This window comes from Erinaceus europaeus, chromosome 8 (genome assembly GCF_950295315.1).
Source record: "Erinaceus europaeus chromosome 8, mEriEur2.1, whole genome shotgun sequence".
NCBI lineage: Eukaryota > Metazoa > Chordata > Mammalia > Eulipotyphla > Erinaceidae > Erinaceus > Erinaceus europaeus.
In genome coordinates this window covers 788,981-858,348 of record NC_080169.1, presented here as the reverse complement: position 1 = coordinate 858,348, position 69,368 = coordinate 788,981, and the positions used below count along the sequence as shown (strand labels likewise).

The window sequence follows — 69,368 nt, the reverse complement described above, 5'->3', positions numbered from 1 at the left end:
CTGCACGTCCTCCTGAATGGGCCCCTGTGGACATCTCCCTGCTCCGTGTCTGCATGGGGCTGCCCACTGTGAGGTCTCCCGTCGCTGGAAGCACAAACACAGCTCCTTGGGGGGACTGACTGCTTTTCACTTAACACCCTCGTTTTAGAGCTTGACTTTGCTGGACTGAGTATGGTGTTGCATCTTCTTGTGAGTGAATATTCAGCGCATGTATACGTCTCCTTTTGTTTGACTACTCAGCAGTTTCCATCTTTTGACAGTTAAGGAGGCTGCCGCACGTGTTCACGTGCAGGTCTGTGGGTCGCACACACACATCTAGAAGTGGGGTCACTGGGCTGTGCCGCAGCTCTGCTTTCTGAGGGGTCCCTTGCTCGCCCCCAGCACTGCCCCCTGTACCTGGTCACCTGCAGTATCCACTAGAGCATCTTTCTCCACATCCGCACCCACATTAATTTTTGTCAACTGCTTTCTCTTAACTGTTCCAGTGAGTGTGAAGTGATGCCTCCTCATGGTTCCGGCTTCCCTGTTCCCAGTGGCTGGTGACATTCTTCTTCTCAGTATATGGGCCACTTTTATACTCTCAGTGTGACTTTGTAAAAGTCACTTTGAAAGCCAAGATGAAATTGATAAATATCAGGTGATCTCAAGATGTTTAACACGTGTGGAGACAAATATATTCAGAAACACACACAAGTGTAGCTGGTGGTTATCTTTGGGGAATGGGATTCTGGTAGATTTCTGTTTTTTCCTACCTCTCCCGTATTGTGCAAATATTTTTATGATATGAGGTGGAAGGAGTGAGTGGTGAGACTCCCAGAAGGAGACCCAAAACACAGGAGGCAGATAAACATGGGCACTTATGGAAATTCAAAGCACAGATGCCCCAAATGCTACTTATTTCACAAGCGTGCTCAGAGACACAAATATTCCCATTAAACACGTCAGCGTGTTTGTGTGCAGAAGGGAAAGGGATGCAGGGGAGGAGACAAAGGAGGAGGAGCGTCTAAAATAAACAAGCCAAGCCAAGCACGGTCACAGGAGGGTGATGGGGCAGAATCTGAGGGGTGGGAAGAGCGCCCTGACCCTGGGGCCGACTGAGAGCTGCGGGCCTCCCCTTGAACAGGTGTGGGCAGTATTCCACTCACAGGTGGCAGACAGGTGTGTCTCCTGATTTGCAAGAACTTATTTTTATTTGGTCACCACCTGGGTTTCAACACTCTGAGCCAAGCTTTTGTTTGTTTTTTCCCCCAGAAAGAGACAGAAAGACAGAGGGAGAGAAGGCAAGATACGCAGCACAGAAGAGCTTCCTCCGGTGTGGTGGGGTCCCATCCAAATCCAGGTCCTGTGCACGACAAAGCAGGTGCACAGGTGAGCTGTGCTGCCCGTCCTGTGTGGGGCTCACAGGCTCCTCTAGCCCTAGGTGACGACCCAGACATGAGAAAGAGCAGGAGAGAAAGAGACAGGAGTCAGAGGAGCTCAGGAACCTGGAGCAAAGAGCCGGGTGCCCAGCAGGCAGAAAGGGCTGCTGGTCCAGAGCTGAGTCGTAGCTGGGGGCGGGGGTGTGGATCCTTCTTGCTCCAGGCACTGGTGGGCCCACGGCAGCTCAGATTGGGGTGTGGATCCCGGTCTAGCACACAGACGTCAGCACTCTGGCCCCTGAGCGAGCAGGCATGGTCCACTTGGCGTGGGTCCTCGGGGCTGGCAGCAGTTCAGGGTCCTGGCCATGCCACCTCCGGGAGATCTCAATCCTCACCTTCAGGGACAGGTGGAGGTGTTAGCAAGAGCCCACGGGCCCAGGCGCAGTCATACCTGGTTAACTTAAGCGCACATAGTGTGAAGCGCTTGCTTGCTCTGTCTTTATCCAATAATAAATAAATACAAATATTTTTAAACAAAAAGATACTGAAAGGATGGGAAGGAGAGTGGGGGCTTAGAACCGGCGAAGGGGCATGTCTGTGAGTCAGCAGAGCCTGAAGCCACATACCTCTTGGTTGAGGAAGCAGTACAGGACGGCCACTATGAAGCCCTGCAGAGCCAGCGGAGAGGACTGCATCAGAACAGCGAGAGTCCACAGCTTGCTTGCATTCCCCCTCCCTCCCTCCCTCCCTTCCTTCCTTCCTTCCTTCCTTCCTTCCTTCATTCCTTCCTCTTTCTTTCTTTCTTTCTTTCTTTCTTTCTTTCTTTCTTTCTCTTTCTTTCACCAGAGTGCTGCACAGCTCTGGCTTATATTGGTTGAACCTAGGACTTTGAAGCCTCAGGCATGAGAGTCTCTTTGCATAACCATTACGCGCTCTACCCCTGCCCTGAAGGCCACGTCCTTTCTGTCTTCTCCCACACCTGACACCGACTCAGGTGGGTGTTTCGGCACGTGGCAGGTGTGTTGTTCCAGGCCATCTTCAGACTACACCTGCCAAGGCTGCACTGCTGTCCACACTTGTGTGGCTTCATTCCTGTTACTCAGGTTTGCGTGAGCCCGGCACAGTAAATGTTAGTGGGTAGGTGGGTGGTTAGATGAATGGTTGGATGGCTAGACTGACGGGTGGATGGACAAACGGTCATTGGATGCATGTATAGATGGACGGAGGAACGATCAGGTGTCTGCATGTGTGTGTGACTGAATGGATGACAGTACACATGGGTGATGTTTTAGGTGGATGGATGACAGATGATTGGCTTGGTGCACAGATGGGGAAATGGTTCACTGAACTTGTCTGCAACCCTTCCTCCAACTGCTATGGAAACCAACCAAGCCTGTGGACACAACACTCTCTTCCTGCTCAGGGACTTGAGAAGAGAAGCCAGGGCTGGGGAGACAGTGTGACGGTTCTGCAAAGACACTTTCATGCCTGAGGCCCCAAAGGCCCCAGGTTCAATCCCCAGCAGCACCATTAACCAGAGCTGAGAAAGTCTCTGTGTATCTTTCTCTCTGTGTGTCTCTCATGAAAAAAAAATAAAGTGTTTATTTTATTTCATCAGAGCACTGCTCAGCTCTGGCTTATGGTGGCGGGGGTGGCTTGAACCTGGGACTTTGGAGCCTCAGACACGAGAGTCTGTTCACATAACCATTATGCTATCTACCCTTCACCCTAAATTAAAATATTTAAAAGAAAGAAAAGAGAGTCCATGGGGACTCACCTGGAAGGAGCCCAGTCCCAGCTCCAAGGGGAGGCGGACACCCAGCCCAGTGTTGTCAGGTAGAAAGTTGAAGATGATATAGTGAGCTCCAAAGAGTGGGATGAGGAGGAGTGTTGACTTGGACAGACGCCTGCAGGAGAGGCAGTTTCTAGGCTCCCATGTGTCCCCTGCCCACACTTCCCACAGTTCCCCACATCCACTCTGGGCACCAGACACCGTGGAGAAGCCCATCCTGTGAGCATGTGCTGGGGCTCTAGCTTCTAGACCACGTACCCTGCCAACCCAGGCGCTCATCTCCATGTGACCCAGTCCAGGTCTAGGCATCTTCCAAGACCACCTTCTCCAGAGCTTCTCGTGGACCCCCTCCTCCACTCCCCTCCTAGAACCATCTCCCTCCACAGGCCCCCAGGGAAATGACCGCAGTGTCCATCAGCCTGCTGGCCTTAGTCACTGGCCATGTGGGTCCTCCGTCCACCAAATGTTATCAGTTCCCGGAGGGCAAAAGATCCACCCTCTCTTTGGGATCACTGGAAGGAGCATGGGCTCAGGATCCTGAATGCCTGATCATGAATAAAATGGAATCACAGGTCCCCTCTCCCCACTGCAATGACCGTGACCGCCAGCCCCCAGCACACAAATGTCCTCGCGCACGTTACCAGTACTGAGACCGGGTGTGGGGGCTGCCCTGGGCTGGCTCCAGCTTCCTCAGCAAGATGTGAACGATATTGAGAAAAAGCCCAAAGTTCACCTGGAAACAGAGGTGCAGGGAGGTGGGAGGCACGGGTCAGGGGGTGGCCACCTGTAGTGGGTGGGATCTGACCACCTTGGCGTCCAGAAGGCCCCCAGCCCTTGAGTCACTGGGATGTGCAAGTGGGTGGGTACACAGACTCTTGCTGTAGCATCTGTGCCAGGGAGCCAGGGAGACACTGCATGAAGCTCAGGGCTTTGGGGAACCCTCCCTTTCTAGCCCTGGGGTCAAATCTGGGGCTCACCACCCTGCTTCCAGCATCTCTTGGGAGATCTATGACACAGAGCCATCAGATCTTACTGGGATCAGTTGATCTATGACACAGAGCCATCAGATCTTACTGGGGTCAGTTGATCTATGACACAGAGCCATCAGATCTTACTGGGGTCAGTTAATCTATGACACAGAGCCATCAGATCTTACTGGGGTCAATTGATCTATGACACAGAGCCATCAGATCTTACTGGGATCAGTTGACCTATGACACAGAGCCATCAGATCTTACTGGGATCAGTTGACCTATGACACAGAGCCATCAGATCTTACTGGGATGAGTTAATCTATGACACAGAGCCATCAGATCTTACTGGGGTCAGTTGCTGGCTTGGAGAACACATACACACATTCACACACGTACTCTCTCACACATACATTCACCCACATACTCTCTCACACACACACACAGTCATTATCTCTCTCTCTCTCACACACACACACATGCACACACAGTCACACACACAGTCACACACACTCTCACAATACACTCACACACACGTACACACACACACTCAGGAGGCCAGCACTCCCGTCTGGCCAACCTCCTCTGTGCAGGCATGAGATGGCTTCGGGGCCCTTCTGCTCCACCCACCCCACCTCCCACTGCAGTTGTGAGGAGGAATATCCAGGGCCCCAGATGGAGCCCGAGCGCTAACCCTCCTTCCCTCCCTTATACCAAGGGGATGTGAGCTACAGAGAAAGGACCCCGGTGCCCTGCCTTCCAGCTGTGCTTTGTGCTGCATGCAGTGCAGTCCCTCAGGGACCAGTTAACAAGAGAGAGAGAGAGAGGGAATTGGTGCCAAGGACTGACCCCAACGGATAGGACGATGGGCCCTTTGATGATCCACCAGTAGGGGGAGCTGTCGTCCAGGTCCCAGCAACTAGGCGACAAGGGGCAGAGGCTGGCAGCCTTGCCAAGTGTGCCGTGGGCACAAGGCCGTCAACCGGGTGGCCTTGGGCTTTCCTTGCTGCTTCGTGCTCCCTCCCCACCTGCAAGCACCTCTCTCCTCTCAGCCTCTTCTCACCTTCCATCTGTCCAGATCTCTCTCAGTCTGTGAGGCCTCCGCTCTCCGGAGACACCCCCCACCCTCAGTCCGTGCCAGGCCCAGCCTTTCTTTCTGCCTAAATGAACTTTTCAAAAGGAAAAAAAATCAGGGTACTAGCTGTCCTTGCCAGTCTCACACTTCTGTTCCAAGAGGCCCCACTGACAACCCCCTCCTTCTCCCCAAGCCCCCCTCCCGCCCTAACTTACATCTTTTCTGTGTGTCTTTCCCACAGCCTCCAATCCCCACCCATGCAGGCAGGAAGGCCATGGAGGCAGGACTGCCTCCCCCCTAGTTTGGAGGATGGTCACGTTCCATGGACTGTTCATCCCACACACAGGAGACACTATGGGACGTGACCAGTGGGAAAGACTCACGCGGTATCCTCGAAGGCCAGCTTGCAGCCCACCCACGAGCCAGTGAAGAGCAGGGGGAGACCTACAGGGTGCAGGGAAGGTGAGAGAGAGCTCAGCGTCCTCCTGTCAGGAACCACCTTCTCCAGCACGGCCAGCACCCCACTCATCAGCACTGGCTGGAGGAGGAGGGTGTCCCTTCCTCTGTCTGGCCTCAGGTCTCCACCAGTGAGCAGAAGGGACACGGGTGGGCTCCCTGGGCATGCCCAGTCCTCCCCTCCCCTCAATGTGCAGACCCGCCTGACTCACCCCAGCCTGCGAGCACCAGCCACCAGAAGGTTCTCCACGTGCTGGGAGACGTGGAGGCCAGGAGGCAGGTCAGGTACATGGCTTCCACCAGCAACCAGCTGAAGTTGGTCATGGTGGCAAAATGGGAGGTGGCCACAGAGACCTTGCAGAGGACCTAGGGGCCAGGGTGCTTCAGCCACGGGACCCTCAGTCAGCCCCCCAACCCTGCCCCACGCAAGTCCCCTCCACCTTGAACTGCCCTAGAGAGGAGTGGCAATAGGCTTAGTGTGGCTTGGGGACACAGATGGCCCGAGCTGAAATTCACCATGCAGGGGATAGAGGAGCCCCACTCCCGAGCTCTCTCTGTGTCAGAGGGAAAACTCCACGGGGACTAGAGGAGCCCCACTCCCGAGCTCTCTCTGTGTCAGAGGGAAAACTCCACGGGGACTAGAGGAGCCCCACTCCCGAGCTCTCTCTGTGTCAGAGGGAAAACTCCACGGGGACTAGAGGAGCCCCACTCCCGAGCTCTCTCTGTGTCAGAGGGAAAACTCCACGGGGACTAGAGGAGCCCCACTCCCGAGCTCTCTCTGTGTCAGAGGGAAAACTCCACGGGGACTAGAGGAGCCCCACTCCCGAGCTCTCTCTGTGTCAGAGGGAAAACTCCACGGGGACTAGAGGAGCCCCACTCCCGAGCTCTCTCTGTGTCAGAGGGAAAACTCCACGGGGACTAGAGGAGCCCCACTCCCGAGCTCTCTCTGTGTCAGAGGGAAAACTCCACGGGGACTAGAGGAGCCCCACTCCCGAGCTCTCTCTGTGTCAGAGGGAAAACTCCACGGGGACTAGAGGAGCCCACTCCCGAGCTCTCTCCAGGGGGTGCAGTGCTGCTGTCTTCACTGTCACCCATCATTTCTAGTCTCCAAGCAGTCATAAAACTGGTGTGGAACCCATTTATGCACACAGGGCCCAGGGCTACACACATAGGAGCAGCACCCCTCCCTCCCTCCCTCCCTCCCTCCTTCCCTCCCTTCCTTCCTTTCTTCCTTCCTTCCTTTCTTCCTTCCTGCACTGGGGCAAGGCTCATTCCTCTGGTCCTCAGGGGTGAGGAGCTCTGTCTCTCTCTGTCTCTGAGCTCAGGTGGCCCAGATTCAGTGCAGCTCCACCACTCAGCACTAAGGCAAGTGATGCTGCCCATTGTCCCAATCCATAAAAGTAGGGCAGCAGAAGAATATAGGCTGGAAATCACACACGCTCACACATGCACATGCACACATGTACGCACACATGCACACGCACACATGCACATGTTCACACGGACACATGCACACACATGCACATGCACACACATGCACAGGCACACATGCACACGCACACGCACACACACGCACATATACACAGATGCCCACATAAGTCTCCCCCAACCCAGGCCTACCCAGCTCCTCCTGTCTGGAGAATCTGTTCACACTGGCAAGGTCCCTTACCCAGCTCCCTCTGGGCACTGCCTCCTGCTCCAAAGCCCTCTCCTCCCTGCAGCCCTCCCTCCTTCTCCCCCGCTCTCGGCCCTCCACCTGGCAGTGCCCAGGGCTCTGCGGCAGTCCAGCCCATCTCCCCTGCCCTCCCCACCCGAGGCCCTTACAGTGGAGAAGCTGCAGTGGTCCAAGCTCTCTCCCTGGAAGAGGATGGCGTCCTTCAGGAACACGGCTCCAGCCTTGAGGATAAAGGTGCCAAACAGCTGGGTGTGGATGTAGTTCCGGGGGCAGTGGAGCCTCCTGCAGGGGCGGGGTGGAGGGGGGTCTGAAGGCGTGGGGGACAGGGGAGGGCAGAGGGGCTTCTGGCGCACCAGTTCGGGCCTGGCAGGGGGAGGCGAGCAGAGCTGTGGGCACACTGTGCTGACCTGGGCGAAGAGAAGAAAGTCAGGCTCTTAAAGCAGGTGGGATCTGGACTGTGAACTTTGCCAGGTGACAGTGTATTGAGTGGCCAGGCCACGACACTCCCAGTTGAGCCTACACATTACCATGCACGAGGATCCGGGTTCAAGACCCCAGTCCCCACTTGCAGGAGAGACAGCTTCACAGGTGGAGAAGCAGAGCTCCAAGTATCTCTCTTTCTCTCCATCTCTCCTTCCTTCTCAAATTCTGTCTGTGTCAATAGCATCCTGGTGGCATCAATTTTTTTTTATTAAAAGAAAAAAAAATACATTGAGTCTCCACAAGCATAGAGAGAGTTTCAAGAATGGTGGAGCAGTGCGTCCACTATCTCTCCTTTCTCTGCCTCTTTCTTCCTTGCTACTTCTCACCCTTTATCAAAGAAAACAGGAAAAGGAATGGCCACCAGAAGCAGTGGAGTCACACAGGCACAAGATCCCGGTGATAACCCTGCCGGCAAATATTAATAAAAATAATGGCTGGTTGGTGATGCACCTGGGTAAGCACGCATGTTCCCACGTATAAGGACCCGGGTTCAAGCCCTGCTCCCCTCCTGCAGAGGGGAAGCTTTGTGAGTGGTGAATCAGGTCTGCAGGTGTCTCTGTCTCTCTAAATTCCTCTCCCCTCACAATTTCTCTCTATCCTATCAAATCAAATAGAAAGGAAAAAGCAGCTGCTGAGAGTGGTGGGCGGATCGAACCAGCACCAAACCCCAGCAATAACCCTGGTGGCAAGACAACAATAATAATAACAGGTTGAGATGAAAGGAGGCAGGTGGTCCACAAGGGGAGCCCCCCACAGGCAAAGGCAGAGCAGTGGCGGTGTGAGGAGGGGCTCTACACTGTGGGAAGGGGAGACAGGTATGGGGTTTTGGGCTGCCGCCTAGGCCTGGAGCCCTCGGCGTATACAGGTGTGGGGACAGCTGGCTCTCTAAACAAGAAGCCACAGAGCTTCTCGGGCAGGTGACAGGGCTCAGGGCCGGCAAACCTGAATGCCAGCAGGATGGCAATGGCCAGCAAGAGAGCCACGGTAGAGATGCTGTGGCCCAGGGTGTAGACGGCCTTCACCGTGGAGAAGTACGATTTCTGGGGAAGAGACAGGGAGAGCCTCAGCAACAGGGCCTCTGGGGAGCAGGGGTGCAACAGCCAGACAGACGAGGGCTCTCTGTGCTGCCCTTAGACTCCCCACCCGGGATCTGAGCCATCCCTGGGGACCAGGCAAGCTCTGTTAAGGGCCACTGCTGTCTACAATCTGGCTTCTGTGGGTCCCACCAAGGGTTGGGGTGGTGTGTGTAGCTGCCTCAGAACTAGGAGGCCCTGGGGGTGACAAGCACACCATTTGTTGACGTCCACTTTGCTCGGCTGCTAAAGGAATGACGTCTCCAGGCCGAGGGGGCAGCGAGGGACAGTTCTGTTCGTGCCCAAGTGCTTGGAGTGATCAAAATTCAGTCGGGAGTGGAGGGGGTAGATAGCATAGTGATTATGCAAAGAGACTCTCATGCCTGAAGCCCCCAAAGTCCCAGGTTCAATCCCCCACACCGCCATAAGTTGAGAGCTAAACAGTGCTCTGGTACCCCCCCAACAAAAAACCAAAACAAACAAACAAACAAAACATTTTTTTCCTGAGAGTTATCACTGGGCCTCAGTGCCAGAAATATGAATCCATTGCTCCTAGGGGCCATTTCTTCCATTCTATTAGATAGGACAGAGAGAAATTGAGAGCAAAGGGGAGACAGAGGAGAGAGAAAGAGAAATACCTTCAAGCCTGCTCTACCACTTGTGAAGTGGCCTCCCTGCAGGTGGGGGAGCCAGGAAATCTTCTTTAATTAAAATCCAGCTGGAGTTGGGGATTGGGGTTGGGAGTGGGTGGCTGGCTTAGCAGCAGAGCACAGGACTTGTAGATGTGAGGCCCCAGGTTGAGTCCTTGGCACTGCATATGACACAGCTGAGAGGGTGCTGGCTGGACTCCCCACCTCTCCCCCCCTCAGACAGAGGCAGAGAAAGAGGTCACAGTACCAAGGCTTCCTCCAATTCACTGAGGGCCAGGATCCAACCCAAGTCATACACAGCCGAGCAGTATGCTGTCCCAGTGGGTTTCTTCACTGACCCCACTCCTGAACTCCAATGCTACGTTAAACCAGTGTTAAATCTATGGGATACATCAATAAATAGGAAGGGAGTCCCTAAACGAATACAAGTCCAGCCTGACCTCAGAGCGGGAGACAGAGGGCATAGGGAGAGTGGGAGCAGAGACGCCCCACTCCCGAGGGTGGGAATGAACAGTGACTCCTTCTCTCTGGCCTGGTCTTATCATCTGAGAAACAGACAGGCCGGGGGGGTGGGGGTGGTGGTGGTAGTGATCCTGGTTGAGTGCACGTAGTACTAACCTCTAGGACTCCTACAAAGACCCTGGTTTAAGACCCTGCTCCCCACCTGCAGGAAGGATGCTTCACAAGTGGCAAAGCAGTCTCTCTTTCTCTCTCCCTCTCTATCTCTCCCTCTTCTCTCAATTTCTTTCTGTCATATCTAATAAAATGGAAAAAAATGGCCATAAATGTGGTGGCTTTGTAGTGCTGACACCGAGCCCCAGCGAGAGCCCTGGAGAAAAAAATAATAAACACGGGCAGGCTTGTGTGTTGCTCTGCTCAGGGAACGTGCAATTGCACAATCGTGACTGCAGTTTGGAAGTGAGGGGTGGTGTCCTGAAGATCAGGACTCACTGTCAAGTGTCCTGGGTTAGAGTTCTCCTCCCTTGCCCACAGGACAGCTGTGAACATGGCCCCACAGCCCCAGGGCCAGAGACAAAGACCCATCTTGCTTCCCTACATCCACTCTAAGATGCCCACCTGCGGCCTTGGGCACACTTAGGAGAAAGAGGCCGGTGAGCTCCCATGTGTGGCCCAGGACCCCTGAGTCAGTTATCAGAAGACCCCTCCCTTCTGGACACATCACTAACGTCCGTGGGAACCTGGAGCCAACAGACTCATCTGGCAGCTGCACACAACAGGGCAGTTCTCGTCGCTGTGTGGCCAGCTCCGTCCAGACACCCGTCGCGAAAGCCTTCTTCCGAGGAAGCGGCAGCCTCTCACCTCCTCGGCCAGCAGCTCCAGGGGCACGGGGCAGGCCACAGCGTAGGGAGGGAAGGGCTCTGACCAGCCCGTGATGGTGCAGTCCCGCTTCACCACCCCTGCAAGGAAAGCAGCGGTCTGGCTACCCGTGTCCCGTGAGGGGCTGAGAAACCACGAGCCGCCACCGAGAGCCCAGGCAGGGTCAGTGCAGAGGGAGCTGCGGCCTTTCCTCCATGTGCCCGGGCCCCAGGTTCAGCCCTCCGGAGACACACTTTGGGGGCCTGCTTCTCTGACCTGGGAGCCGCCCTCCTTAAGCTGAGAGTGTTGCTTCCTGGAGAAACAGAGTCCTGGGCTGGGCCCCCAGTGATCAAAGGACCCAGGGCAGGGTGTCCCCTCTCTGCCCTAGAAGGGGGCCAGTCTGTCCTCAGACACCTCAGGCAGGGAGCTGAGGTCCAGCAGTGGGGTGCCCTCCCTTTCAAGCTCCCCACCAAGCTACTGATTGAGTCCGGCCTCCTCCACCATGCAGCCCACCTTCAGGTCACATCAGAAGAGACTCACTGGCTGCCCGCCCTGCACCCCTAGCTCTGTGCTCCCCACATGGGTGCTCACTCCCTACCTGGCTGGGGCTCTTATGTCCCTCTGGTCACAGGTCTAAAAGCCCAGGGTCAGAGGAGTGGGTGCACTTCCCACAGTCCAGTGCGGAGACGAGCACTCCGAGAGCTTTTCAGTTTGACGCGGTCAGTCGTGAAGTCTGCCTGACCTCTAAGCCAGGGGTGTGTCCTCCTGCTGTGGCCACCGGCTGAGATTCCCACCAATACACACACACACACATGCACACACACGTACACACACTCACACACACACATACACACACACTTACACACACACACACACTCACACACACTCACACTAACACAGAGACACTCACAAACACACACACACACACAAACATACACACGCACTCACACACGTAGACACGCACTCACACACACATACACACTCACACACACTTACACACTCACACACACGCACACTCACACACACTCAAAAAGCACACACATACACACATACTCACACACACTCTCACGCACAGTCACACACTAACACACTCACACGCAAACACATACACACATACACACACATATTCACACACATACTCACACATACACACTCACACACACACGCACACACATACAGACACACTCACACACTAACACACACATTCACACACACATTCACACAATTGCACACACTCACACACACTCACACATGCACACACACTCACACACACACTCACACAAGCACTCACACACAGACATTCACACTCACACACGCACACTCACACACATTCACACACGCACACACACTCACACACGCTCACTCACACACACACGCACACACACACGCACAGTCACACACAGTCACACACATACACTCACACAAACTCACACACATACACACTCACACACACTCACAAACTCACACTCACACATATACACACACTCACATACACACTCACACACTCACACTAATACACTCACAGAAACACATGCACTCACACTCACACACATACACACACTCACACACATACACTCACATACACACACATACACACACGCACACTCACACACTCACACACAGTCACACACATACACTCACACAAACACACACATACACACACGCACACTCACACATACAACACAAACTCACACACACACATATACACACACTCACATACACACACACTCACACAAATACACATACTCACACACATACACTCACATACTCACATACAACACACACTCACACACTCACATGCACACACACATACACACACAACTCACACACACTCACACACACTCACGCACAAACTCACACATTCACACACATACACACACACTCAAACACGCACACACACATGCACTCAAACTTACATACACACACTCACACACACACTCAAACACACACACTCACACACACAAACATGCACTCACCCTCACACACACATACACACAGAAACATACACACACACAGTCACACACACTCACACACATACACACTCACACACACATACACACACTCACACACATACACACACATACACATTCACACACACATACTCACACACACGCACACTCACACACATTAACACACATACAGACACAAACATACATTCACACACACTCACACACATACAGACACACAAACACACACAAATTCACACACACTGACACATTCAAACACACACTCACACACATACAAACACACACGCGCACACACACTCAAAAATTAACACACATACAGATACACAAACACACACACATTCACAGACACACTCACACACATACAGACACAGAAACACACACATTCACACACACTCACACACACTCACACACACTCTCACACTCACACACACACACTCACACACACACTCACACACACACACTCACACACACACACATGCGCACACTCACACAGCCTGCAACACTCACCTGGCGCAGAGCTGAAGTGAGAGAAGAGCGCAGGGCAGGGCAGGGTGGCCCAGTCCCCGAAGCCTGTCTCTGGCCAGCACAGCAGCCCATCCCAGGTCCGGGGGCAGCCTAGAGGAGACAGAAGGCGGAAGGAAGGACGGAGCAGCCGAGGGTCAGGATGAGCTTGGAGAATGGCGGCAAGGTGCCAGGCAGCCCCGCCTCCCTCCCGAGCCCTCACCCAGGCTGCCGTTGGGTGTCCTCTGGGGTCCCGGGAGACACGCGTTCTCCTCCTCTCTCAGCCGGCTGACCACCTCACATTCGGGGTGCGCGATGCCCAGGGCCTGCGGGGACCGACGGGATGGGACGGGAGGAAGGAAGGAGGGAAGGGAGGGAGGGAGGAAGGAAGGAGGGAGGGAGAACGCACAAATGCTTGGGCAGAGCTGCTTGTTTCCATGTCTCAGACGCCAGTTCAGGACTCACTGAGCACCACCAGCTCTGCCAAAGCTCCTGAACTCCACCAGCACAGCAGAGCTCCACGTACAGCCTGCACTGCAGCCTCTCTCTCTCCCCCCTCTCTCTCTCTCTCTCTCTCTCTCTCTCTCTCTCTCTCCCTCTCTCTCTCCCTCTCCCCTCTCTCTCCCTCTCTCCCTCTCTCTCTCTCCTCTCCCCTCTTCCTCTCTCCCTCTCCCTCTGTCCCTCTCTCTCCCCCTCTCTCTCCCCCTCTCTCCCCCTCTCTCCCCCTCTCTCCCCCTCTCTCCCTCTGTCTCTCCCTCTCTCTCTCCCCCTCTCTCCCCCTCTCTCCCTCTCTCTCCCCCTCTCTCCCCCTCTCTCCCTCTGTCTCTCCCTCTCTCTCTCCCTCTCTCTCCCCTTCTCTCTCCCCCTCTCTCCCCCTCTCTCCCCCTCTCTCCCCCTCTCTCCACCTCTCTCCCCCTCTCTCCCTCTGTCTCTCTCTCTCCCCCCCTCTCTCCCTCTCTTTCCCCCTCTCTCTCCCTCTCTCCCTCTCTCTCTGTCCTCTCTCCCCTCTCCCCCTCTCTCTTCCCCCCTCTCTCTTCCCCCTCTCTCTCTTCCCCCTCTCCCTCTCTCTCCCCTCTCTCCCCCTTCTCTCCCTCTCTCTCTCTCTCCCTCTCTTTTTCCCTCTCTCTCTCTCCCTCTCTCTCCCTCCTCTTTCTCCCCGTCTCCCCCTCTCTCCCCCTCTCTCCCTCTCTCTCCCCTTCTCTCCCCCTCTCTCCCCTTCTCTCTCCCCCCTCTCTCCCTCTCTCTCTCCCCTCTTCCTCTCTCCCTCTCCCTCTGTCCCTCTCTCTCCCCCTCTCTCTCCCCCTCTCTCCCTCTCTCTCCCCCTCTCTCCCTCTCTCTCCCCCTCTCTCCCTCTGTCTCTCCCTCTCTCTCCCCTTCTCTCTCCCCCCTCTCTCCCCCTCTCTCCACCTCTCTCCCCCTCTCTCCCTCTGTCTCTCTCTCTCCCCCCCTCTCTCCCTCTCTTTCCCCCTCTCTCTCTCCCTCTCTCCCTCTCTCTCTGTCCTCTCTCCCCTCTCCCCCTCTCTCTTCCCCCTCTCTCTCTTCCCCCTCTCCCTCTCTCTCCCCTCTCTCCCCCTTCTCTCCCTCTCTCTCTCTCTCTCCCTCTTGCTCTCTCTCCCTCTCTTTTTCCCTCTCTCTCTCTCCCTCCTCTTTCTCCCCGTCTCCCCCTCTCTCCCCCTCCCTCCCTCTCTCCTCTCTCTCTCCCCCATCTCCCTCTCTCCCTCTCTCTCTCATCTTGCACTCCTGCTTCTTGGCACAGCTCTTGTCCAGCACTCTGGGTGGCAGAGAGCTTTCTGGTTGAAGTCACATCAGCACAGGAAACGCCCCCCTCCAGCCACACAGAGCAGCCTCCCTTGACTGACTGTTCAGACAGGCTGAGCCCCAGAGGTGTGGGGAAGGGGGGATCTGGGCGCTCAGCAGAGCAGGGGTCATGGTAGCAGGAAAGCAGACTGGCAAGTGCTGGCTCTGCCTCTCCTGGACTCTGAGACGCTGTCTTGAGGCCAAGAGGGGCTGACAGGCCCCCCGAGAGCACACCCAGCCGAGTCCCAGACAGACCCAGGGTCACCAGGTCCTCAGCAGACTTGGAGGGAGGAAAGCCAGGCAAGGGCAGAGGAGGGGAGGAGGGAGGAGGGGAGGAGGGAGGAGGGGAGGGAGCAGCTGCCTCATCTTCTCCATGTTCCTGCCAACCTGCTGCTTGGTGGAGAGGCCTTGCACTGAGGACAGGCCCTGGGAACCCCCACAGAGCTCTGAGCTGTGCGCATGGCCATGAGAGGGGACGGAGAGGCCGGAGCGGCTACTCACAGTTGGTGAGAGGCTCAAGAAGCAGAGGATGCAGGCCCCCCACGCCCCGCTGTCCATGATGGGCTCTGTGTCAGCTCTGCGGTCAACCCCGGTGAGCCTGGGCCCTTGCCTTCCCCACCCTCCCAGCTGTGGCTGCTTTCAGCACATCTGCCCCCATTCTCATGTGACTGTCTGCTCGGGCAGGAGCCAGCCGAGGGGACGGAACCAGCTGAATATTCACCGGGGCTGCGGGACACCGTGCACCGCTCAGCCTGGGCCTGCGAGGGGACTCCATGTCCCCAAGCTGACAGGGAGGCGTATTCCCTGCAAGGAGGGGAGTGACTCTGGGGCAAGGGTCCAGAGAGTGGACAGCCACAGGGCCCTTCCTGTTGCAGTCGGCCAGAATGCTGGCCTACAGAGGGGCACACCCCTCTCCAACACAAGGATTCTGTGTGGAGGAAGGGGACCTGTCTTGGGGAGCCCCCACACAGGGACTGGGGAGCCTGGAGGGGGAGTCAGAGCAGAGGGAGGGGCCCAGTGGGGTGGGGTATTAGTGGGGGTAGGGACAGGTGTCGTGGTGCAGTAGACAGTGTTGGATGGTCAGGCTTGAGGTTCTGACTTTGGCCCCTGGCGTCCCATCTGCCAGAGTGACGCTGAGGAAAGCCGAATGGTAGTGTCAGAGGGCTGAGCTTTCAGACACGAGGCCCTGAGTCTGAGCCCCAGCACCTATATGCCACAGCGGTGCTGTTTTCTCCCTCCTCTCTCTCTCTCTCTCATGAAATAAATTATTAAAATAATAAAAGAAATCAGGAGCTTGGCGGTGGTGCACCTGGTTAAGTGCACACATCACACTCACAAAGACTCAGGTTCAAGCCCCCACTCCCCACCTGCAGAAGGTAAGCTTCACGAGCAGTGAGGCAGGTCTGCAGGTGTCTTATCTCTCTCACACCCTCTTTACCTCCAGCTCTCCTCTCAATTCCTCTCTGTCTGTCCAATAAATTAGAAAGAAAAAGAAAAGGAAAAAATGGCCAGCAGGAATGGTGGGTTTACAGTGCAGCAGCAAACCCCAGTGATAACCCTGGAGGTAATTAAAATAATAATAATAATAATAATAATAATAATAATACCACATGCATGGACCCAGGTTCAAGCCCCTAGTCCCCAGCTGCATGAGGGCAGTTCACAAGCAGTGGAGCAGTGCCTACAGGTCTCTCTTTCTCTACCCACCTTCCCCTCTCAATTTCTCTCTGTCCTATCAAACAAAAGACAGGAAAAATCTAAATAATAAGAAATAAATAAAAGGCAGAATGGAGAGAGGGTCAAACTCCCAGAGAGGGAGGCTTCCTGCTGGCCCCCGTCCAGATGTTGCTGGCTGCGTGGTGGTGACACTGGTGTTTACAGCCCGTCAGGAATCATGCATGATGAAGGCCTCTCACCCTCCGTCTGCATTTAGGAATCTTACTGACATCAGCAGGGCCTTGTTTTCCCATGTGTATTCACTGCCAACAAAGCACCGGGGAAAAACAATCTGCAAAGAAGACGCAGATCACCCCAGGCCCCCGCGCCGCCCGCCCACCCGCCCAGCACTGGCACCTGTGTGTGTCAACACAGACACGGCGCCCACACTCAGCACGGCGTGGCTGCAGGAGGCGGCGAGCTTCTTCGGCAGCAGGACGCAAGTGAGGACGCACAGCTGGAGAGGCAGGACTCTGAGTGCCGAGAGGAGGGAAGAGAGGGGCACCTGTAATGGCAGGTGTAGGTGTAGGCAGGACCGTGGGGGGAATGGCACGCAGGTACAGGGACAGACAGACAGACAGACAGATGCAGAAATATAGCCGCCCCCTTTCTGCAGCCTTGGAGCACTGCTGGGGCTTCCCATGGAGAGAGGGGGGTCCAGAGTGGTGGGAAGGGTGCAGGGCTGTACCCTGTTATTTTGCCATTCTGTAGATCGATGTTGAATCACTAATAATAAAAGATAAGATAAAGATAAAAGAGCGCGTCTTGAGAGCCTACGGCATCGCTTGCCCAGGAGGCGGCCCGCCGTGCCGTCGCTTCAGTCCGGCTTCAGTCTGGCTTCTGTTGCGGCTTCAGTCCGGCTTCTGTCGCGGCTTCTGTCCGGCTTCTGTCGCGGCTTCTGTCCGGCTTCTGTCCGGCTTCTGTCCGGCTTCAGTCCGGCTTCTGTCGCGGCTTCAGTCCGGCTTCTGTCGCGGCTTCTGTCCGGCTTCTGTCGCGGCTTCTGTCCGGCTTCTGTCCGGCTTCTGTCCGGCTTCAGTCCGGCTTCAGTCCGGCTTCAGTCCGGCTTCTGTCCGGCTTCTGTCCGGCTTCAGTCCGGCTTCTGTCGCGGCTTCAGTCCGGCTTCTGTCGCGGCTTCAGTCCGGCTTCAGTCCGGCTTCTGTCCGGCTTCTGTCCGGCTTCTGTCCGGCTTCAGTCTGGCTTCTGTCGCGGCTTCTGTCCGGCTTCAGTCCGGCTTCAGTCCGACTTCTGTCGCGGCTTCTGTCCGGCTTCAGTCCGGCTTCTGTCCGGCTTCTGTCGCGGCTTCTGTCCGGCTTCTGTCGCGGCTTCAGTCCGGCTTCAGTCCGGCTTCAGTCCGGCTTCAGTCCGACTTCTGTCGCAGCTTCTGTCCGGCTTCAGTCCGGCTTCTGTCCGGCTTCTGTCGCGGCTTCTGTCGGGCTTCTGTCCGGCTTCTGTCCGGCTTCTGTCCGGCTTCAGTCCGGCTTCTGTCCGGCTTCTGTCCGGCTTCAGTCCGGCTTCAGTCCGGCTTCAGTCTGGCTTCTGTCCGGCTTCTGTCCGGCTTCAGTCCGGCTTCAGTCCGGCTTCTGTCCGGCTTCTGTCCGGCTTCAGTCTGGCTTCTGTCGCGGCTTCAGTCCGGCTTCTGTAGCGGCTTCTGTCCGGCTTCAGTCCGGCTTCTGTCCGGCTTCAGTCCGGCTTCTGTCCGGCTTCTGTCCGGCTTCTGTCCGGCTTCAGTCCGGCTTCTGTCCGGCTTCAGTCCGGCTTCTGTCCGGCTTCAGTCCGGCTTCTGTCCGGCTTCTGTCCGGCTTCAGTCCGGCTTCAGTCCAGCTTCTGTCCGGCTTCTGTCCGGCTTCAGTCCGGCTTCTGTCCGGCTTCTGTCCGGCTTCAGTCCAGCTTCAGTCCGGCTTCAGTCCGGCTTCTGTCCGGCTTCAGTCCGGCTTCAGTCCGGCTTCAGTCCGGCTTCTGTCCGGCTTCAGTCCGACTTCAGTCCAGCTTCTGTCCGGCTTCAGTCCGGCTTCAGTCCGGCTTCAGTCCGGCTTCTGTCCGGCTTCAGTCCGGCTTCAGTCCGGCTTCAGTCCGGCTTCAGTCCGGCTTCTGTCCGGCTTCTGTCCGGCTTCAGTCCGGCTTCAGTCCGGCTTCTGTCCGGCTTCTGTCCGGCTTCAGTCCGGCTTCTGTCCGGCTTCTGTCCGGCTTCTGTCCAGCTTCTGTCCGGCTTCTGTCGCGGCCCTGCCATCTTTCCTCATTCCCTCTTCCTCCCCGTTTGCTGCTGTACCTGAAAAAGTCAGCCCAGAAAAGGCAGCAGCTATCTGTGTGAAAATCTGTACATCTGTGCGTCTATGGGCGTCTGTATGTACACACACACTCTCACAGACACACACATACACACACACTCACACACACACACTCTCACAGAGACACACACACATACACACACACTCATACACACACACTCTCACAGAGACACACACACACTCTTACAGAGACACACACACTCACACACACACACACACTCTCACAGAGACACACACACTCACAGATACACACACACATACACACACTCACACACACACACACTCTCACAGAGACACACACTCACAGAGACACACACACTCACACACACACTCTCACAGAGACACATACACTCACAGATACACACACACAAACACACATACACACACTCACACATAGGCAAACACACACACACTCACACACAGATACACACACTCATAGATACACACACTCACACATAGACAAACACACACTCACACACACACACTCACACACACTCACACATACACACTCACACACACTCACACTCACATACACAGTCTCACACACACTTACACACACACACTCACACATAGACACACACACTCACACACAGATACACACACATAGACAAACACACACACTCACACACACATTCACACACCACACACACACATAGACAAACACACACACACACACACTCACACACACACTCACACACACACTCACACACACACACATAGACACACTCACACTCACACACACACACACTCACACACAGATACACACACATAGACAAACACACACACACTCACTCACACAGACACACATATCTGCCCTTTAGCTACAAAGAGACAGAAAGCAGACCAAGAAGAAATATTATGATCAATTACTGTTGCTGAGCAATGTTACACTGATGAACAATGGTTAAAATTGGGCCGGGTGGTAGCACACATGGTTAAGTGCACAATTTACAGTGCACAAGGACCCCGGTTCAAGCCCTTGGTCTCCACCTGTAAGGGGGAAACTTTATGAGTGGTGAAGCAGGCTTCAGGTGTCTCTCTGTCTCTTCCCCCTCCACCTCCTCCCCCCTCTGTTTCTTTCTGTCTCCATCCAATAATAAATAAATAAAATAGAAAATAGTTTAAATCAATATTGATATTGATACAGAATAATAGTTACCATTATCTATATTACTTATTAGTTACCATTATCTATATTACTTATTTTCCACAAGGGCAATCTCTCCGCAGAGGACATTAGGTAATGTCTGAAGACACTTTTTATGACCAAAGCAGAGAAAAGCAGAGAGGGGGGCCGGCAAAGTGCTTCCAGGATTCAGATGACACCTGCTTCTAGAATAAGGGGGAAGATCCCAGTCATGGCTTAACTGAGCAGGTGTGATCACAGCACACTCACAGGCTCTCGGCACCTCTCTTTTTCTTTTTAGATTTTAGATGTATATTTTATTTTATTTTTATTTGTTTATTATTGGATAGAGACAGAAATCGAGATGGAAGGGAGAGTTAGGGAGAGACAGAGAGACACCTGCAGTCCTGCTTCACTGCTCGCAAAGCTTTTCCCCTGCAGGTGGGGACCAGGGGCTTGAACCCAGATCCTTGTGCACTGTAATGTGAGCAGTTAGCCAGGTCAACTGCCTGGCCCTGATTTTCAGCATCTCTAAAATATAACAATATAAATCCACACTGAGACAGCTTCCACTAGAATAGCTCTGCGTAGAAAAGCTAAAATGCTTTTTTAAAAATGTCTGGTTAGGGAAATTATGATTTACAAGACCATCACATGCATACAATTTCCTATGTGCCCGTGACAGGTGTCTGCACAGCACCACCAGCAGCAGCAGGTAGCTTCCCCACCACCATGCTGCAGCCACAGTGTGGTCTGGGGCAGCAAAGCCCAGCACTGCGGGGAGGGGAGGGAAGGGATGGGAGGACGTTCAGAGAGTGTTGGGGACCCACGGCACATGGTCCCCACACATTGGGTTGGGGCATGGGTCGTGGGGTCTCTGGAACACCGAGGCATTGCTGGTGGGGTGGGGTGCTCAAGGAACAGTGCAGCCTCTCCACTAAAAAGCTTGGCAGAAAAATGTTGACTGAGCACACTTACGCCATCCAACAAGCTCACCTCTAAGTATCTGTCCACAGGAAACGCACACACACGCGCACACACACACACGCACACCTGTACACAAACACCCACAGCTCAGGAGAGTTTACTTGTGGGGACACTGCAAAGGTCGTCGCTGGTGAGAGTGATTAGGATCTGTGCCCTCGACACAGGCTGCTCTGCGCGGCGACCTGGACCGGCCTCACAAAGTCTGCACATGACGCAAGGTGAAAATAAACAGACTCGGAGGCTGGGGGCGGTGCACCGGGTTAAAAACACACAACACACTACCTAATACTTAGCATGGTATGAACTTGAACATCACAAAGCCTGGCTGAATTAAAATATATCAATAAATTGTTATAGTAGTCCATACGGAATGAAAATGGCTGATAGATGGTTATACTGTTATTTTAATCAAGCAAAATATGGAGGAAAATAAAGTGCTATCAATGAAGGGGGGAAAAAAAGAAAGAAAGAAAGAAAGAAAGAAAGAAAGAAAGAAAGAAAGAAAGAACACACAATACCAAGTGCAAGGACCCACACAAGGATCCCGGTTCGAGCCCCCAGCTCCTCATTTGCAGGGGGAAGCTTCACAGTGGTGAAGCAGGTCTGCAGGTGTCAGTCTTTCTCTCTCCCTCTCTACCCTCCCTTGTCAATTTTTCAATTCAAAGATTCCTCAATTTAAAAAAATTTTTATACTATAAAAAAACATTAAAACAAACAAGAAAACCTCACCATAAGTGGTGTATTTGCAGTGCCGGCACCGAGGCCCAGCGAATAGAGGCTAAAAAAGGAGAAGAAAAGCAGCAGATTCAAAGGCATCTCTACAGTTATATTTGCCATTTCTATCAAGTTTCAGAGAAAGTCAACGAGAACCACAGAAAGGAGATTAGAGGTTTCCAGCGCCCAGGGGGAGAGCTGTGAACGGATGCAGAAGGGTAAGACAGAATTCGGGAATCACCGGGGTTCTCATTAGTTCACCAGATGGCACCCACCCCCATCCCCAGTTAGTAAACTTAATTACATGCAAAATTTTCCTCAGCAGGTTTAATTTAAAATAAATGCATGTTAGTAGAAAAGCAAGTTACACAATGTGCTTCTATTTTTTAAGCCACATTTGTGCATACAAAAGAGTTTTCTAAAGATATAGACATAGGGAGAGCTACAGAGATCTCTCAAGACAGCTCACCCAGAGAGTGTGTCTGCCCTGCCCTGTGCGTGACTCAGGTGTGAACCTGGCTAAGCACTGGGGGACCTTCAGCGTTGTGGTTTCCTTCCCCTTCTTCCTGGGTCTCTCTGTGTCTGTTCTCTCTCTCTGAAAATCTAGCTTGGCGTAATAAGATCATGGTAGTGACAAAGGCGGTTTATGAATGAGACAGATCTAGACAGACAGACAGCTAGCTAGCATCACTCAGTATATGCAGTGCCGGGGGCTGAACTCATGACCTTGCACATACAAGACCTGCTCTCCACAACTGCACCGCTTCCCTATCGGCCAAAAGCCTTTTTTCTAGTGTCTGGAAATCTCCCCATCAAAATCCTACAAGTGGGAAAAAGAGAAAGGGAATGAGTAGTGGAAAGGGGTATGTGGAGTGGGCCGAGGAGACCTCCCCTGTAACCCCGGCATTCAAGCTTTCAGGAACGCTGGTCAGAGAGCAGGGCAGTGTGTGCTGCGTCTCCCTGCTGCCTGGAAGGGTACTGAGCACAGCACTGTGTGCTACGTCTCCTGCTACCTGGAAGGGTACTGAGCACAGTGTGTGCTTCTCCTGCCACCTGGAAGGGTACTGAGCACAGTGTGTGCTGCTTCTCCTGCCACCTGGAAGGGTACTGAGCACAGTGTGTGCTGCTTCTCCTGCCACCTGGAAGGGTACTGAGCACAGGGGAGTGGAGTCTGCCTGCCTCCTGGAAGGGTACTGAGCATAGGGGAGTGGAGTCTGCCTGCCGCCTGGAAGGGTACTGAGCACAGGGGGTGGAGTCTGCCTGCCGCCTGGAAGGGTACTGAGCATAGGGGAGTGGAGTCTGCCTGCCTCCTGGAAGGGTACTGAGCATAGGGGAGTGGAGTCTGCCTGCCTCCTGGAAGGGTACTGAGCACAGGGGGTGGAGTCTGCCTGCAGCCTGGAAGGGTACTGAGCATAGGGGAGTGGAGTCTGCCTGCCTCCTGGAAGGGTACTGAGCATAGGGGAGTGGAGTCTGCCTGCCTCCTGGAAGGGTACTGAGCACAGGGGGTGGAGTCTGCCTGCAGCCTGGAAGGGTACTGAGCACAGGGGCAGAGTCTGCCTGCAGCACAGGAAGGGTACTGAGCACAGAGGGTCCAGTCTGCCTCCAGCTCCAGGCAGGGTACTGAGCACAGGGTGGAGTCTGCCTCCAGCTCCAGGCAGGCTGCCGGCTTTTCCATCCCGCCTGTGTCTGGCGCCCCCTGGTGGTCCCCTGCGGCATGACTAGGCAGGTCGCGCTCCTCCTCGCCCAGTGGTTCCACATCTGCTCATGCTGGGGCTGGGCTCTTGTCGTTGGTGGACAAGCTTTGGGAAGTGGCTTTTCACGGCATTTGGTCCTGATTGTCTCTGGTCACTCAGAGCCCGGTCCCCATCCTTGCATAGATCTTCCTCCCTCCCTGGGTGCCCCCGTCCCCACGTCTGTCCTTCCCTTGTAGGCGGGATCATTGTAGCACAGCAAGCAGATGCTGGGGCCAGGCGGTGGTGCACCTGGCTAAGGGCACACGGGACTAAACGCAAGGACCTCCTCAAAGATGTGAGTTCAAGCCCCCACTCACTCCCCATCTGTGGAGTAGGAGCACTCACAAGCAGTGAAGCCTGTCTGCAGGTTTCCGTGTTTCCCCCTCCCTCTCTATCTCTTCCCTCCTCTGTCAGTTTCTCTCTGTCCTATCCAATAAAATGGGGGGGGATGGCCTCCAGAAGCAGTGGATTCGCAGTGGCAGCACAGAGCCCCAGTGATAACCCCAAAGGGCCGAAGAAGGAGAAGGAGGAGGAGGAGGAGATGATGATGGGAGGACTGGCACGAATGGCATGGGGGGACCCTGGCATGGGCAGACTCAGAACGAGTCCCCAAGACAAGTGGAAGGCCCGTCCCCTTAGCTGAGGAGCCACTGGGCTGCAGGCATCTTGGAGTCTGTGCCTCCCACCCCTCCGGGTCTGCAGGAGGGTCCAAGCTCAGGCCCTGTCTGCAGGCAAGGAGCAGCCTGCCCTCACCCTGGAAATCTGGTTGGTTCAAGGTCATGGTTCAGATGGATCAAGGTCAGAGCTAAGTCTGAGAGCTGAGCCGGTTCCAGTTTAGGCCAAGGTCATGGTCAAGAAGAGCCCCAAGACTCAGCATCCTGCTAATCATGGTGCTCAGACCCTGTGGGTTCTCCACCATTAGCCCACTGCCTTTGAGGTCTCTGGGCTGAGCTCGCAGCCTATTTCTGCCAAGCAGAAAGTGTGCCTCCACCCCCAAAGCACCTGTTACATGGGTGAGGCCTGCTGGGCAGGGGTGCTGGCCTCCAGCCAGGCAAAGCAAGAACAATGTGACACTTTGTTTTCCTGTGGTCGAAGAAGGTGCTTAGATTTGTACATGGATCACTCATTGCTCCATAAACCCTAACCCACACAGCAGACTTTGCCCCCTGCAGGAGCTGAGCGTCTTACCCAGGGCTGAGGGGGCTGGTGCCCCAGGCCCTCCCACAGACTCAGCACAAAGCCTTGTCCTGACTCTGCAGAGGAGAAGAGGAGCAGCCCAAGGTCACACAGGACACCAGGCTCCCGCCCAAGGTGCACGGTGTAGCCCACTGGACAGTTCTGACCGACACACAGCCGGGCAGTGGTGCATCGGGCTGGGCGCACGTGTCACCACGTGTAAGGATCCGGGTCCAAGCCCCCAGCCCTGCCCCCCGCCCCCAGCAAGGGGATGCTTTCTGAGCAGTTGAGCAGGTCTGCAGATGTCTCTCTCTCTCTCCTCCACACATCTCAATTTCTCTCTGTTCCGTCGAATCACAAAGGTGGGGGGATGGTCACTGGGAGTGGTGGGTTCGTTGTGCAGGCACAGAGCCCCAACAATTTCCCTAGGGCAACTGAAAAAGGGGGCGCCGGGCAGTGGCACACCTGGTTGAGAACTCACATCACAGTCACAAAGACCCAGGTTCAAGCCCCTGGTTCCCACCTGCAGGGGGGAAGCCTCATGAGTGTTGAAGCAGGGCTGCAGGCGTCTATCTCTCCCCCTCTACCTCCTCCCCTTCAATTTCTCTCTGCCTCTAGATAATAATAAATAAATAAAAATATTTTTATTGTTATCTTTATTCATTTATTAGATAGAGACAGCCAGAAATTGAGATGAGGGGGTGATAGAGAGGGAGAGAGACAGACACCCGCGACACTGCTTTACCACTCGCAAAGCTTTCCCTCTGCAGGTGAGAGCCAGGGGCTTGAACCCGGGTCCCTGAGCATTGTGACATGTGTGCTCAATCAGGTGCGCCACCACCTGGTCCCTATAAAAATATTTTTTAAAAGAGAGAAAGAAGAAAACTATTCTTTAAAAATTACCTCAGTGGCTTTTGGTATTGGGAGACAGGCTTCCACCGTGGAACCCACTCAGGGAACTGGGTGCAGAGTCACCCACAGGGGCGAGGGCAGAGGCAGGGCTGCCCCACACTCACGCTGGCCCTCCTTGCCTCTGCTTGGGACTTCCCAGATGAAACCTATCCAGGCAGAAGAAGGGGTACTTTGCAAAGGAGAGATGCCCTGTCATGTTCACTCTTTCCGCAGGTGGGAAGTCGACGGGCCAGAGAGGGCAGAGGACCACACAGCCTATGAGGTGCAAAGCTAGGAGCTGCCTGGTCACCTTCTCCTGCTCGGGGACAAAAGCAGACCTGTGTGGTGTGGCTCTGGGTCCTGGGCTCTGGAGACAGCTGGACGGAGACTGGGGATGGGGGAAGCAGTCGGGGTCTGAGAAGCGGGCCGTCTCTAGCGGGATCTGTGCACGCAAGGCCGCAGGGCAGCCACTGGCCAGCAGGGAGTGGGCATGGCCGCAGAAGAGCAGAAGTGGCCATCTGCCTACAATAAAGAACTCTTGCCACAGGCACTGAAGACTGGAGCCGGAAGAAACACCCCAGGAGCCCGTCTACACTGTGCTGTCACTGGACAAAGCTCAGCAGAGTGTGAGCAGCAGGGGCGAGGAGACAGCACAACTGTTTATGCAAGAGATTCAGGTGCCTGAGGCTCTGAGGCCCCAGGTTTAACCCCCTGCCCCACCACCAGAGCTGAGCAGGGCTCTGGTTTCTGTGTGTTTCTTTCTCTATGTCTGTCTTTCTGTCTCTCTCCCCTTAAAAAAAAAAAGAAAAAGGGTGGGGGTGGGTGGGTGGGGAGAATACAGGTCCAAGAAGGATGACAGAGGACCTAGTGGGGGTTGTATTGTTATATGAGAAACTGGGGAATGTTATGCATGTACAAACTAATGTATTTACTATTGAATGTGAAACATTAATTCCCCAATAAAGAAATAAAAAAATAAATTTAAAAAAATTTTTTAAAGAAAAAAATATATATTAAATAAGCAGCAGACTGAGAACTCAGCATGTACAATATAACCATTATTATTATTATTATTTGAACAAAAGGAATGATAAAAACACATTTGAGTGAGTAGATACCTCTGCGGACTCCTTGAAGAGCACGTAACTAGGTGTAATTTGCAGGGAAAGTCTAGTCCCTGAGTTGAATGGTGGGTTGTTTTTTATTATTAAGCTTTACAATTTGCCTCTCTAATAACTAACAGTTGAGTAGCGCTGACTGTGTGCCAAGTCCTTTAATAAGCACATTACATGGATCACACCACAGCAAAGGATTCTAGGACAGGAGAAGAAGGAACAGGCTGAAGGGACCTCAAGGTCCTGGCGTGTGGTTCGCAAGGAGATGGACATTTGTATCTGTGTTTCTGCAACAGCACTGACTAGGAACCACTAACTCTCCAATTAAGAAAAATAAATAAGAATCTAAGTGAAAAAAAAATGAGCCCATTACAGGATCAGAGAAGTAGCTCCCTAGGCCAGGCAACTGTCAAGTTCAAGTCCCAGCACCACAGGCACTGGCAAAGCCTGAGTGCTACGGTGTCTTAAGCTACATACTTGGGCTCACGTGGTTTCACACAGCCTGGGTGCTACGGTGTCTTAAGCTACATACTTGGGCTCACGTGGTTTCACACAGCCCAGTGAGCTGGGCATCCGCCTTACAGACTAGGAGACCAAGTCTCAGAATTTCTTGGAGAGAACACAGATAATATAGGACCCGGGGCCAGAAGGTGGCGCACCTGGTTAAGCACTCGCATTACAGTGCACAAGGACCCAGGTTCAAGCCCCTGGTCCCCACTTGCAGGGAGAAAGCTTCACAAATAGTGAAGCTGGGCTGCAGGTGTCTCCTTGTCTCTTTCCCTCTCAATCTCTCTCACCCTCTAAATTTCTCTGTCTCTATCCAATAATAAATAAAATTAAAGTATTTTTAAAAGTGATAATATAGGACCCCAATGCTTTTTTATTTTTATTTTATTCGATTGGACAGAGAGAAATTGAGAAGGGAGAGGGAGGGAGAGAGAGAAACCTGAGCCCTGCTTTGTCTCTTGTGAAGCTTCCCTCCTGCAGGTGGGGCGTGGGGGGCCTGAATCTGGATCCTTGCATGGATCCTTGTGCACTTAACTGGTGTACCACTGCCTGGTCCCCGGGACTCCAATCCAACCCAGGAGTTTCAAAGCCCATAGTCTAAAGTGCACTAAGCTGCATTGCCATCATAAAAGTAACAAGTGTGTTATTTTTGGAATCATAAAACTTATTTTTAATCAGAGCACTGCTCAGCTTTTGCTTAGGTGGTGCTGAAGATCAAACCTGGGACCTCAGAGCCTCCAGCAGGCTTGTCTGTTGCATAAACCAGTGTACTAGGTCCCCTCGCAATAAAGCGTTTATGGTATCCTGGGAGAAGCCAGAGAGGAGGCTTCCACTGGGCTCCCAGGAAGATGTAGGTGGGTCCCACTTTCTCCACCTCTTTCTCCTCTTCCTCCTCTCCCCCCACTTCCACTCTCCCTCCTTCCCAGCCAACTGCCCACCGCATTCTTCCTGGGCATCTAGCTCCAGTGTCTGTGGCAATGAGAAGCCCAGCTGAGATTCCCAGGGGAGCAGCCTCTCACTCACCTGGAGAGGACGCAGCACTGCCAGGCCCATGATGGGTCTAGAGCTGGCCCCACAGCACGAGAGGACACTTCAGTGTCCTTCCCCTCCCCTCTCCTCTCTTTCTTTTAAAATATTTTTTATTATCTTTATTTATTTATTGGATAGAGAGAGCCAGAAATGGAGAGGGAAGGGAGGAATAGAGAGGAACAGAGACTTCTCCACTTGCAAAACATTCCCCCTGTAGGTAGGGAGTGAGACTCAGCCCCAGTCTTTGCACACGGTGCCATGTGCACTCAACCAGGGGCATCACCACCAGACACCCCCACACCTCTCTGTCTGAAAAAGTTAGCCCTCGGTGGTGAATTTCCAGTTACGACCTTTAAGAAAGTAAGAGAGAAGAGAAGAGAAGAGAAAAGAGGGGGGCGGGTGGTGGCACAGCGGGTAAAGTGCCCACGGTGCAAAGTTCAAGGACAGGCGTAAGGATCCCGGTTTGAGCCCCCGGCTCCCCACCTGCAGGGGGGTCCCTTCACCAGCAGTAAAGCAGGTCTGCAGGTGTCTCTCTTTCTCTCCCCCTCTCAGTTTCTCTCTGTCCTATCCAACAACAGCACTAACAATAACAACTACGGCAACAAAATGGGAAAAAATGGCCTCCGGGAGCAGTGTATAGGTACCGATGATAACCCTGGAGGCAAAAATAAAAAGGAACAATACTAGCCCCCAGTGGGGCAGCTTGGGGACTGGCCTGAGGCTGGGTGGCAGCCTGGGGCTGGCACGAGGGGTCAGAGGGGCCCCTGGTCTCGGCAGGTCAGCCCCACGGATGCAGCAGTGAGTCTGAGGGTTACAAGGTGTCCTCCAGGCCTTCTCTTCAACCCTCTCCCACCTGCAGCTGCTTCCTGGTCCTTCCCGGCCGGGCAGCCACACCCAACAGCCCCTATGTGTAAACCAGCTGTCCCGGTGTCCTTGCCTGCCCTCGCTGTTTGTCCGGAGCCTCAGCTGCTTCCCCTGATCACAGAGGCCCAGCGGTGGGGGCAGGCAGAACTCTGCGATGCTAACCCTCTTCCTGCTTGGGGGCGCCTGAGGTGGAGCTAGATATCCAAGGGTTAGCTGTTCCAAATGAAAATCTTAACTTCTGGGCCAGATTTCTTCTTGTTGTTTTAATTTCTTTATTTGGGAATTAATGTTTTACATTAGACAGAAATTCAGTAGTTTGTACATGCATAACATTTCCCAGTTTTCCATATAACGATACAACCCCCACTAGGTCCTCTGTCATCCTTTTTGGACCTGTATTCTCCCCACCCACCCACCCCAGAGTCCTTTACTTTGGTGCAATACGGCAATTCCAGTTCAGGTTCTACTTGTGTTTTCTCTTCTGATCTTGTTTTTCAGCTTCTGCCTGAGAGTGAGATCATCCCATTTTCATCCTTCTGTTTCTGACTTACTTGATTTAACATGAATTTTTCAAGGTCCATCCAAGATGGGCTGAAAACAGTGAAGTCACCATTTTTAATAGCTGAGTAGTATTCCATTGTGTATCTAGACCACAACTTGCTCAGCCACTCATCTGTTGTTGGACACCTGGTTGCTTCCAGGTTTTGGCTATTACAAATTGTGCTGCTATGAACATATGTGCACAAAGATCTTTTTGGATGGATGTGTTGGGTTCCTTAGGATGTATCCCCAGGAGAGGAATTACAGGGTCATAGGGTAGGTCCATTTCTAGCCTTCTGAGAGTTCTCCAGACTGTTCTCCACAGAGGTTGGACCCATTGACATTCCCACCAGCAGTGTAGGAGGGTTCCTTTGACCCCACACCCTCTCCAGCATTTGCAACTGTTACCATTTCTGATGTGTGACATTCTCACAGGAGTCAAGTGGTATCTCACTGTTGTCTTGATTTGCATTTCTCTGACAATCAAAGACTTGGAGCATTTTTTCATATGTTTCTCGGCCTTTTGGATCTCCTCTGTGGTGAATACTCTGTCTGTGTCTTCTCCCCATTTTTGGATGGGGTTGTTTTCTTGTTGTTGAGTTTGGCAAGCTCTTTATTTATTCTGGTTTTAGCCTCTTGTCTGATGTATGGCATGTAAAGATCTTCACCCATTCTGTGAGGGGCCTCTTGGTTTGGGTAGTGGTTTCTTTTGCTGTGCAGAAGCTTTTTAATTTGATGTAGTCCCATAGGTTTATGCTTGCCTTAGTCTTCTTTGTAATTGGATTTGTTTCATTGAAGATGTCTTTAAAATGTATGTGGAAAAGAGTTCTGCCAATATTTTCCTCTAAGTATCTGATAGTTTCTGGCCTAACATCCAAGTTCCTGATCCACTTGGAATTTATTTTTGTATTTGGTGAAATATAGTGGTTCAGTTTTATTCTTCTGCATGTTTCAACCCATTGTTTCCAACACCATTTGTTGACGAGACTCTGCTTTCCCCATGTAATAGTCTGGGCCCCTTTGTGAAAGATTAGATGTCCATAGGTGTGGGGCCTCACTTCTGGGCTCTCAATTCTATTCCACTGGTCAGTGTGTCTATTCATGTTCCAGTACCAAGCAGTTTTGATGACAATGTTCCTATAATACAATTTGAGATCTGGGAGTGTGATGCCTCCGGTTCTATTCTTACTCTCAAGATTGTTTTGGCAATTCTAGGTCTTTTCTGGTTCCAGATAAACATTTGTAGCATTTGTTCTATTCTCCTGAAAAATGTGGTTGGGATCTTGATGGGGATAGCATTAAATTTGCATATGTCTCTGGGTAGTATATTCATTTTGATGATGTTAATTCTTCCAGCCCATGAACATGGAATATCTTTCCACTTCTTTGTGTCTTTTTCAATTTCCTTGAGGAGTGACTCTAATTTTCAGTATATAAGTTTTTCACTTCTTTGGTTAGGTTTATTCCAAGATGTTTTATTGTGTTTGTTGCTATAGTAAAAGGAATTGATTTCTGGATTTCCATTTCTTCTAGCTTAGTGTTTGCACGGAGGAATGTCTGGGCAGATTTCTAACTCACCTTGCAGGGCCCGTGGCCTGCCTAGCATGCAGTCTGGGCTCAAACCTGGCACCAGGTGGGAGTGCTCCACGTGCCTCTCCTCTCTGTCTCTGTCTCTTTCCCCCTCTCATATCCCGTCTCTGTCTGTCTCTCATCTTTCGTCAAAATAATATATGAAGTATACATATTAAAAAACTTTAAAATGGCAAACATTTCTTTTGTTGCTCCCAGGAAGAACTCCAGAATGCCCGCCAACCCTGCTGAGGAGGTGGGGTTCCGGAGGAAGCAATGAGTGGCCTCCACTCACTCTGCAAGGACACCCCCTTCCTCCTCTGAACTACCGTTTCCACCCACCCACAAAGTTCTTGCCACAAAGAGGCTCGAGAACTCGGGCCCTGCTGTGTCTCTGGCTGTTCAGCTTAGAGCTGATTGCGTAAGCTTGTTGATTTATAGTTTCTTCATCTGTAAAAGGCCAGCATTGTCTGTTCAGCTCAACACACACACACACACACACACACACACACACACACACATGACAGCGCTCAACACATCAGGAGAAGTCCAGTAAGTATTTCATGAGCACGTGAACACCACCCTGGGTCTCAGCTCCTGTCTGTGTATTGAGCAGAGCATTTGTGGGGGGAGGGGTGTCCTGCACAGCACCTAAGTCAAGGCTGGGGCTGTCTGTTTATTGAGCAGAGCATTCTGGGGGGGGTGTCCTGCACAGCACCTAAGTCAAGGCGGGGGGCCATGGGGAACAGGCTTCCTCGGGCCTTCCAGGGACTGCTGAGGGCTCTGGCCTCCTTTCTGGTCAGAACCCTCCACTGTCAAAGCCCAGATCCACCCTAAGGCTCTCAGGCACCCACAGCCCTGAGCCGGCACGTCTGCTGGGACCAGCTCTCCTCTCCTCTCCTCGCTGTGGTTCCTCCCCTTCCACTCTCTTCTCCCTTTGGTCAGTGACTGTTCCTGTCCTGCCATTAAAAGCAGCTGAAACTCAGGGATACAGGAGGGCAGGCTGGCAGCCTGGGAGCCAGGCAGCTGTGACCGCAGCATCCTGAACTCCTGATGCATCCCGAACATTCTGGGGTCTGCAAGAACGTCTGTGCAGACACGGTACAGGCCAACACAAGCCATGGTCCCAAAGGCAGCCTGATGTGCAGGCCAGAGCAAGTTCAAGGCGACAGGAGAGCTTGAGCCCTAGGGGCCAGGCAGTGCCGCACCCGGTTAGGCACGCGTATCACCATGCACGAGGATCTGAGTTCAAGCCCCGCTCCCCACCAGCAGGAAGGATGCTTCATGAGCACTCAAGCAGGTCTGCAAGTGTCTATCCTTCTCTCCCCTCCCCTTTCAACTTCACTCTGTCCTGTAAATACAAAAAAATAATAAGTAGAAAGAAGGAGGAGGAGGATTCTAGCCCTGCACTCAGCCTGAGCCCCCAGACCCTTAGCATCCCCGCCCTTCTCTGGCATCCTGGCATCAACAGTCAGGTTCCCTGAGTGCCCGCAGGTAGACACAGCTGGCCCCAGACAGCCAGGCAAACAGGCAGCTTCTAAGCCTCATCTGGCCTGCTCAGGAGCCCCGCCCACTCCCCCGGGCCTCCCTCCTCAGACCCACCACCCACCATGGAGGTGCAGGAGGGCCTAACAGTGAGGGCTTGCCGTGAGCAGAGCAGTGAGGGCTTGCAGGCTGGGCTGTGGCCTTTTCCAGACTCCCCCAAGAGCGGGACCACGGTCTTCACCTGGGAGCCTCCGGATGGGTGGGATGGGGGGAGGGCTTGCAGTGCTGCCACTGGTCTCCTCCTGGTTCCAGGCGGGCTAGGAGGGGCACACGCAGAGCAGAGAGGGATGGGAATGACGGAGCCTCAGGGAGAGCCCCGCTGCAGGCCTTTCTCCCTGTGCTCTGGGGAAACCAAGTTCAGACTGAGGTGCTAAGGCTGGGTGGTGCACACCTGTTTGAGCACACAGGCTACCAAGACTGAGGACTGAGTTTCGAGCCTCCAGTCCCCACCACGGGGCCAAATTTTGCAAGCAGTGGATCAGTACTGCAGGTGTCTCTCTCTTTCTCACTCCCTCTCCGTCTGTCCCTCTTTATCTTTGTCCGTTTCTACCAAAAATGACCATAGGGAATAGAGAAGTCATGCAGGCACTGAGTCCCAGTGATAGCCCTGGTTGGAAAAAAAAAAAAAAAAGTGAAGGATAGAGAGAAGTGAAGTACTTAGGGCCCTGGAACACACAGAGATGCAGGCAAAATGGGGGGGGGGGGGAGCCAGGCCAGGACCAGCTTCCTGGGGCCAGGGACATGAATGTCCCCTCACTGTGCCACTGTGTGGGGAGATGCAGAGATAGGAGCCGGGTGTGAAAGAGGCCAGGGCCCCTTGGAACACACCTAAAGTAGACGTCTAGCTTCTTCCCACATGAAGACCCCTCATTCATCTGCTTTATTCCTCCCTTTGTGTTCCTGTTTATTAAACAATTTGCCCTGCTTTATATCCTGCTGCCTTTCAGCCAACAAGTTGCAGACACCACTATGCTGCCATCCTGAGCTCCCTGGGCAGACGCCCTCACCACGTGTCCTGGAGCCTCCCCTTCCCAGATCCCTGCCCCACTAGGGACAGACAGACACAGGCTGGGTGTGTGGGTCCACCTGCCAACACCCATGTCTAGTGGAGAAGCAATGACAGAAGCCAGAGCTCCCACCTGCTGCTCCCCATAAAGATCTTTAGTCCAGACTCCCAGAGGGATAAAGAATAGGGAAGCTTCCAGGGGCCAGGTGGTAGCACACTTGGTTAAATCTACTTATCACCAGGCACAAGGAGCCAGGTTCGAGCCCCTGCTCCCCACCTGCAGGGAGTCTGCTTCATGAGCAGTGAAGCAGGTCTGCAGGTGTCACTTTGTCTCTCCTCTCTATCTCCCCATCCTCTCTCAATTTCTCTTTGTCCTATCTAATAAAAAAAAAATAGCAGAAAAAAAAAGTCCACCAAGAGTAGTGAATTATAGGGTCAGCACCGAGCCCCAGTAACTGGAGGCAAAAAAAAAAAAAAGTATAGGAGAGCTTCCAGTGGAGGGGATGGGACACGGAGCTCTGGTGGCAGGAACCGTGTGGAACTGAACCTGTTATCTTACAACTTTGTTAATCATTACTAAACTACTAATAAAAAATTAAGAGGGAGAGAGAGAAAGACCCCCAGGAGAGATCTTCTAGGTGAAGGCTTTGGAAGGCTCTGGGGTCAAACCTTGATCTTTCAGAGCTCTTGGACTGAATCCCCACTGAATGGGTAGGGAAACTGAGGCCCAGAGAAAAGGGACACATCCGAGGTGCCAATAGGTTGCAGGGAAGGCTGGACTCTCAGCATCCCACTTCCCTGGCTGTGACCCAGCTCCAGCAGTCAGGGGCTTCCTCCTGACCACCCTGGTATGGCCCCTTGCAGAAGAGGTCAGACTCCGACTGGGCTCACCCACAGCCTGCGCCACCTTTGCCCACACCTCCAGGAGCTTGGCACAGACACCAGTCCCAGATGGCTCCACACAACGTCAGGCCAGTCAATGATTCATGGAGACACCTTCGCCGCGGCCTCCTCCACGGACCCAGGCCCCGCTGCTGGCTCCCTCCCAAGCTCCCCGGGGTGAGGGGACAGCAGGCCAAGTCTTAATCAGTGATGAGCCCAGAGGAGGGGTCACCAGGAAAGCCCCTCCACCCACTGTCCAGACTCCGCAGCCCACCTCCAGCCCCCATCCTCACCTCGTCCTCTTTCCTTCCGCCTCCTTCCTCTCATTCTTTCATTGTGTCTTATTCCATCTCTCCTTCCTCTCATTCTTTCATTGTGTCTTATTCCATCTCTTTCTTTCACAGTAACTGGCAAGTTCCATCCATCACAGAGTCTCCCTCTCTAAGGCAAGGGGTAGACAGCATACTGGTTATGCAGACAGACCTCATGCCTGAGGCTCCAAGGTCTCAGGTTCAACTCCTCCAGACCACCATAAACCAGAGCTGAGCAGTGCTCTGGGAATTTAAAAAAAAAAAAATTATAGAAGACAGTGCTTCTCTCTCTCTCTCTCTCTCTCTCTCTCTCTCTCTCTCACACACACACACACACACACACTCACCCCTCACTTGTAACTCAGGTCTTCTCTCTCACACCTATTGCACACCTATTCTATTCTCTCTTGCACACCTATTCTATGGAGAATTTTGATGAACTATGAACTCCATCCTGAAGTCTTTGTACTCGAAAGAGTCTAAAAGCCCCAGGACCTTCAGAGATAATGCCCTGGCCAGTATTTTGAATGTGTACTCTGTGGGAAGCCAGTCATCTGAAGCTGTAACCTGAGCTAAAAGAGAGTTCTGTGGACAAGTACAGTTGACGAACGCTGGCTTAAGTAAAACTCTTCTCCCCAGAACTTCCTATCAATTTCCTTCTGTATCACATCTCTGGGGTCCCCTCTCTGCAAGGGCCCAGCCGGAGGAGGACCCACAGAAGCCTGTCTCTCGCGTTTTAGCCAGACTGAGAAGGGTTACTGGTGAAGCTCCCACACTGCTGAGATCCTTCCTTTTCAAATCTATCTCTCTGAAGTGGTCTCTCCAGAAAAATCTCTACGGCAATTAGGAAGAAGGGAGGACGTGGGCAGGGAGCTGGGAGCCCTTAGAATGTCCTAGAACTGAAGCCTGGGACCCCACGGAGGCATTCCTGGCTTCAGTGTCTCTGGATGCCACATTCCTGGAGGCAGATGTGGCTGCTTCCAGCCAGCTAAATCCCAGCCAGCCACAGAAATTCTTGGAGTTCGTCTCGGATGGAAGATGCCACCAAGCCAGGGCTCAAGGTCACGCTCCTGGGAACTTCACGAACAGCTTTAAAGAAATCACCCTCGTGTAGAGCCCAGGGTGTGGAGCAGAGGACAAAGAGAAGGAGCAAGCCAGGCACAGCGTCTGAAGTGCGGGGCGAGGGTGCGCAGGCTGGGACAGAACGGCACAGGGCTGTGTGCAGACAGGGAGCTGGAGCAACGTTCCTGCAGGAGCCCTGTGCCTGTGACGTGAGGCAGACGGCCTCTGCAGCAGCCCCTGACACTGTGACAAGCACAAGGGGAATGGACTAGCTCCCCCCACACCTGCGTGAGCAGGGGACTTGCTTCCCAGTGGCAGGGGTCATGAATGGGGGCAGCTGAGGAGGCGGAACTCGTGAAAACTGACAACTACCAAAGGGGATAGTTACGCACCAGAGCAGCTACCAAAGTATGTGTGTGTGTGTGTGTGTGTGTGTGTGTGTGTATAGGGTGACTATGCAGCTCTCGACAGAAAGAATGAGCAGCAAAGCAGCAATACAGCCATGCTCAGCCTCTACTCATTATCTTATCTTTTTTTTGTTTTAACTTTTTAAAATATTTATTTATTCCCTTTGTTGTCCTTGTTTTATTGTTGTAGTTATTGTTGTTGTTATTGATGTCGTCGTTGGATAGAACAGAGAGAAATGGAGAGAGGAGGGGAAGACAGAGAGGGGGAGAGAAAGACAGACACCTGCAGACCTGCTTCACCGCCTGTGTAGCGACTCCCCTGCAGATGGGGAGCCGGGGGCTCGAACCAGGATCCTTATGCTGGACCTTGCGCTTTGTGCCATGTGTGCTTAACCCGCTGCGCTACCGCCCGGCTGCTGTTTTGTTTTAATTTTATGTGAGCACTGCTCAGTTCTGGCTTCTAATGGTGACTGGGTTTGAACTTAGGAGTTTGGAGCCTCAGGCAGGAAAGTCTACTGCGGAACCATCATGCTGACTCCCCAGCCCTGTCACAGCCTCCTCACGGAGTCCTCCGTTGGTGGACATTCAGCCGGCTTTCACTGCCTGGCTCCTGTGAGTAGCAACTGTGAAGACAGGGGTGCATGTGTCCTTTTCCGATCAGTGTTTTCATGTCCGTTGGCTAACAGCTCACATGGCACGGACACCACTCTCAGTTGTCAACTTCAAACTTACATGATTAAAATTCCCCACACACACACCTGGAGCCCAGCAGTAGCACACCATATAGTGCGAAGCGTAAGGATCCCGGTTTAGCCACCCCCCCCCCTGCTCCCCACCTGCAGGAGGGTCGCTTCACAAGTGATGAAGCAGGTTTGCAGGTGTCTGTCTTTTTCTCCTCCTCCTCTCTATCTCACCCTTCTCTTTCAATTTCTCTCTGTCCTATCCAACAACAACAATAACAGCAACAACAATGGAAAAAAAATAGTCTCCAGGAGCAGTGGATTTGTAGTGCAGGCACTGAGTCCCAGCACTAACCCTGGAGGGAAAGCTCCCCCACCTCTCTCTCTCTCTCTCTCTCTCTCTCTCTCTCTCACACACACACACACACACACACACACACAGTTTTCTAACTTGACCCTCGGTGAACAGACACCTCACAAAAAGCCTCTGAAGCAAAGGCCTTCTTTCCTCCACAGAGGTGAAGTGTAAAAGCTGAGCGCCACCCCGCCAGAATCAGCAATGGCAGAGCAGCAAGGGGTCCTGAAGGCCCTTTGCCCTTGGTGGGCCCAGGGGAGATAGGAGACCAAGAAAGAGCAGGGAAGCCAGAAAACAGAGAGGGGGACACAACTAGGAGAGGGAAGCCCTGGCATTTTGAGAACAGGGAAGGCCGCCTGCTGTGGCCTCAGCCCGTTCCCCATGGATACGCTGGAAAGCACCGAAGCAGGAGCAAAGCCCTTCATGCAGAGACAGAGATTATCCTGGAATGAGGCAGGGTGACATCCCGCAGCGTGAGCTCATTAAATCACAACGGTGGGGGAGGAGCAGCTCACCTGTGGAGAAGCATGGCCGCAGGTTGAACCCAGGCACCATAGGAGAAGTGCTATGGCACTGGAGGAAGCTCTGTCTCTCCCCAGAGCTGTGTGTGTTTCTTTCTGTCTCTACGTGGATGACAAATGGCCTGAAGCCCAGCTCTACCAAAAAAACCAATCAAACCACTGGGCACCTCCACCATCCTGTACACCGAGCCTAAGTCAGTAGAGGAATTTCACATTTTGAGGACTGAACATGACAGCCCTGCAGGCAAAGGTCTTGCTGGGCTCCTGTCATTCCAGAGTTGCCCCTTTGGGCACTGAGGGCAGGAAACACCAGCACCCACCATCACCTGTTGGTCCCTCAGCCCCCAAGAGCGACCCCACCCTGGGCCTCAGCTCACAGCAAATTCCTCTCATCGTCCTCATTGTATTCTAAACCTAAAGCAAACAAGGTTTCATGCCCAGCAGTCAGGGCATGACACATTAATCACTGGCTCCCTCCTTGAGAGGCTCCTGTCCAGTGAAGAGGTGACCTGTGGGAGCCATGGAAAAATCCTCAGGGCACGTGGCTAGGCACGGGGTGGGCGGGGACCCCTGGCTCCAGTCCCTCTGGTGCTTTTCCAGACCGACTCCTGGCTTTTGTGCCAAGAAGGACCATGTTGGGCGTCCCCAATGAGAGAGGCGACTCTCTTTGCGACTACTGAGTCCCTGGTCTTTGGAGCCACCTGGCCGATCATTGCCTTGACTCACCTGCAGCCCTGTGTTTGGAGTCTTGTGAGCCCCAGTGAACTTAAACAAAAAAATTCGCAGTGACGCTGGGCTGGGGTGAATGAGTGAGGCTGCATGGTGTCGTATTTAGCTAGCTGGATAGTTGGACAATCTCAACCTAGAATACTTTCTAAGATTAATTCTTCTCTCCTGGGCTTTTCCGCATCTCTCCAGGGTCTGGAAAGAGGGGTTCCACAGAGACTGGAAGAGAAAGGAAAATATCGGAGGGAAATGAGTCTTTGTAAAGATTCCAGACTCCTGGAAGTTGAGGTGACTGAGGAGGAGCACCTGAGTTTGGAGGCGCAGAGCTAACAAGGACAGTCGACGTGAACACCTGCTGTAGGCCTCTGTGCAGGACTTTGGGGAGCCCCAGAGCCTCGTCCCGAATTCCTGGGAGGACTCGGGACAGGTGGAACAGTTATAGAGTCATGCTGGTTTTGCTCCAGTGAGTTTAATGGAGAGACAAATATTCCAGGATTTCGGGGCTGCTCGATTACATGCGACTTCCTCCTGGACAGGTGCAGAGGTGTTTGGCCTCCCAGACCAGCCACGCCACCTCCACCTCCGTGAGCAACTTCCAGGGCCATGGTGGGGAGTTCATGGAAGAAATATCCTGCTCTCTGGTCTCAGCAGGACCCAAACACGGGGTGACATGGACCTTCTCCAAAGCGTCTCCCGTGGGCAGTGACCTAAATGCCCAACAGCTCCCAGGAAATCAACTCTCTCCATCAAGACTGATGCACGAAGCAGACAAGGACCACACTAGTTCTTTGAGAGCCCACAGCAACTCAGGTCCTTTCCCTGAAGCTTCTTTGCCCTGGGTTGAGCTGAGTTGGGGACAACTCCTGAGAGGCCAGCCACCCAGAGCACCAAGCCGTGTGCTTACAAGTTGAGCAGGTGACTGGGCAGCCTGACTCCAAAGCTGTGACCTTTAGGGATGCTGGGTTTCCAGAGCCTCTCTGTAGTGCACGATTATCCCCCAGGGTACGGCTTTCCCCTCCCCCTTGTTATTCACACGAATGGGAGAGGACAGCCTGCAGCAGCAGGCTTATGAGAGACATACGGAAGGAAGAGATTGGGTCTAGACAGTGCTGGGGAGACGGGGGTAGGTGGGTGCCTTGGGTCAGGTGCTGTCTTGAGAGCAGGCACTCCGTTCAGCTTGCCTACAGCGGATGCACGGGCTGAGTGCATAGGTCACAATGCGCAAGGACCCAAGTTCAAGCCCCCAGTCCCCACCTGCAGGGGGAAAGCTTCCTGGGGCTCCAGAGCCCTTGCCCAGCTGTTCTCCCTCCTCCTTCTGCCTTCTCTCCACTCTTCAGGCACAGGAAGTGTGGTTGCCTGGCTTGTCCTAAGTGAAACTCGGTGACGGCGGGTGTGCTGATCAATGAGTCAGCATCACATAGTGGAAAGATTCCGGTGTAGAAACTAGGCAGAGCAAGTTCAAATCTCAGCTCTGCCTCTACTCCACTGTGCAGCAGTCTTGCCCAAGTCATCTCGTCTTCAGGGTCCTGGAGCTGTCCTCTCCAGCTTCCAAAAAGTGTTGTGAAGATTAAAAGGGATGCAGGATGAATCCAGCAAGGTTCCTCACACACGGCAGGGCTCGGGGAACACGTTTCCCCACTTTTTCTGCAGACCTAGCCTCTTATTTCTAGGGTCCTGAATGACAAACTAAGCAGGAAAGACACTGCTCTGGAAGGCCTGGGGAGGGGTAAGAGGAAAGAGCAGGCTGGGCGGGGGCAGACAGCATAAGGCTTATGCAAAGAACTTCTCATGCCTGAGGTCCCAAAGTCCCAGGTTCAGTACCCCTCCCCACCATAAGCCAGAACTGAGCAGTGTTCTAGACCAAAAAAAAAAAGCAGGGTGGGGGCCAGGTACACCTGGTTGAGCGCACCTGTTACTATGCACATGGACCTGGGTTCAAGTCCCTGGTCTCCATCACAGAGGAAAGCTTCACAAGCCACGAGCTATAAAGCAGGTACTGCAGGTATTTCTCCCTCTATATCCCCCTTCCACCTCATTTCTCTCTATCTCTATCAAATAAACAAATAAAATGTGGAAGAGAGAAGGGCTGGGTGGTAGTGTACCTGGTCAAGCGCACATGTTACCATGCACAAGGACCCAGGTTCAAGCCCCCAGTCCCCACCTGCAGGGGGAAAGCTTCACAAGCAATGAAGCAAGGCTGCGGGAGTCTCTCTTTCTTTCTCCCTCTCTCTCCCGCCTCTCTAGATTTGTGTCTCTATTAAATAAGTAAAATAAACAAATACATATATGAATGAATGAACGAAATACAGACAGAAAGTGTGAGTAGGGTGAGCAGACCTTGGTCTGTGGAAAGGACTGAAAGGGAGGTATCCTGGGAGGTGTCCTGGGACAGCTTTTCTGGGAGTGCAACACAGGAAAGAAGACAAACCAAGGAGGAAGTGGGGAGGCTGGGACCAGGCACAGGAGATGCGGGGCTGGCTTATGAAGGACGGGGCTGCAGCAGCTCCGAGGGCAAGAGCAAGCAGGTCCATTGAGGCTGCTCGGTCTGAGACCAGCTCCAGAGGGACCAGCTCCAGAGGGAGCGGAGGTGAGGCACCTTGTGCCCTGCATGGGGTTGTGCTTTGGGAACTACTGCATTTTAATTTTGTTTGTTTATTTTGGACAGAAACAGAGGGACATTGAGAGGGAAAGAGGAGGTAGAGAGGAAGACAGAGAGACACCTGCTGTCCTGCTTCACTGAATGTGAAGCTTCCCCCCTGCAGGTGGGGACCAGGGGCTTGAACACGGGACCTTGCACACTGTGATGTGTGCGCTCAACCAAACTGCCACTCAGTTGCGACTATTGCACTGTAATACAATAGACTATGTATTTTATATTTTCTATGTTTGGGAATACATTATTTTAAATTCCATTTTCTAACTAGTCTTAAAATGTTCATTTTTATTAGTGACTTAATACTGATTTGCAAAATGACAAGATAGCAGGGGTACAACTCCACACTGTCCTCAGCACCAGAGTTCTGCACTGTGCCTCCACTGCAAAGTACAGTACTTCTCCCAAGGTCACAGATATGGCTTAACTATTATTTCTACAGCTGTCTCTCTATATTTGTATATAATTGCCCATTTCCCCCAAACTTTATAAGACAATCATGTAAATAAAAAAGTGTGGTCTGCAGGAAAGTTGACCGGTAGCCAAAATGGCGAGTGAGGGGCCCAAATGGCCTAACAACAAAGCAAAGCAAAACAAAAACCCTCTCAGACGACTGAGTAAGGAAGCTGTGGAGGCGCGGCAAAAATATCTCACTTCTCCTGTCCGCTCTGACACCATCTTCCCAGACAAGACTTACAGCCCACCTGCATGTTAGTTGTTGGGCTCAGGCAAAAATTAGTCAAATCATGGGCCACATGAAACAGACCTAAAATAGGCTCCCAGCTTCCTCCCCCACAAAGACCCCTAATTTCATCTGCTATAGTTTTAACATTAGGTTCCTGATTATTAAACAATATGTCTGCTTTATACCTTACTGCTTTCCAGCCACCAAGATGCTACCATGACACCGACCTGACTTCCCTGGACAGACGCCCTCACCCGTGTGTCCTGGAGCCTCCCCTCCCCAGAGCCCTGCCCCACTAGGGACAGACAGACACAGGCTGGGGGTGTGGGTCCACCTGCCAACAGCCATGTTCAGCAGAGAAGCAATGACAGAAGCCAGAACTCCCACCTTCTGCATCTCACAATGACCCTGGGTCCATACTCCCAGAGGGATAAAGAATAGGAAAGCTATCAGGGGAGGGGATGGGATACGGAGTTCTGGTGGTGGGAACTGTGTGGAGTTGTACCCCTCTCATCCTATGGTTCTGTCAGTGTTTCCTATTTATAATTTTTTTTTTAAAAAGGAGAAGCTGTGGTATGTATAACCACAGGCACATAACTAGTCAGTTACTAGAAAGATTAAAGCTGGGTGGGCTGCGCAAACCCAGCACCCCCCCCCCCCCCCCGTAGACTGCCTTCCACCTTCCTGTGGACACAGCCTGCCCCACCTGGGAGGCACAGGGGCTGGACAGCCTGGGCTCTCGCATGACGGTGGAGCACACGCTGTGACAGCAGCTGCTCAGCCTTCAGAGAGGTGACCTGGGCCACACTCCATCCAGGGCGCGCACCTCTCAGGAGCAGGGCTGGGATGCAGGTCCTCCTAGTGGTGCTTCCTACTCAGCCCACACCGCGGCCACATCTGCCTGTGCCGCCTGGTCGGCTTTCCACAGCACTACTACTACTACTACTACTACTAGCGTTTGCCCTTCTTCCGTAGCCAGTCAACAGCGTCAGGTTGAGCCTGATGTCAAGTTTCGAGACCTCCTTTGAATCTGGAGCTGCCTCTCAGATTCTGGGCCTCGGTGGCATGTCTGAGCCTACATGAGGCCCTGGGCTTGTTCCCAGACACTGAGTTTTCCCGACACATTGTTCGGGCTTGAAACACTGGTCCTGAGATGAGGCACATCCGGTAGAAGGCACGTTACCGTGCACGGAGACAGGCCGGGGCTCAAGCCTGCAGAGCCTACCTTCAGCAAGGAGCTTCACAAGCAGCGAAGCAGTGGGGTGGGCGTCTCTCTTTCTCTCCCCCTCTCCTTTGCTGTCTCTCTCTGTCAGGAAAAAACAGGTGTAAAATGGGCACTGGGAAATAGTGGTGGAGTCATGCAGCAGAGCGCCCAGTAACAACCCTGGTGGCAGAAAGAAGGAAAGAAAGGGAGGGAGGAAGGGAGGAAGGGAGGGAAGGAAAGAGGGAGGAAAGAAGGGAGAGAAAGAGGAAGAGGACAGAAGAAAGGGAGGGAGGGAGGAGAGATGGAAGGAAGGAAGGGAGGGAGGAAGGAAGGGAGGAAGGAAAAAGAAAGAGGGAGAAAGAAAGGGAGGGAGGGAGGGAAGAAGAAGGGAAAAAGGGGAGGGAGGGGACGGGGGGAAGGAAGGAAGGGAGGGAGCGAGGGAGGAGAGGAAGAGATGCCGAGCCCTAATGTGAGTGTGGGCACGAAGGGTGTGTCCAAGACATGCCCTGTCCAGGTCTCTGAGCACCCTCTTCCCGCTGTCACAGGCACACCCTGCCTGCCATGCCCCCAGCACTGGGGCGCCGTGGGTGGGGCGAAGCTCTGAGCTCCAGGCCGAGGCAGAGACCCATTTTACCCCACGGGCTGGAGGGAGAACCAGGGCACTCTGGCCACCTGTCTCTTCTGCTTGCATCAATACCTTAGGAGCAAGTTCAAAGCCACATCCCTCCAGAGGCCACGGCACTCACTCACGGCATGCCGTTCTGCCCCCGGGCGCTCCCTTGCTCCTGCCCTTGGCGCAGGCCTGTGGCCGGTCTCCCTCACAGAGCCGAGCCCCCACCCCCGGAGAGACGGTGAGCCCCCAGCACGGGAGAATGGAAGGAGCGAGGGGGCCGGGTGGTGGTGCACCAGGCTGAGAGCACGTTAGAGTGCTCAAGGACCCGAGTTCAAGCCCCAGGTCCCCACCTGCAGGGGGAAAGCTTCACAGTTGGTGAAGCAGGGCTGCAGGTGTCTCCCTCTCTATCTCTTCCTTCACTCTCAACTTCTGCCTCCACCCAATAAATGAATCATATATATGTAAGAATGGAAAGAGGTGGGGGCTGGTGGTGGTGCATGTGGGTGAGCACACATATTACAGTGCGCAAGGACCCAGGGTCAACCCCAGTCCCGCCTGCAAGAGGAAAGCTTCGCAAATGGTCAAATGTCTCCCTCCCTCACTGTGTCCCCCATTCTTCTCGATTTCTGTCTCTATCCAATAAATAAATAAGCTATATTTTTAAAAATGGACGGAGAGGGGCCAGGCGGTGGCGCACCTGGGTGAACGCACATGTTCGCAACGTGCAAGGACCCAGGTTCAGCTGCCACGTCCCCATCTGCAGGGGGAAAGCTTCCCAAGTGATGCAACAGGGCTGCAGGGGTCTCTCTGTCTCTCCTCCTTGCTCCCTTCCCCTTCCCTCTCGATGTCTCCCTGTCTCTGTCCAATAAATGCATAACTAGATAGAATGTTTTCTGAGAGTGAAGGCAGGGCACTTGGGTTAGGCTTGCTGTCCCCAGGCCCCTCCCTGAGGAGTGGGGAGGATGAACGTGGCTGGCACACCCGGACCTCACTTGTCCCTGCTGTCTCCCACCACAGGATGGTGCCCACAACCCCATGTGATACAGTCAGAACCTGGCCCCTGACTCCTGGTCCCCAAAGGACGTCTACTCAGCGGTGCCTCCGACTGAGTCCCGGAGTGTGGAAGTGTCCACCTGCAGCCCTGAAACCAGCTCCTGGGTGCAGGAGCAGAGGCAGTGGCCCACCTCACACTGGAGCCTCCGGGAGGGGGCCCTCTCCCTCAGACCCAGACACCTCCTGTGGGGCTACGGTGCCCAGAGAAGAAAAAACGCCAGCAGCCTGAGAGACCTTGCATGTCGTTTTCTTTTATTTTGCTTGGCATATACTGGATTCCACATCCACGGAGACATACGTGCAGAGCAGACAGAAGCAGGGCCTGGGACGCAGCAGCTAGGGCAGGGCTAGACGTGTGGCCCCTCTCCCCCACCCCCAGTGAGATCCTCTCCTCCTCCTGACCCTTGACCACTGGCCCAGGCAGAAACTGGGAAACTGGGAAAGAGGGAATCAGGGCCGCAGCTGAGGGAGTAGCCTCAGCCTGGCCCAATCACAAGCTATGGGAGCCTGGGCCTTCATCTCCTTATCTGCAAGGTGCCCTGGGTGCTCTCGCTGAATAATGAAGGTGCCAGCTCAGCTGTCGTGCTGGACCAGTGGCCGCAGAGCGCTCCCCAGCCACCCCGCTGCCTCTGTGTCATCGTGCCATGTGGGCGCAGAAGGGGCCCTGCTGGGACGGCTGGGACGTCAGCCGCTGCCCCCAACAGTTTCTGCTGAGCCGTTCCGGGGCTGCCGTGCTCATTCAAGGCCAGCGGTGTTCTCAAGGGCCCAAGCGCATCTCCTGGCCACCTCAGATGCTTCCAGTCAAGAGCTCAGGACTAAGCGGGCAGGGAGACCTTCTCTTCCTCCTCCTCCTTTCGCCTGGTTCAGCTTGGGACTTGGAAAAGCCAGAAGCCCAAGACTCTGCCTGCCCACTGGTGTGGCGCTTTGGACAGCTGTGATGGGCATACCTGCATGGTAGGCAGAGGGCCTCCACCCTCCACACCCTCCTCACCTGACCTGTGGTTGTGCTGCCAGGTGGGCTGGGGAGCTTTGCAGGGGGAGAGAGGGAGAGACAGAGAGAGATACAGCAAGGAGTGGACCAGACCGACCCGGACTGCAGGACACAGCCCGCAGCAGACCCCTCCCCAGTCTTGCCGGTGACCCTACTCTGTGTCAGCAAGCCCTGACTGCAGGAGCCACCGTCCGAGGCTCCAGCGGCCTGGGCTGCTCTCTGCCGGGTCACGTCTGCACGCCTGTGCAGTTCTGACGGATGGATGGAGATGGGCAGCTAGCTGCCTGGGGAACACCAGGCAAGAAGCAAGGCACTGCGCTCGTCTCCCAGAAGCCACGGCCCGGCTGACTGGGGCATCCTTACAGGGGCCTTCAGGAAGTTGGGTTCACTCTTCTCACCCCTGAGACCTTCACTCAGCGCCCGACAGGGAAGATTCCACGGTCAGGTACCAAGTTGGGGGGGAGGGTGGTGGGAACAAACCAAAGTGCAGGAGGGGAAGCTGGTCCGCCACTGACCCCACCACTGCAGCCTTTGGGCTCTGTGCTCGTTGCGGGAAGGGGGTGGTGCCCACAGCACAGAGCCTTCGTGGCCGGACCCCAGGCAGCAGGTGAACTGGGAGGAGGGGGCTTTCTGGCATGCTTCCCGTCACACTCTGGGGGACGGCAGGTCGAGGGGCTCAGTCTCCCTCACCTCCTCCTTGCCCTGGAATGAGCCAGCGAATGGTCAGTCTTGGTCCCAGGAAGCCGGTAAGGCCAGGAAAGGGAAAGAGAAGGACAGTGAGAGAAACAGCCCTCAAGCAGGCTCCACCAGGCTGCGCCCGTGGGCCTTTGGGAAGTGCCGGTGGCCGCTGTTCAGAGTGTCTACAGTGTGCAGTTCTCCCACCCGCCCCTCCCCGCCCCGCCCTGGCTGCCCCTGCCCCCACCCCTGCGGGATGCCCCAGACGGCCCCTCTATTTGGGCTTCATCTCCACCCTGGAGTTGATGTCGTCGGAATCCAGGTCGTACTCCTCCACCTGGCCGCTGGTCCACACCTTCACGCGGTCCGTGAGGTCACTGCTGCGGGGGGCCAGGATGAAGTCGTAGATGAGCACGGCCAGGGCGCCCCCGATGAAGGGCCCCACCCAGAAGACCTAGGAGCAGAGAGAGCCGCGGGGCTGGGGTCTGGCTGGCCCCTCAACGCCACCTCACAGGACGCATTCCTTCCTACCTGTCACCGCCCCCAGCATCCTGGTTCCAGGACCTGGCCCCACAATGGGTCCACATCAGGACACTGGTGCTGGGCATCTCCTTGCCTCTGTGTGGCCTGAACTGAGGTCCCTGGCACGGCTATCCCACACCCACATGTCCCCAGCTCTGAAAACGCTAGAGTCGAGTTTGACACATGCCTGAGCTGGAGGGGCTGGGTGGCGGTACACACACTGAGTGCACACACTGCCGTGTGCAAGGATGCTGGCCACCACCTGCAAAGGGGGCACTTCACCAGCAGCGGCACAGGGCTGCAGGTGTGTCTTTCCTTCTCCCTCTCTCTTCCTCTCTGCTATTTCTCACCCTCTACCAAAAATAAAAATAAGATGGAATTACACAGACACTGAACCCTTGCAACTAAAGGGGGGCTGCACCTGACTGACTGCACGTGTCACAGGGCACGAAGACCCAGGTTAGAGTCCCAGGTCCCCACCGGCAGGAAGACAGCTTTGTGAGTGGTGAAGCAGGGCTGCAGGTGTCTCTCCGTCTCTGTCTCTTTCTATCTCCCCCTTCCTTTCAGTTTATGGCTGTCTCTATCCAGTAAATAAATAAAGATAACTTAAAAATATATCTAAAAAAACACCTTGACCCTGAAATAGAAGCATCAACCACAGCCACGGGGTGCTAAGCCCACAGTAACCTCGGCTCACAAGCAGCAAAGCCTTGGGGCCGCCTGGCACCCCTAGAAAGGAGATAAGTGCCCCCTCACCCTCCTTAGTGTTCCCACCCCACCCCAGAGCTCCATTTTCCCGTTTGCTCTGGCCCCGCTGTCACCCTGAGCCTGGGGCAGAGACCACAGGGTGGGCCTGGGTCAAATCCACCCACCCACCCACCTCCTTGGGGCAGGCCCGTGCGATGTGCCTTACCCAGTGGTCCTTGAAGTTGTGAGAGATCACTGAGGAGCCAAAGGAGCGAGCGGGGTTGATGCCACAGCCGGTGTAGTCGATCTGTGAGTGGGAAGGGGCGGGCGGGCGGAGGACAGAGGAGAGACAGAGCCAGGACAGAATCAGGAGACGGGGAGGCAAAGACGGTGACATAGGAGACAGGGCAGAGGACACCCAGAGACAGGGGAAGAGGGCGGGGGAGGGCAGGGGGCAGGGCAGGGGGTGACCATCAGACCCAGAAAGAGGGGGGACCCTGACACAGAATGTTGGTCAGGAGGTCCCCTGTGCGTCTCTGTCCCAAACAGGACCGTCCCCCCTGCCCCCCAGAGCTGACCCTGAGCCCCCTGCTACGAGCCCGGCCCAGGCTCCTGCCCCCACCCACGGCCCTGGCCTCCCATCCATCCCACCTGTCCCCGGGGCAGGTCCCACTCACCGCCAGCAGGTGCCCCAGGGCCACGGAGAAGCCGATGGCGAGCGGGGCCGAGCCGCCAAGATCCCTTCGCCGACGGTCAGTAGTGGCCAGCACGCACAGCACCAGCTGCAGGGTGCCGATGATCTCGATCCCCAGGCCCTGGCCGGAGTTCACACCAGGGGCCAGCTGCAGGGGGACGGAGGTGGGCAGTGAGCACAACTGTCGGGAGCCGTGTCCCAGAGTCCCAGGACAGGCGGAGAGAGCCATGCGGAGCCCTGCACATCAAGCCATGGCGCCATGGCTAGGCCGGAGAGCTGCCCGGCCCTGTCCAGGCTGGCTGCAGAATCCGCCCTTGTCTCAGGTCACACCCGTTGAGGAGGCGCCAGCTGCCTAGACCCTGCAGCTCGGCATCAGAGAGGCTGGGAGCGAGGGGGGTGTCTGGAGACCCCCAGGAGGGTGCTCAGGTCATGGAGGAGAGGTGAGCTCCAGGCCTGGGAGATGGCCAGTGACACACAGGAGAGGAGAGAACGGTGAGCGGCCTCTGGAGAGACGGCCCGGCTTCATACCTTCAAAGCCCAGAGAGCTGCATATACCCCGCTACCCTCGCGCTCCCAGGCCTGCAGCAGTCTCTCCAGTGGGCTGGTCTCTGCGGCCAGGTCTCCTCTTTCTGTCACGCCTGTCTCCCAGGCTGCCACCAGCCCTCTCCCCTGCCTCGCCGGCGTCCCCCCTGCTCTAGCACCTCTTGCCTGGCAGCTCCCGTGGGCTCTGTCATCCCTCTTCCTACTCCCCCTCTTCTGGCCTCCCTATCTCCGGCCACACACCCCTACCCACCCCTGTCTGGTGGCCACTTTTAGAAACATGACTCATGGAAAAAGGGAATGGGAGCTGTTGTGAGGTCACCGGAGGCCTGCCTCTGCAGCTGCAAATGGGAGACCCCTCCAGGGGGCACCAGCCCTCTCCCCAGGTGGGCCCCGAGGACCCAGGGCTGCCCGTATGTGTGGGACGATGTGAAAGGAGAGGTGAGCCACTTCAGCCAAAAAGCCCCCACCCACCCTGCACAGAAGCCCGGATGTGGCTCTCCAGACTCCCTCCTCCCCAGCGGGGCTGGGCTCTCAGCTAATCCTGTCCTTGGACGTCTCGCCTCGGGGGTCTCAGCCTGGGCCCCAGACTGGAGCGCACTTTAAGAAATGCAAGGCTGGGGGCGACCTTCCAGAGGTTCTGCCCGCCCCACCCTGAAGCCACCTTTGCAGAACAATTCTCTTCCCGCCTTTGTCTCAAGCCCTGGGTCACAGGGAAAGTGACTCACATCCCCTCTCCTGGTGCAGCCCCAGTTCTGGGTCCTCCCTGGCCATCCCTGCAGCCCCTCTGCTCAGGGAGCCCACAGGGCAAGACTCAGCCTTCTCCCCCGCCCAAGGGCATGTCTGTATTCAGGTCCTAACATCCTCCTAGCTGGCATCATGACCTCTCCTCTCTGAGGTCCTCAGTCTCCCCATCTGCAGACGCGATGCCGTCGGCCTGTTGGTTCTGGGGCAGCAGGCTCTCTCCTGAGGACCACGGAGTGACTCCAGAGGCGGGCAGAGCATGGTGGCGCTGCAGGCTTACTCTGGTGCTTTCTAGAAACATCCCCAGGCCTGGGGAAGGGCCCTGCCTGCCCAGTGGTGGCAGGCAAGAGTGCAGGGTCCGGGGTGCTGAGGAGGGGCAGGCAGGTGAGGCAAGGCTGGCTGGCACCCTGTGCCCATCACCCTTGCACCTGCTCTGCCCTCCTGTCAGAGTCTCCTTCCTCCAGCCACTGCCTTGAGCTCTGCAGGGTCTGCCTGATTGCCCGCTGGCGGGAGCCTGAAGCCGGGCTACCACACCGACAAGTTGAGCCCTGGCTCTGAGGGACTCTAGCCTCCGCCAGCCCCAGCCCAACCCCGTGCCTCTGACAGGCCTGGCCTGGGAGAGCTCATCTCACCTCCAGTTCCTCCCCAGTTGTGAGCAGCCTCTGCCCTGCTCAGGGGCACAGCTTTTCCTGCAAAGTGAGCAGAGCTTGGGGGCGGGGGTGGTGCCATGGCCCCTGAGACCAAGGGAAGAGGTAGGGGTGGCCATGAGCCCTAGGAGCACACCTGCATGGACCCCCACCACCACCTTCTTGACTGCCCAGAGACCTTAACTCAGAAACCCCGGCTCGGTACATTCCTTTCCCCGTACTAACCACCACCACCTCCAGGAAGCCCTCCACCTCAAATCTGATTTTCCGACATCTAAGGATAATCTGTCTCCCTCTCAACTGTCAACATGCCTGTGCAACTGGTAAGTTCCAGTTAGAAGGGGATAATTAAAAAGCTGTTGAGGGGTCCGGGCGGTGGTGCACCGGGTTAAGCGCACATGTCACCAAGTGCAAGGACAGGCACAAGGACCCCAGTTCGGGTCCCTGGCTCCCCATCTGCAGGGGGGAGGATGCAGGTCTGCAGGTGTCTGTCTTTCTCCCCCCTTTCCATCTCCCCCTCCCCTCTCAATTTCTCTCTGTCCTATCCAATCAGATGGAGAAAAAAAATGCCCTCCAGGAACAGTAGATTCGTACTGCAGGCACTGAGCCCAGTGATAACCCTAGAGGCAAATGAATGAATGAATGAATGAATGAATGAATGAATGAATAAATAACTAAAAAGCGAGCTGTTGAAACTTGACTTCACGAAGGACAGGAACAGCTCAAGACACAGGTCAATGCCCACCACCTCCTAACTCGGAAGCTGTTGCAGAGAGGCTGACTGACCTCAGCTGTGGCCAGTCATGAATGAACATATATACTGTCCACTCGAGATATTTTCCTCAGACCACGTCTCACAGGTGGTAAGGCAGGTCTTACTCAAGAGTGGCAGCCAGTTTTGTTGGGGTCAGAAGCACTGGGGAGTTTCAAGCTGTCCATTGCCACCTCTGGCTGCTCTCAAGGTCTCTTCAGACCCCAGCAGGTCCAAACAGGCTTCCCAGGTCTGCAGCTGGGGCTAAGGCCTGCACTCCCCACCATGCCTCCGTGAGCTGCTCGGAGCTCCCGTGGGGAAGTAACCCTTCTGCCTCCACATGGGCACTCAGCACCCCTAACTGGGAGCTGATGAAGGCAGGTCTGGAGAGCATCCTGCCCCCCATCCAGACCTGGGACAGACGCTCCCTGGAGGGTGACAGTAACAGTGGGAGAGATGGGTTCCCCAGCACCCCGCCCTCTGCAGGAGCCCCTGGGCCCGGCGTCAATGCCTCCTTTGCAACTGGGAGGCTGCAGTTGGGCTACTCATCTAGAGAGGGCTCACAGGGTCAGGTTTATGTGAGATGATGCATGAGGAGGCCAAAGCAGAACCCTGGCCCCCAGCTCTGTGCCTCCTGTGCTGGGGGCACATGGGTCCCGGCAAGGCCTCCCTCTGCCTAGCAGAGTTGGCTTTCCACCTGGCAGCATGTTCTGGGAGCACAGGTGGTACAGGGTACACTTCTCAGGCCTGAAGCCTTCAGTGCTGCCTAGGGGCAGCCTGGCCAAGGCCAGTGCCAAAGCTCAGAGTCCCCTGTTGGACCTCGGGGACAAGCAGGCTGCAGAGCCAGGCCTCATTCGCTGGGACTGGGAGCAGCTGCTCCCCAAAGCCTGCCCCGCCTAGCCCTGCCTACCCTCCAGACCAAACATTCCAAGTGGGGAGACTCTAGTGGGCGCCGCCCATGTCAGTCCCGTTGGGCATTCTGGCGCACGTGCCTCCGGGCACCTTTATACCCCAGTACCCACAGTGCCAAGTGTGACTCTTCCCTGTCCTTTGACACTGAATATTAAGAGGCCTCTCGCACGACGTGCAGCCGAAAGCCAAAGAGTTCAGCCTGCGTGCACCAGGCCACAGGGCTCTGCAGTGAAGGGCTCACAAGCTAACAGCCTGGATCTCACTAATCTGCCCCCAGAATGAAGCAGACTTTAACCAGCCTCTCTTAGAAAATGGTGGAAAGAAGCCAAGGAAATAGGACAAGCTTGAATTAAGGGAAGATGTGAAGCCCTACACTCCCCAAATCTGAGAACACTTGCTCCTTTTCAGACCATAAGGAAGGAGGCTAAAAAGAGCAGCAGTGTTCCAAGGGCTCTTCAGTCACTCTCAGAAGTCACTTCACCTTCCGGACAAGAAACAATACACAAAGCAATGGCTTCCTCCTTCCCTCCCTCCTTATCAGTGGCCTCTGCCTTCCTCCCAAGGAAAGGGAGTCAATGAAAAAGCTCCTGCCCCCCTTCCTGGCATTCCAAGGCCCCAGGGGGACCAGACAGGCTCGAGATTCTAATCCAGGTTCGAGTGCATGTGTATGTGGCAGCCCCCAGGTTCCACGTCTTAATGTGTGTGAGACTGAAGGTGTGAGCCCTTGGGAGCAGCCGAGAATCCCAGGGCTGGCAGACAGGAGCCTGGGCCATGTGAGTGAACAACAGCGAGTCCCCATGCCTCTCCGGGATTCTGGCCTGGACTCCCCTCCTACACAATGTCCGGGATCCCCTCACCCGGCACGGCCCCTCCTGGCCGGGAGCTGAGATGCAGCTCCTCCTGCGTAAGCCCACCTGGGTCTCCGGCCTGTCACAGAGCTCCCACCCATCCTGTGCTCACAGAGCAGACGCCGGATCCCACCTGAGGGCTTCAGGTGGCAGGAAGCTCACTGACTTGTCGGCAGCCCCTCCCCAGTGACAACAGAAGCCCTCTGCCTGGAACAGGTAGCTGTCTCTCCGGTTGTCTGAAAGGATTTGCAGCTACTGAAAGAAACTGCTAGGAGTGGCCGAGTAGGAGGTAGCTGCCAGGAGAGGACACTCCACCGTGCAGGAAGAGCCGGGGTCAAGGCCCTGGCTGCCACGTGGCATCACCATGCAAGCGGGGAAGACTCACGAGCAGAAGAGCAGTGCCATGCTTTCTCTCCTTCTCTCTCTGTCTCTCTCTCTCTCCCCTCACCTAATTAAAATAGAAAAGGTAGGGAGTTGGGCAGTACCACAGCAGGTTAAGCGCAGGTGGCGAAAAGCTCAAGTACTGGCCAAGGATCCCGGTTCGAGCCCCCAGCTCCCCACCTGCAGGGGAGTCGCTTCCCAGGCGGTGAAGCAGGTCTGCAGGTGTCTGTCTTTCTCTCCCCCTCTCTGTCTTCCCCTCCTCTCTCCATTTCTCTCTGTCCTATCCAACAATAGCGACATCAGTAACAACAGCAATAAAAAAAGAGGGCAGCAAAAGGGAAAATAAATATTTAAAAAAAGAAAGGAAAGGGAGCAGGAGAGATAGCATAGTGGTTATGCAAAGAGACTCTTAAGCTTGGGGTTCTGTAAGTCTCAGGTTCAATTCCCTGCACCACCATAAGCCAGAGCTAAGCTGTGCTTTGGTAGAAAAGAAAAGAAAAAGAGAAGAGGAGAAGAATATAAGAGAGGAGAGGAGAGAGGAGAAGAGAAGAGAGGAGAGGAGAGGAGAGGAGAGGAGAGGAGAGGAGAGGGGAGGGGAGGGGAGGGGAGGGGAGGGGAGGGGAGGGGAGGGGAGGGGAGAGGAGAGGAGAGGAGAGGAGAGGAGAGGAGAGGAGAGGAGAGGAGAGGAGAGGAGAGGAGAGGAGAGGAGAGGAGATGGCAAAAGGCCACTTTGTCCCAGCTGGGGAAGCTCTAGGGAGCTCAGGCAGGCGCCCTGCAGGCACAGCCCAGAGCAGTTGGGAAGTCCTGTCTGGAGCCCCCAAGCTCAGGTGGGGACGGGCCTGCAGTGAGTCCATGGCTTGGGCTGCGGAGAAGCTGGGTGGCCTGGCAGGGTGGGGCAGAGTGAGCCCCCTCCCCGGCAAGGCGGTGTGGCTTGCTGAGTGCTCCCCTAGAAGGGGTCTGGTCAGCCCAGCCGGGAACCACGGCAGTGTGGTGGCTGCCAGGGCCCACAGAGTAAACAGCCTCGGAAGTTTGCACCGTAGACCTGCCTCCCTCGGGCCTCCCCCTCATCTGCTTCTGGCTGGAGATGGTAATTCTACGTCCTGCCGTGGCAACGCTGCTCAGACCCTCAGCCCCCTCCCTCCCTGCGTCGGGCTTCCCTTTCCCCACACCACCCTTTAATGTCTGTGGGGAGCAGGTGGGCAGGGGCTCGGAGACCCCGCTGGCTAGGAGGGGAGTCTCAGGGCTTGGTGCACAGCAAGGACCAAGGGAGTAGGGAGGGGGCGCATCTGGTTAAGCACACATAATACTGAGCGCAAGGACCTGTGCGAGGATCTGGGTTCGAGCCTCAGCTCCCCACCTGCAGGGGGGAAGCTCCACATGCAGTGAAGCAGGGCTGCAGGTGTCCCTCTCTTTCCCTCTCTTCCCTCCTCTCAATTTCTCTCTGTTCTACCCAATAAAATGGAAGAAAAAAAGTTGCCAGGAGCAGTGGATTGGTGGTGTTGGCACCGAGCCCCCGTGATAACCCTGAAGGCAAAAAAAAAAAACTGGGGAGGGGGTGGGAAGGTTTAGGATGACGATTGGCCTCTGACTGACCTGATGAACACGCTCTCACATGATCAGACCCAAAGTCAGCAGGGCTGAAGAAACAGCCCCAAGAGAAAGAACTGCGACCAGCCCCTCCGACAAAGTGAGGGACTGAATCCTGAGCCCTTCTCCAGAGCCCCCACCCCCCTCCAGACCCCCACAGCCCACAACTCCCACGAGTGGCCCTCTGCCCCTGCCACGGCCAGGAGAAACCCCGTTCTCAGCTAGATTCTCACACTCAGGCTTCTGTGACACTTCCTCCCTGAAGCCTTCCTGCCTCAGGGTTAAAGACTTTCCTGACACTTCTTATCACACCTGCCTTCTGCCCATATTGTGGGCAGCTGCGCCAGGGTTTGCGCCTTATCTCTTCAGGACTGAGGGCTTCCCAGGGCACAGGGATGGCCGGTTCAACCCTGCCTTCAGCCCGAGGCAGCCCCTGTCCTGTTTACAGGGAGCAGGACAAACTGGCCAGAAAAAGAGCCCGGGGAAAGAAAGCTCTGGACAGGCGGCTTGTGAATCCTCTTCCAGTTCCCAGAGCCAGCCGTGCCCTACCTTGTCCCCATCCCCGTTTCAGGCATGGGAGCCTGTGCCACACACGAGTGCAGTCACCCAGGGGGTCAGCGGCTGAGCCAGGGCAGGGCAGGCCAGGCCAGGCCACCGGGCCCCAAGCCTCTCACCGGTAGCCAGCACTGGGCTTTGGCTCCTGTACCCGGCTGGAATCCTGCAGGCTGGCTGGAAGCCGGCAACCTGTGGGGCGTATTCTGAGTCTCCTGATTTAGTGAGGAGAAAGTTGTCCCAGGCAGGGGTGGGGGTGGGACACCCTGACTCACCCCTACCACGACCACTTCCTGCCACTTTTTTCTCTATTTTCCTCGGAAGTCTCCATGCCAACAAGTAGCCCCACCCTGGTTTAGGGCCGGGTGGGGTGCAGGGCCTGGAGAGCCTTCCCCGGGGCCTGGAGAAAACACGGTGTCACCTGCCCTGTGAATGGGCGTCCACTGCCCTTGAGGGTCCTGCGGGCCCTGCTTCAGGGTCACGGGAGCCCAGGGGTGGAGGACAGTTCTGCTTCAGAGTCCAGGTTCTGCGCTTCTGAACCCCAGACTTGCAGGGTACAGAGAAAGCAGCACCTGGAAGGGCACTCTCCGCCCACCCCCCACCCCTACCCCGCTGCCACACTGCACACGGCACACACGAGACACAGACAGTGGCCCTGCTTGGTCTGCTCCCGCTCCAACACCCGTGGAAAGGGAGATAAAGTCAAGCCCGCAGAGTCCTCTTGGCCTGGGCGTGGCCGAGAGATAGCAGGAGACCTCGCCGCCCTCCAGATGCCTTGCGACCTGCTCCAAGGAAGGCAGGCATCAGGACTCGAGCTAGCCTGCCTTCAGCCCTGCCCCAGGTGGCCTCCACAGCGGGCAACTCGCGTTTGTGTCCCCAGGTTTGGGGGCTGACTAAGGAACAGCCTGAATGGGGACCAGTCCTCAGAGCAGGGAGTGGCTGACAGGGTTGGCACAGGAGGTGCCTGGATGCCTGTGGCAGACAGCGCCCGGCTGCCCTTCCTGCTGGCCCACTGAGTGGAAGGGGAGCCAGAATGCCAAGGAGGGAAGAAGACGGGGGTCTTCAAGCTCACTCCTGCCCCTACCTCTGCTGTGCCCAGGGCAACTCCAGTGTGAAGCGGTTTTCTCTCAGGACATTTCCTGAGGCTGCCCTGGAGAAACTGAGGGTTCAAGGAGCCTGGTGTGCCGGGGCATGGTCCCTTATACCCACTCTGGCCACGTCTTTCCTGGCTAAAGTCTAAACTCCAGGCTTCGGGGCTAATCTTCAATCTTGGATGGAGCATGGCTGGCTCCCAGGGGCAGCGGGGCAGCTGGGGGAGGTGTCCGTGTGACAGACCAAGTGCTAATCCCCTGGTGGCAGGGTCATGCCCACTGCCCTCTGCCCCAGCCCTTAGCCCGGGATCTGAACTCCAGCTGGCAAGTGAAAGGACGGGGGTTCCAGCTACCCCTGAGGGGGAGACCCTGTAGCCTCACTTGTCCACTCCCCAGACCCCCGTCTCTGCCCCTTGGTCCACCGAGACACCCCCCCAAAGTCTTAACTCAGCCTCTCAGGCCAAATGCCCCTCCCTCCCCCACAGCAGCACTTGGCTGAGGGTCTGGAGAAGCCCAGGTCTGCGGCAGCTGGCTGCAGCCGCCAACAGACAATTAGCTGTGCTAAGCGGCCCACGAGGAATTCTGGGCAGCCACCGTCTCCTGGTCGCAGCATGGACTTGGGGTTAGATGTCCTGCCTTGCCCAAGTCCTGTTTAGCCGGGACCCATGGGCACACACAGGGACAGACTGTCCCATCTTCCCTCCCACTCCTGCACTTGCTCACACACACGGACACACACGCACGGATACGTACACACACACACACACACACACACACACACACACACGGTTCACACAGGAGCTGGGAGTCCCATGCTGGCATCTACGTGCACACACCTCTCCACACACCCAGACACATGCCACACCTCTCTGTGCCAGTGACAGGGACTGGAGCCCGGACAGGAGCAGCACAGTGGCCCTGCCCCCTCCCCTCCCCTCCCCTCCCCTCCCCTCCTTGCCCCACTCCACCCCTCTGCAGTCCAAGAAAACCACCTGCAAAGAGCCCGGAAAGTGCTCTTCCCCCCTTCCTGGGAGGGACTTTTGAGTGGCGACCTGGGAGGACGTGGGGCTGCACACAGGTGTCCCTCCTGTTCGCGCCCTTCGGAATGGGCTGGGGACAGTGGGCAGAGGCCCCCCAGGTCCCCTCTGAGGTCCAAGCCGAGGGCAGAGGGCGCACAGGCAGTGTCGAAGGGCCCAGAAACCCCAGCAAAGGTCCCCTGCCCCACGAGAGCAGCCTGCCCGCCCACAGGGACCTTGGCAAGACTTAGCCAGCGGAGTGCTGCTTCCCGCCTGCCTGGCAGAGGACAGGCTGTGCACTGCAGGCAGAGCTGAGCTCCAGGCCCCTGGGCATGACCTTCTGCAAGCCCCGCCTCGCCTCCCGTCCTCAGGGCCCCTGGCAGCCAGCCCCTGCCCCTCATCCTCGTCCTCCGAAGGGCTGCCCCGGCTCACCTCGTTGCGGCCCAAGGAGTTGTTAGGCAGGGATGAGGTGATGCCCGAGAGGATGGCGGTGCCCACGATGGCTCCCACGCACTGGGCCACGATGTAGAGCAGGGCCCGGAGGATGCTGATCTGACAGCTGAGCAGCAGCCCCAGCGTGACGGCGGGGTTGAGGTGGGCGCCGCTGATGTGGCCCACGCTCTGGGCCAGCGTGGCGATGCTCAGCCCAAAGGCCAGGGACACCTTGACGTTGTCCTGGGAAGCCCCCGGCGCCGTCTGGTTGCTCTCCACCGGGTACTGGAAGCCCAGCGCAGAGCCGATGCTGATGAAGACGAAGAGGATCATGGCCAGGAACTCGGCCACCACGGCCCTCCAGAAGATCTTCTTCTTAAACTCGCTGGCCATGCTGGCAGGGGGCTGGGGGCACCGTGTGTGCGAAGGCTGGCGGCCTGGTTCTCGAACTCCCTCCAAGAGCTGAGCCAGTGCCCGGGCCGGGCCTATTTATAGGCCCTGGGATGGGGGGAGGAGTGGAGGGGAGCACAAAGGGAGGAAGGCCTCTCCTTGCTCCCCGCCCCACACGGCACGGCACGGGCCTCCTCTCAGCGATGGATGCAGACACAGCTAGGCTGTCAGCCTGCCAACTTTTTTTTCCCTCCCTCCCTCCCTCCCTCCCTCCCTCCCTCCCTCCCTCCCTCTCTCTCTCCCCCTTCCTCCCTCTGCCCTCAGCCCTGCCCAGCTACAGGAGGCAGGCGGGAGGCAGCCCAGCCCGGGCTCTAATAAGCTTTGGGAAATTCCTCCAAGTTGGCCCCACTCAGGAGGCCAGAGAAGCCCAGGGGTCCCAGCCTCATGTGAAAGCCCAGGTGTGCTGAGGGCAGCTCCAGGCACCCCGGATGGGGCGGGGTGAGGGGCTGGACTTGGCGGGTGGACGTTGCCCTCCCTGGAGGCGGGTGCCCTCACCCTGCTAGCCTGTCCTCACCATCCCACCCCAGGGTGGTGGCAGCTGGGAGTCCACAGGTCCGGAGGCCCACAGGGGGCATCTGGGCTTCCTGAACCCCAGTCCAGACCTGCCTGTCCATGGAGGGAAGGTCTCGGAGCCCCCAGTGTGACCTGCCAGGCCTCTGCTGAGAGGGGCACAGGCATGAGAAGGTGGGGGCGGCTGTGTGCAAGGAGGTGGGAGAGGGGCCTGGAAGCCCCCAGGCAGGGAGCCCTGAAACTCCTGGAGCCACTGCAACCGCGATCGGGGGCAGGCTGGCGAGATGGAGGCAACATAGTTAGTGCTTTTCTCTCGACCAGACAGTGCAGCCAACCTACTCAGGGAAGATGGGGAGAGACAGTCTATCCCCAAGGCCAGATCAGAGGGAAGGGAGAGGCAGAGAAGTACAGACTGAGACGGAAAGAAGGGAGGCAATGGGTGACAGGCAGGCACAGAGGGAAGGAAGGAAGGAAGGAAGGAAGGAAGGAAGGAAGGAAGGAAGGAAAGAGGGAAGCAGTGCCAGTGCAGGGAGAGAGATGCCCAGGCAGGGAGACATCCTGGACTCAGTGCAGAGAGTTGAGCTGAACTGGAAAATGGAAAATGGAAAGAGAGATGGGGCTGGGCCAGGGGATCAGCCAGGTGCCCCCAAACAGGAGGCGGCCTTGAAGTGGCTCTGCAGAACCCCCTCATCCATCCCGTTCCTGAGAGCAGTGAACTGAGCAGGAAACTCTGGGGCCACAAAGCTGGTGGGGAGCCCGGAGCCCAGGCCACCAGCCACTGCTACGTAGCAGCCTGCGGGCAAGGGGCAGGGCGGGGCCCAGGCCGGGCCACCTTCTGCCTGCACCCACACAGTCCCACCCAAGAGTGGCGACCTACCTCATTTATAGGTGAGATACTGGTGCCCAGTGCAGGAAAGTGTCTGAGTACTGATGGCCAGGGCCCGGGCAGGGACATGTGTCCCAGGCAGCGGACACCTGCAGAGGTGGGCAGAGGCAAGGGTGAGGGATCTCGTCTCAGGCTGGCGTGTGCTGGGAGGGGCTCTGAGTGCGCGAGAGAATGAGTGTGAGGCCAGGAGTCAGCTGGATGGCATGGTGGCGGACAGGGCTCTCACAGGCAGCCGGATGGCTAAAATGAATGAGTGTTTGCTTGTTGGCTTGTCTGAAAAGTCGTGATGTAGTTTTTCTATGTTTTTCATACAAAACTGTTTCCTGACTTTTCAGACAATCCAATATTTATTGACTGATTGGCTGGTTTTTGATAGAGAGTGAAAGAGATGGGACCAGGTGGTGGTGCACCCGGTTAAGCACACACAGTACTAACAGGGCAGGAGGTCAGGTGGTTGGCGCCTGGTAGAGCGCACATATTACAGTGCACAAGGACCTGGGTTCAAACCCCTGATCCCACCTGTGGGGGGGGGAGCTTCACGAGTGGTGAAGCAGGGCTGTAGGTATCTCTCTGTTTCCCCCACCCCTCTCAATTTATGTCTCTATCCAATAACAAGTAAATAAGGGGGTGGATGTGGCGCACCTGGTTGAGCGCACATGTTACAGTGCAGAAGGACCCAGGTTCAAGCCCCTGGTCCCCACCTGCAGGGGGAGAGCTTCACAAGTGGTGAAGCAGGGCTGCAGGTGTCTCTCTGTCTCTCTCCTTCTCTATCATCCCCTTCCCTCTCAATTTCTGGCTGCCTCTATCCAATAAATAAAAATAATTTTAAAAACTTAAAAAAAAAACATAAAGGCTTCCAATAGCAAATAAGTAAATGATAAAAAAAAAAAAAGACCAGAAATAGCAGGGGGCCTGCAGACAGTTTTATTTCCAGCCTGCCCCCTGTATGGGGGGTGGACAGTGGTGTTGTGGTGTTTCCTCTGTCTATCTTTATCTAAAAAAGTCAACCCAGGGACAGGGACCGTGAAACAACAACAGAGAAAGAAAGGCAGTAGGGACCCCAACTCTGGGCCCACAGGGGCCTCCGCCTGCAGGCTGGGGTTGGGGTGCAGTGCTGCGGGGGCTTCTGGGTAGCCTACGTGGACCGGTGCGTGCTCTGACCTCAGAGACAGTGTCTGCGCAGCTGGGGGACACGCAGGGTCTGCTCCCATGTGGGGCTGAGCGGCCTGTGGGACACACTGATTAGGCCGAACAGTGGCTGCTTAGCACGCGGCAGCTGCAGGCCGTCATCCTGGGCACTGAGAAGACAGGCCCGCACTCCGCAGCACGCGGGTCCATGGAGGCTGTGATGGTGGAGGCAGGGGGAGGGCTGAGGGTGAGTGTGCCTGTCAGAGGCCTGTGGGTAGCCAGGTACAGCACCCGGGCTCAGTGACCTAGTTACCGCTGCTGGCAGCCTGCCACCACAGCTCTATCACTTTGGAAAAAGGAAGCGGTCACCAGGAGGCGCCACCAGAGTGCGTGTCTCTAAGGGACGGCTGAGCCCATCTCCCTGCCCTCTCCACTTAGTCACAGGGGCCCTGACCCTTCCAATGGCCCAGGAAGACTTGATTCCCCCATCTCCAACTCCTCTGCCTACCTCACATCCAGGTCACCCCGGGAAGGAAGGGGAGGACAGGCTCTAACTGAAGGCTCATCTTCACCGTGAGTCAGGGAAGTGTAAAAGGTGAGAGACAGGGCTGGTGGTGGCCACCGGGTTGAGCGCACATGTTACAGCAGCCCCGGTTCAAGTCTGAGGCTGCCAGTCCCCACCCGCAGCAGGGAGGCTTCACGAGTGGTGAAGCAGGTCTGCAGTGTCCCCCCCCTCCCCCTCTGTCTCCCCTTCCCCTCTCAATTTCTCTCTGTCTCTATCCAATAACAAGAAAGAAGAAAAGACAGATGCTAAGAAACATGCCAAGGAATCGCAGGGCTGGGCTTAGAACTCTGGACCCTGCCTTCCCAGAGCCCAAGTCCAGCTTCTTGCCTACTGGGTCAGCAAGGAGCCCCTAAGGGTTAGTGGATGGAAACCTCACTTCTCTGGACCCAGGAGCACATTCAAGGACTGGGGAGATATGCACCCGAGAGGCTGTAAGATGCGGGGGTTGGGGGTGAGCCTCCAGCTTTCCTGCATCCTGGGGGTCCCGGGGGCACAAGTAGGTGGAGGCATGTGCAGAGTCGCCCAGGAGCCTGGGCTCTGAGGGAGGGTATAGTCCCCACCCGCTTCTCCTCCACTGCAGGCTCTGGGCTTTCTCAAGGCACCGGCCCAGCCTCCTAAATTCACGGAAAAAGCTAAATAAGGAGAAGCTGCCGCCCCAGCGCCAGCACCCAGATGGCTCAGGCTGGGGCACCGCCTGGCTCTGCTGCGGCCGCGGCCTCAGCAAATGCTTTTCCAGATGTGCCTCCTGCCTGGTGCCAGGAGAGACCTGAGCGCCAGCCAAGTGCCCGTTGTTCCCAGGAAAGTCCTGGCCCGGCTTCCTGGGACCCAGCACTCCAGGCTCAGGCCTCGTCCAGAACCGGGTGCGAGGATGTCAGCCCGAGGACCCCAGCCTCAGGCTAAGTGGGGCTGGGCACCCACGGGTGCGACTGGCCAGCACTCACACTCCTGGCGGGGGGGGGGGGGGTTCTGTGGGCCGGGGGTGGAGAACCCGCCCTCCTGGGCCGGGCAGGGAATCCCCACCGAAGGCAGTGACTTCACTCCTGCAGAAGTCCATGCCACCAGACAGAGTTTGGAGTGGGAGGGGACTCCCAGAGGACTGGCCGTCACCACATGCTCACTGCCACTCACAGACAGCTGGGCCGCAATTTCTTTTCTTCTTAAAAACTTTTAAAAAATTATCTTTAAATATGCACCCCAGATCAAATCAATGGGGTTTACAGTTAACAATATTTATACACTTTCCCCATATTTGGGAGCTACTCTCTTCCCTGATCCAACTTCCTAGTCCTATTTCCAACTCTGACACCGTCTCGTCTCCCCAGACAATAACCTGGGTCCACTTGCATATCAGATGTCAGGCTCAGGCAAAAACTAAAGTCCTGGAACCCTCGGGATGTGCCTAAAATAGACCTGCTAGCTTTTTCCAAAGTGGAGACCCCAGATCTTCACCTGCTGTATTCTTGCCTGAGATTCACAATTAGTCAACAATTTGTTCTGCTTTCTATCTTACCTGTTTTTCAGCCACCAGGTTCCAGATGCTACCATGATGCCAACCTGACTTTCCTGGGCAGATGACTCCCTCAGTGTGTCCTGAAGCCCCACCTCCTCAGAGCCCTGCCCCACAAGGGAAAGAGAGAGGCAGGCTGGGAGTATGGATTCAACTGCCAACGCCCATGTTCAGCCAGGAAGCAATTACAGAAGCCAGACCTTCCACCTTCTGCATCCCACAATGACCCTGGGTCCATGCTCCCAGAGGGATAAAGAATAGGAAAGCTTTTAAGGGAGGGGACGGGATACGGAGTTCTGGTGGTGGGAATTGTGTGGAGTTGCGCCCCTCTTATCCTATGGTCTTGTCAATATTTACATCTTATAAATAAAAAATTATTTTTATTCATTATTGGATAGAGACAGTCAGAAATTAAGAAGGAAGGGGGAGATGGAGAGGGAGAGAAACAGACACATGCAGCCCTGCTTCACCACTCACAAAGCTTTCCTCCTGCAGGTGGGGACCGGGGGCTTGAACCTGGGTCCTTGCACATTGTAACATGTGTGCTCAATCAGATGCACCACCACCACCCGGCCCCAGCTGGGCCAGTGTCCACAATGGCTCAGGCTTGCCTGAACTGAGGTGGTCAGCACCCCTGGGCACAATGCCGCTGAAGGCCCTGGATGAGGGTGCTGGGATTCAGAGGTGCCCGGTCCGGTGCTCTGTGGGCCTCTCTGTCTGCACAGGCACAGCCTGGCCATCCCAACCAGACCGGGACCTATACCTGCCGGCCCCACCTCCCTTCCTACCCAGACGGTGTTTGCCTCAGCTCAAAGTGGAAGTTAGGAACCAGTATGTGGGGGCCGGGGAGCGGGTGGCAAAGACACAGCTCAGCAGGCAAGGCACGTGGCCTGCCCTGCTCGTGGCCTGCCCTGCTCGTGGCCTGCCCTGCACGTGGCCTGGGTTCGAGCCCCAGCACCACACAGCGGGCGCCATGGCACCAGACATAGTTCCTGTTCTCGGCATCCCTCCCCCTCTGTCTCTCTCTGCATGGTGAAATCGCTCATGCACAAGGCCTCAGTCTGCAAGCAAAATCTAAGCATAAAAGAGGAACTCACCAGGGCGCTCACATCACAGGGCACAAGGACCCAGGTTCAAGCCCCTGGTTCCCACCTGCAGGGGGCAAGCTTCACGAGTGGTGAAGCAGGGCTGCAGGTGTCTCTCTCCCTCTCTATCTCTCTCTCCTCTCTCAGTTTCTCTCTGTCTCTGCCCAATAATCAATACGATACAATACGACACAGTGAGGAACTCACGTGGAGCTGAGTTCAGCACGCGGCACAGCGGGATGAGCAGAGGGTCCGGGCTGAAAGCACTGAGACTGAGGAGACAGCTGCCCCTCGGCACCTCAGTGCCGCCCTCCTGGTCTCCCACGTGCCTCCCCGCGTGGCCCTCGCCACCAGCCCTGCCCAGCTGGCACAAGGACCCTGGTTGCTGTGTATCTGACTCACACTCCTCTTCCTCCTTCCCTGATGTGCCAGCCCCCGGGGCGCCCCCAGTCAAACCCTCAGAGGGGAGGCACCAGCGGTGGCAGAATCTGGGTCTCCCCCTCCCTCCCCAGCCTGCAGGGAGAGCTGAGCACAGAGCCGGGCATGCTGGGAAGGGGGTGAGGGGGGCACCAGAGTGACCTCAAGAGTCTCTGCTGTCTGGCCATGTGGTCTCCCCTGGAAGGCGACTCCGCCTCTACAAGCAGGCAAATTCCTCTCTGTCTGATGGTCACCTTGTGGGCGGCACCCATCATCTAAATCAAGACCGGCTTGAGTGGGCCACCAGTGACTCACCAGAGGAGGGAGGATGAGGGGTGCTCACTCTGCCTGCACCCCACTGCAGCCTGCTTGGGACATGTGCAGGGCTTTGGGGGTGTGTGCGGGGGGATCTCTAGAAAATAGGATGTTTCTCTTCTGATGTTTTGCCTGCAGATTCCTGGCACAGCTCTGCTTGATACCACGGGGGGGGGGGGGGCTGCCCCGTGCCCGGCTGGGGTTTGCCCCTCTGTGCCCGGCTCTGGGGTGGGGGCAGAGATTTTGGAGTTGTTCTAGGCTATCAGGCTGCCCAGGACACCCCAGAACATAAAGCTGAGCTCTGCCACCACCCCCCCAGCAGTGCTTGCCCTGGGGGCAGCCTTCAGAGAAGTGAAGTCACATTCCCCAGTCCTGCCCTGCGGACAGGGGAGCCCAGCTGGGCGGGGCAGGCCAGAGGCTTCATTTCCAGAAAATGCTGGGGGCGGCATTAGTGCCAGGCCGCCGGCCACACCCTGGGGCAGGGGGCGGGCCGGAGAACAGAAGACCAAGACCAGGCTCGGCCTGGAGCCAGTCTCCTCTCTCTCGGGGCCTTGGAAGGGAAGTTGTCCTGTCCTGTGTAGAAGGGTTTCCCCGCCCTGGCCACACAGGGCGTGCCCCCATCCCCTGCCCCCCCACTTCCATAGCTGCCTGGTCTCGCAGCCGTGACGGTGGAAGAGAAGGCACAGGGAGGGGCCTGTGGTGGTGCACCGGGTTGCTCACACACGTTACAATGGACAAGGACGCGGGTTTGACTCCCCAGTCTCCACCTGCAGGGCTTTGCAAGTGGTGAGATAGGGTTGCAGGGTCTCTCTCTCTCTCTCTCTCTCTCTCATCCCTTTCTACCCCCGCCCCTTGCCTCCAGTCGCTGGGGCTCCGTGCTGGCACTACAAATCCACCTCTCTTGGTGGCTATTTTTTTCCGTTTTTTTTCTTTCCCTTCCATTTTATTGGGTAGGACAGAGAGAAACTGAGAGGGGAGGGGAAGATAGAGAGGAGGAGAGAGAGACAGACAGACACCTGCAGACCTGCTTTGCCACTTGTGAAGTGTCTCTCCTGCAGGTGGGGAGCAGGTCCTTGCGCTTAGTACTGTGTTTCCCTAACAGGGTGCACCACTGCCCAGACCACCCCCCCATCTCCACTTCTCTCTTGATTTCTGGCTGTCTCTACCTAATAAATAAATAAAGATAATGCCAAAGAAAAAGAGAAAGCATCTGCATTGGGCAGAGGGGCTGAGTCACATGCTCTTGGGCCCGTGTCGGTGCCTGGAGAGACAGGCTCAGGGAGGCAGGTGACACACCCTGTGTGGGGTGTTCTTCCACAGCTCAGGGTAGAGCCAGGACTGGGGTCTGGGTCTGGGTCTGCGTCTCCAGCTTCCTCACCAAGTTGGCCTGCCAGCTATGGGCAGCCTGTTCCTCCTCCCTTCTCTGCTTCGGACTCTCTCTCGCAAAGGCTAAGAAATCTGCCCTGCCCCTTCCTGGTCACCATGTAAGTATCCCTGGAAGTATCCCTGGGAGTATCCCAAGCTCCTCGCTGCCAAGGCCTGCGGGCTCCGTGTTTGCAGCAGGGCCTGAGCCAGGGCAGAGGCACCAGAGCCTCCCACCAGTGCTGCAGCCCTGGGGTCTTACTGCCTGACTTGTCTTTTCCTCCCTTTCTCTCTCTCACAATCTTTTCTTCCTTCCTTGTTAAAATTAACTTTTAAATTTTTATTACTGGATAGAGACAGAGGAATTGAGGAGGGGGAGATAGGGAGGGAGGGAGAGAGAGAGAGACCTTCAGCCCTGCTTCACCACTTGTGAAGCTTCCCCCTGCAGGTGGGGACCAGGGGCTTGAACCTGGGTCCTTGTGCCCTATGATATGTGCACTTAACCAGATGCACCACCACCTGGTGCCTTCTTTCCTTCCTTCCTCCCTCCCTTCCTTCCTCCCTTCCTTCCTCCCTTCCTTCCTTCCCTTCTTTCTTTCTTAAGCATATATAGTTAGCGAGAGACCAGTGCCTCACTGCTAAGTCCTATGTGCTCCCCGTGTCTGCAAGGCCTGCCCTCTGCCTGCTAATGCCCTGCTCCAGCTTCTCAACACAGCTTTACAGGGGCGAATGAGTGAAGCCCCTTGTAATGTACAGTCTACAGGAAATGCTCAGCCAGTACCACTGGAAACAGGCTTCTCTGTGCGTCCTCGCCGTCTCTTTAGACTTCCAGCCCTGACAGGTGTGTAGGGGGGTGCTCAGGCACACCCTTCAGAAACATACGCTACCAAGAAAAAGCCGAGGTTGGGCGGGGGCCCATCTGGAGCTCACATGCCGCCCTGTGTGAGGACCCTGAAGAGGTGGGGCACATGTGCAGGTTTCTCCTCCTCCTCCTCCTCGCCCCCTTGTCCTCCTCCTCTTTGTCCTCCTCCTTCCCCTCCTCCTCCTCCTCCATGCCCTCACCTCTCACACAGGATGGATTCACTCATCTTTCTGCTGACATCTTAACTTTCGCCTTCCATATTTCTTAGTGGAGTAAGGGGCTTATGAACGCAAAAGAGCCCAGTCCCAGGAACTCCATCAGAACAGGGCCCTGGCTGACGCCACCACCACGCCAGGCAGAAACACACAGATGGGGCTGGACCCGGGCACATGCCAGCCATGCTCAGAGCAACAGCCCTGCCAGCCTGGGCTGAGTTGTACCTCCAACCTGTCCTTTTGAAATTATTATTAGTGATTTAATGTTGATTTTAAAAAACTATGAGATAACAGGGGTCTAACTCTGCACCATTCCCACCATCAGAGCTCTGTGTCCTCACACTCCCTCCACTGGAAGCTACAGCAGTTCTCCTAAGGTTGCAGATATGGGTTAAATATTATTTCTACAACTGTCTATATTTGTATATATTTGCCCATTTTTTCCCATGGTCCCGCTTTCTCTTCCTTTCCAAGTCACACCTACACCTGTTATTATTTCCAAATGTCCCTCCCTTTTCCCTCTTTCTCTGGGTCCTGGTGGAGTTGGGGTTTGGAGCTCTCTGGTCGTCTTCCTCCTATCATTTTTCCCCTGCTGAGAGTATGAACTAGAATTCTCTTTTTTTATTGATTTTTATTTATTTATTCCCTTTTGTTGCCCTTGTTGATGAACTAGAATTCTTTATGAGATGCAGAAGGTGGGAGGTCTGGCTTCTGTAATTGCTTCTCCGCTGGACATGGGTGTTGGCAGGCGGATCCATCTCCATCCCCCAGCCTGTCTCTATCTTTCCCTAGTGGGCAGGGCTCTGGACATGGGTGTTGGCAGATGGATCCATCTCCATCCCCCAGCCTGTCTCTATCTTTCCCTAGTGGGCAGGGCTCTGGACATGGGTGTTGGCAGGCGGATCCATCTCCATCCCCCAGCCTGTCTCTGTCTTTCCCTAGTGGGCAGGGCTCTGGACATGGGTGTTGGCAGGCGGATCCATCTCCATCCCCCAGCCTGTCTCTATCTTTCCTTAGTGGGCAGGGCTCTGGGAGGGGACAGCCTGCCCTTTGCACCACAGTCTTCCATCCTGCTGACCCACCCTGCCAAATCACACCTTGCCTCTTCCTCCTCCCCTGGAAGTGAGTGGGGATGTGGACACACCGCAGACACTTGCACAGGTGTGAGGCGTGCGCAGGCCCTGCGTGTCTAGAGGCAGCGCTCACATGGTGGGCGGCATGCTTAGCCTTTGCGTGGTGCGTGCAGGCATGCGGACATCCCCAGACACAGAGCGGTGTAAGTCCACAACCCCCACCTCATCTCAGCACGTAGCTGAGCTGACACAACGGAAGGGCGGTGTGGTCGCACACCATCATGAAAAGGCGGCTCGTGCATTACCTCAGTAAGAAAGAGAAAAAGGAAGGCCAGGGAGACAGCTCAGCGGGCAGAGCGCACGCTTTGCCGTGAGACAGCCCAGTTCAGGTCTCAGAACCACATGCGAGGCGGCCGGCCGGTGGCACACCCGATTAAGGGTGCACTGCACTAAGTGCAAGAACCTGTGCGAAGATCCAGGTTCGAGCCCCCGGCACCCCAGCTGTGGGAAGCAGGTCTGCAACTGTCTGTCTCTCCTAGCCAATAAAATGGAACGACGGCCTCCAGGAGCCGTGGATTTGTAGTACAGGCACCGAGCCCCAGTGATAACTCTGGAGGCAAAATAAACAAATAAATAAACAAAACCAAAACCAAACAAACAGACAAAAAGAAAAAAGGGGGGGAGATGCTGAAGCAGGGGGCGCAGTGCTGCCATGTCCCATCCTCCTCCTGTCTCTCTCTCTAGACGTCGGCATGTGACCTGGGACACTGAAATCAGGCTTTGTGGCCAGTCAGGCCACTGGGATTGGGAGACAGGGTGTCGCCATGAGGCTAAGGCCTCGGCCCTGCCAAAC

General features: G+C 55.5%; 2 protein-coding genes and 1 long non-coding RNA gene across 3 annotated transcripts; 1 reads left to right on the top strand and 2 right to left on the bottom strand.

Annotated features, from left to right (window-relative positions):
* Window positions 1-1,093: 1,093 nt before the first annotated feature.
* Window positions 1,094-15,673, bottom strand: GHRHR (growth hormone releasing hormone receptor). Its single transcript, XM_060195766.1, has 13 exons — window positions 15,617-15,673; window positions 13,542-13,743; window positions 13,325-13,432; window positions 10,854-10,951; window positions 8,753-8,850; window positions 7,477-7,609; window positions 5,865-6,018; window positions 5,580-5,640; window positions 4,971-5,040; window positions 3,792-3,883; window positions 3,136-3,265; window positions 1,985-2,026; window positions 1,094-1,753 (listed from the first exon to the last, which is right to left on the bottom strand). Exons 1-13 carry the CDS (start codon window positions 15,671-15,673, stop codon window positions 1,628-1,630), a joined length of 1,371 nt encoding a protein of 456 aa, XP_060051749.1. The 3' UTR covers window positions 1,094-1,627.
* Window positions 15,674-45,301: 29,628 nt separating this feature from the next.
* AQP1 (aquaporin 1 (Colton blood group)) lies at window positions 45,302-58,636 on the bottom strand. Its single transcript, XM_060195802.1, has 4 exons — window positions 58,141-58,636; window positions 48,623-48,787; window positions 48,172-48,252; window positions 45,302-47,190 (listed from the first exon to the last, which is right to left on the bottom strand). The coding sequence occupies exons 1-4, from the start codon at window positions 58,531-58,533 to the stop codon at window positions 47,011-47,013; spliced, it is 819 nt and encodes a 272-aa protein (XP_060051785.1). The 5' UTR covers window positions 58,534-58,636; the 3' UTR covers window positions 45,302-47,010.
* Window positions 58,637-59,018: 382 nt separating this feature from the next.
* On the top strand, window positions 59,019-63,425 carry LOC132539746 (uncharacterized). Its single transcript, XR_009551046.1, has 3 exons — window positions 59,019-59,274; window positions 62,260-62,539; window positions 63,201-63,425. It is a non-coding gene; the product is annotated as an uncharacterized LOC132539746 (long non-coding RNA).
* Window positions 63,426-69,368: the final 5,943 nt, after the last annotated feature.

What these genes read in the sequence shown, in the direction of transcription:
- GHRHR (XM_060195766.1), bottom strand. Translation starts at nt 15,673, where the DNA reads ATGGACAGCGGGGCGTGGGGGGCCTGCATCCTCTGCTTCTTGAGCCTC. An exon ending in GCCATCCTGCTGGCATTCAG is followed by an intron (nt 7,610 to 8,752) that starts GTTTGCCGGCCC and finishes CCGCCCCTGCAG; the next exon opens with GAGGCTCCACTGCCCCCGGA. An exon ending in CCATCGTCCTATCCGTTGGG is followed by an intron (nt 3,884 to 4,970) that starts GTCAGTCCTTGG and finishes CTCTGTTTCCAG; the next exon opens with GTGAACTTTGGGCTTTTTCT.
- AQP1 (XM_060195802.1), bottom strand. Translation starts at nt 58,533, where the DNA reads ATGGCCAGCGAGTTTAAGAAGAAGATCTTCTGGAGGGCCGTGGTGGCC. An exon ending in ACTCCTTGGGCCGCAACGAG is followed by an intron (nt 48,788 to 58,140) that starts GTGAGCCGGGGC and finishes GTCCCCCTGCAG; the next exon opens with CTGGCCCCTGGTGTGAACTC. An exon ending in CCCTGGGGCACCTGCTGGCG is followed by an intron (nt 48,253 to 48,622) that starts GTGAGTGGGACC and finishes TCCCACTCACAG; the next exon opens with ATCGACTACACCGGCTGTGG.